The sequence below is a fragment of the Antechinus flavipes genome, chromosome 3, assembly GCF_016432865.1.
Source record: "Antechinus flavipes isolate AdamAnt ecotype Samford, QLD, Australia chromosome 3, AdamAnt_v2, whole genome shotgun sequence".
In the NCBI taxonomy this organism is placed as follows: Eukaryota; Metazoa; Chordata; class Mammalia; order Dasyuromorphia; family Dasyuridae; genus Antechinus; species Antechinus flavipes.
Window position 1 is genome coordinate 246,235,099 of NC_067400.1, and position 71,398 is coordinate 246,306,496.

Consider the following 71,398-nt stretch of genomic DNA (forward strand, 5'->3'; position numbering starts at 1 on the left):
TAGTATCAATTGTAGCATAACATTTTCATTTTGATTTTTGTTTTAACTTTCTCTTTTGTTCTGATTCTTCTTTCATAACATGACTAATATGGAATTAAGTTTAACACAATTTTTAAAATAAAAAAATTTTAAATAAAAAATATAGCATGATTGTTTGCTATATCAGATTGGTTGCTGTCCTGGGAAGAGGGAAGGGAAAGAGAAAAATATGGAACTCAAAACTTATAAAAATGAATATTGAAAACTATCTTTATATGTAACTAGGGGAAAAAAAAGAAATACTATTAAGTACATAGTGAGAGAGATAGAGAGACCTAGCATGATGTTATCAAAGTTCTCTAAAGCCATGAGTCTCAACTCCTTTAAGGGACTCTTCCTGGAGGCCCTTATTCCAACCAGTCTGTTCCTCTAAATGCTTTACACCTCAGGCAAACACTAGCCAAGAACTAAGCAGTGCAGATTATGAGCTATAATTTCCATTTTCCTGAATTCTAGTCCCTTTTGGCCCACTTCATGAAATCTCACGATCACAGTATAATATCTGGCTTTTACATGATATCTTATTTGGCTTCCTTGCTCCTTTAAAGACAATTGAGAAAGATTTAGAAACTAGGAGGAGAGGTATTATGTTTATTGCATTCCCTACCACTTTGATCTCATTTTTCTCCTCATCAATTAAAATCTTTCTGAGAAGTTCCACAGCCAAGGAGCAACAGCCTGACGTCTCTTCTCTCCACTATATCCTCTCAGTTGGTAACAACCTCATCTACCATAGACTCAATTATTTTCTCCTTGACACTCACTAGCACATCTTAGCTTTCAGACCAGCATTTAGCCTGAACTGGATAGTCCATCTGGCTGTCTTCCTAAACCTGGAATGCATAATCTAACCCAAATTCATATTATCAGCACTTTGCAATACTTCCCTATTTAGAAATTTGATGCCTGCACTACAATCAGTGGAGCTATCTCAGAGCCCTTTCTGGATCTTCTTTCATTACCTTCGAAATCCTAGACATCCAGTTCCTGAAATCAATATTACTCTCTCAAAAGCACCTCACTACCAAAACTGAGGGCTTCTTCTGAGTCTTGCTTCTTGATTGCATTTCAGATCTTAGAAGCACTGGTTCACAGGTATGACAAAGTGCTTCTAGGCATTTCCAACAGCCTAAAACAGTCAATTGTCTCGTCATCAAATGCCTATATGATGAATCCAAAAGTTTTCTTTCTTTTCTTTCCTCTCTACTAATTTTTTTCTTATGGCAAAGATTAGACCTTCCTGAGCTATCAAGATTTCTAGTTCTAGTTCTCTCTCTCTCTCTCTCTCTCTCTCTCTCTCTCTCTCTCTCTCTCTCTCTCTCTCTGTCTCTGTCTCTGTCTCTGTCTCTCTCTGTTTCTCTCTGTGTGTCTGTCTCTGTCTCTGTCTGTCTGTGTCTGTCTGTCTCTCTCTCTCTCTCTCTCTCTCTTCTCTCTCTCTCTCTCTCTCTCTCTCTCTCTCTCTCTCTTCTCCATTCTCTCCCCAACCACAGCTTCTCCTTCACTCACAATCCAATATCAAGTTACAGCCAAAATTGTCTCCTGATCTTCATTTCCACATCATGATCTGTCATGATCTGTAAGATATGACAATTTCAATGTTAAGTCTCCTACATATCTCAAAACCCACAACTCTTTAGCTAATCTCCTTATGCTGTCTCTTCAAAAGTAACCTATCTATTCAAAACTTCCCTATAGTTTCTAAGAGAACTTCCACCAGGTTCACAGATTTGGTGAAGTCCTTGATCCCTCTGCATTATAACATCTATCCAATCAGTTGGCAAAACTTCTCCTTTCTGTCTTCTCAAAGTCTCTGCAATCCAAATACTTCTTTCTACTCATATTCATACATAACATCAGCCTTCAAAAGTCTCTCTGCAAAATCCTTTAATTAGTCTCCCTGCCTTACCCTTCTTACCACCCAGATCCAACTAAATCAAGGACAATCACCTGATCATTGAATCAAGGGATTTTCTTAAAATATTCTGCTGATTTCTCTGCCACTCTACCCACACAAAATTCCAAATCACTGCACCTTCAACAGCTTCTTGCTTTGTACTAGTCTAAGAAGATGCCTTTCACCTGGGATTTCATCATCTTCATCAACTGATTCCTTCCTATCTTTCAAGACTCAGTACACTTTATTCTATTCCCTACATTTTGGTAGTCCTGGTCAGAAAATGCACTTCATTTACCCTGTGCTTTACTTTGTATTGCCTGGCTCTCTTGCCAAGAAGTGTCTTTTCTCTCCTCCTGTCACCTCTTAACTTTTCCTGATCCAAAAGAATCTCTGGCATGTGAAATTAACCCATTGTCTCAGGGACTTGTGCCTTTGCTGCTGAGATTTTCTTCTACAAAATCTCCATGTAGATAACACATATTTGGTCTTTTCATGTGTTAACTGTTCTTGAAACTTTTAGAGCTTCCTAAGGACATTTGTTTGTATCCCTAAGCCTCAGTACAATAGCTGATAGAGTGTAATCTCTGCGAAGGTGGTTTATGTCCTTATGCTTTTTGAAAAGTGGTTTAATTTACTAATTCCATACATTTTTTTCTCCACAATTACCTCAAGTTCAATCTGAAACTTGCTGTCACTTGGTCTTTTAAATGCAATGATCAAAAGAAATTGAATTAAAAGCATGCTGAAAGAATCAGAAGGTCAAGCCATCAAGCTGTGAAATGAGGATAATGTCCCCAGGAGAGGCTGCCATTAAGACTGCTTACACTACTATTCACCTTAACCACATAGGCTTTGGCAACATTACAATCATCTCTCACAACAGGAGTGCAATTCTTGTTGGAATCTTCATAGAAAAACAGTAGTTCAAGAGAAAACAACCTTAATGAGCTAGAGATATTCTTCTCAGTCAAAAATACAGTGACAAGAAGATGATTTTCCTTGGTAAGTTCATTAATGGGAATGATGTAGCTTTGGAATGAAGCTGCCACACCTCCTGCTGGAAGTGTATAAAAGTCCCAGTGCACATAGTGTTCTACCAAACTAAATCCTAACATCATCCACATCCACAAATCTTAACACAATGAGCTACTACGGAGGCTACTATGGAGGCCTGGGCTGTGGTTATAGCTCCGGTTATGGCTGTGGATATGGCAGCTACGGTGGCCTAGGCTATGGCTATGGCAGTTGTGGCTGTGGAGGCCTGGGCTATAGTGGTTATGGCTATGGAGGCCGGGGCTGTGGAGGCTATGGCTATGGAGGCCTGGGCTGTGGAGGCTATGGTAGCTATGGCTGCTGCCGCCCATCTTGCTGTGGAGGGTTTTATTCTTCTGGCTTCTACTGAAAAAACAGCTGCCCCTACAGTGTCATGGAATCATTGTCCAAACCAGCTTGGGTCAATTCCACATCTTTCTAAGAACATCACTTTCCAACAGTCTCTACAGCTGGCTGGCATAAGAGAGATACCTCAAGAAGCCTCAGAATCCCTATGGAGCCCTCCGGGCAGCAAAGTACCAGGGACTCAGAAGCAGCCGGATCCGTCCATCTGGGAAAAGATACAGAATCTCATCTGTCATGAGGGAGATTCTCCCAATGAGAACTCATTTCCAGCAAGTTTGCTCAGATCTGATATACCACAGCTGAGATGTTTGTTGAGATTTTCTAATAAATTTGTTTGACTGGCTTGACAAAACTGTTTTCATTTCCTTTTCTAAAAGTGCTTTTATTTGGGTTTCAGTCTCACACCATGAAGAGATTTTCATTCTTGCCCTATATTTTGTGTCATTGCAGAAAATATAGTCTCCAATTCATTTTTTTTCAATAGAGTTCTGTTCAAAAAACATTATTTCCTTGTTAAATCTCTCTCTAAAATATCACTTCTGCCATATTTAAATTTAATGCTTCACAATATTCAGGACCCCACTATACAGAAGGTAAGACTTTTGTTTTTGTAAGCCATGGCCCTTCTCCCAAATCCTGAGTGCACATGGACAGGTTTTTTATGTTAGACTTTTTCAGAGATTAACTTTTTCATTGCAACATGCTCACAAGGCATTCCAATAACTGTCAAGATGTGGACTGGCCCCATGAGTTCTAGTTGTCTTCTCCCACTTTATCATCATCCACTAAGCTAAATTTTGGAACACTGCACAAGTGAATACTATGCCACAAAATCCATGGAAGAAAGTCATATACTAAGCTGAAAAATTGACATACCCTTCTGATCTGTCCCATCTCCTCCAGCAAACAGCACATACTGTCTGTCTAGCTCACAACATCAGAAGTGCCTCAAAAGAGGGTCCTTCAGTCCATGAAAGAAGTGAATCAATTTTTAAAGACTGTCTCTCAAAGTCCTCAAACATCTGAACTCAAGCTCCCAGGGAAAGAGAATATCTGTTTTCTTTCTCTACATCTTGCTTGGATTTTTAGCCCCCAAAATCAAGTCTCTCAGAAGGATCTTTGGGAAGAAGGTTAGAGCTTAATACTCTACAAGATATATAGTAGTAACTTAATAAAATTTTAGCTATTGAAATGCTTATCAACTGAACTAGTTTTTCAGACAGTAAAGTGTTTCAATCAATGGATCTTTTGCTTCTGGCAGTTTATCTTAAAATGAATGTGTATTAGGGAATATGTCATTCCTTGTCATTATTATCCTTTCAAGCAAAAAATATGTATGTTTCTATGGATTCATTGGCTTTTAAATGAAAATGCCTTTAAAAGATACTCCAATGAATTCCTCTTAAAACATATTTCCAAGTGATTCATTAATACTTTGCCTGTAGACATTCTATGATAATCACTTAAATGGAAATTAATCTTTTAGAAGGAAGATGATTTCTTTTTTTGAAAGGAATAGCAAAAGGTACACAATAGATTTGCAATTTCATATACATCATCTTTTTATTGTGGTATATTATTGGAAAGATTTTTTTTTATTCCACAAATGAAAAATCAAATAAAAATAACTTAATTTTTTTAAATAAAAGAATATCAGGATGTAAGATCATCTTAGGCAGACTGCTTGAAAGTGTATTCAGAATAATTCTGGCATAAGATAGAATGGCATGTATCTGATTTCATTCTCATGTGGGATTCACATATATTTGGAAAGCTGTATTTGGAAATTTTCTGTAGTTTGAAAATAATTAGTAAAATGAAATAAGATGTCTGGGTAATGCAGTGGATGCAGTCTTGGCCTAAAGTGAGGAGGAGCTGGGTTCAAATCCAGCCTCCGAAACTATGTGAACCTGAGCAAATTACTTTTATCTTTAGTCTCAGTTTCCTCATCTGCAAAGTGAGCTAGAGAAGGAGATGGCAAACCACTCCAGTATCTCTGTCTATTGCAGATGGGGGTCATGAAGAGTCAGACACAACTGAACAACAAATAGTGACATCTATAAAAAATATTGTTCTTCAGTTTTTATGAATCTGGATGATTGTTGACAATAAATAATAGTTCTGTTGATTCAAGTCTTTTTAGCAATACTACAAGTGTTGAAAACTTGGAAAACAAAAGAATTATCTAACAAATTCAAAATTTTAAAGTTAAACCCTAATTAAGTCAACTGTTTCCATAAACATGTTTTTTGGTTTTTTTTGGTAGGAGGCACTGCAAGTATTAAAAATTCTCATTCTGAAAGTATGGCAGGTTAATGAGGAACTTTTAAAAAGAGTTCCTCTTTTATTTCCTTTTCAAAATTTGATTAAAATATTCAATTAATACCTAAAAGAAAAAAAAAGAAAAATTTCCAAGGGAAAAGAGTATTTCATTCTCTGCAACAAAGTTGAAAATCGGTTTAAGGATGATAAAAGACCACCTCTGTATCCAAGTTCTCTCAAATGGGAACAAATGAAAACTATGACTATATTTTGTGATATCCATTTAAAAAATCTTAATAGAGCTGGCACAAAAAGGACCTACATGTACAAAAATATTTATAGCAATTCTTTTTGTGATAGCAAAGAATTTAAAATTGTGGGAATACTTATCAAGTGGCAAATGGCTGAACAAGTTGTGGTATATGAATGTAATGGAACATTATTGTTTGATTAAAAAATAATAAGCAGGTGGACTTCAGGAAACCTAGGAAAGAGTTCCATAAGCTGATGCAAAGTCAAATGTATTGTGTACAAAGTAACAGGAATATTGTAAGATGATCAGCTGTGATTGACATGACCATTCTCAGCAATATATAACCCAAGACAACTCTGAAGGATTTATAATGAAATAAGCTATCCATACACAGAAAAAAAAAATTGATGGTGTTTGAATACAGATTGAAGGATGCATTTTTCCTTTATTTATTTTTCTTGAGGGCTGTTCTTTTTTGCTCTATGTTTTCTTTCCCAACATGATGATTATGGAACATTATTGCACAGGAATATCCTAACTCAAATGGCTTGCCTTTTCATTGAGGGGAGGTTGAGGAGGGAGGTAAGAAAAGAATCTGGAATTAAAAGTTTTAAAAACTAATGTTGATAATCTTTATATTTAATGAGGGGGAAATAAAACACTAAATTAAAAAAAATTAAGAACATTAGAGCTGCCTGAGGATATAGACTCTAAAGACTTTGTATTCCTAGATCTGAGTACAATGACTCGTAGAGTGATTTGTGTTTTAATGCTTTTGGGGTGGTTGACTGATTCACTAATTCCATAAATTTTTTCCTTCACAATTATCTCAACTTCAATCTGAAACTTGCTGTCGCATCATTCTCAAAGAGAACTGATCAAAAGAATCAGAAGATCAGGTGATCAAGCTGTGAAATGAGGACATGTCCTCAGGAGAGGCTGCCATGAAAATTGGGTAGAGCACCAGCCACATTAACCACATAGGCTTTGGCAACACTATAATCACTTTTCACTACAAGAATGAGATCCTTGGTAGAGTCATTAGAGAAACAGCAAATCAAAAGAAAACACCCTTATTGAGGAGAAGAAATTCTCAAGCAACAAACTATGACAAGAATGTGATTTTGTCTTGGTAAAATCATTAAAGGGAATGATGCAGGTCTGGAATGAAGCTGCCACACCTCCCCGGGAAGGGTATAAAAGTCCCAGTGTACATGATATCCTATATAGTCAAACATCCTTCCAAATCCTGACATCCTTCCAAATCCGTGAATCCTGACACCATGAGCTACAAGGGCAGTTGCTATGGGGGCCTGGGCTATGGCTATGGCTCTGGTTATGGCTGTGGATGTGGCAGCTACCGTGGCCTGGGCTATGGCTATGGAGGCTGTGGAGGCTGTGGTTGTGGAGGCTATGGATATGGTGGCTATGGCTACGGAGGCCTGGGCTGTGGAAGCTATGGCTACGGAGGCCTAGGCTATGGAGGCTATGGTAGTTATGGCTGCTGCCGCTCATCTTGCTGTGGAAGATATTCTGGCTGCTACTAAAAAAACCACCTGCTCCTGCCATGTTGTGAAATTCTTGCCCAATCCAGCCTGGATTAACTCCATATCTTCCTAAGGACATCACCTTCCATCTACCTCTGCAGTTAGATGGCATATAAGAAGTACCACAAAAAGTTTCAGAATTTCTATGGAGCACTCAGAGATGTGAAGTGCCAAGACTGAGAAGCAGCTAGATCTGTCCTTCTGGAAAAAGATGCAGAATCTCACCCATCATGAGGCAGATTCTCCCAGTGACAAGTCATTCCCAGCAAGTTTGCTCAGCTCTGATATACTATGGCTGAGATATCTGTTGTGATTTTCTAATAAACTTGCTTGACTGGCTTAGCAAAACTGTTTTCATTGCTCTTTCTTTAAGTCTTCATATTCAGGTTTCTATCTCACACCCTGAAAAGATTTTCATTCTTGCACTACACTTGTGTGTCATTATAGAAGATTTAGTCTCCACTTCATTTTTATTTGCAATAAAGTGATAATGCTTAGGATTTCTGGTCAAAAGTATTATTTACTTGTTAAATTCCTCTCTAAAATTTCACTTCTGCAAACTTAAAATTTAGTGCTTTATAATTCTCAGGACCTCTCTATACAGATGGCAAGGCCTTTGTTTTTGTAAGCCATGGCCCTTCTCCCACATTCTGTGGTCACATTCAGTTTTTTTACATTCAGCTTTTCTCAGAGATTCACATCTTCATCTTCACCTGCTCACAATTCATCATTTCCCAATCCAAGTGGTTCCTAGTAACAGTCAAGATGTGAATTGGTTCAATGATTTCTAGTTGTCACCCCACTTGTGGGAGGCTCTGGACCTGAACCTCCTGAAGTGAGTTGAGGACTCCTTTGTGCCAGGACCCACCCTAACCCAGGATTCCTTGATTACCACGGGCTGAAGTGGTGGAACCTAGCCCATGGCGGGGGAGGCACAGAAAGGATAGGCTCCTCCTTCGGGGAGGGATTGGGAAGGAGTCTCTACCCCGATTGGTGCACAATAGGTGGAGGGAAAAGAACTATAAAAGGGACAAACACGGGATGGTTGGGGAGACACCGCTGACTTGTAACACCAATAAACATCACTGCGTCTATCCACCTCAGCTCTGGTGATTCCCTCCTCCTGTCTCCACGAGGAGAGCTGGAGATGTCCGAAGCCCCGTCTGGCTCTGGGAAGCTGGAAGAGGCAGTCTCTGTTAAGGTTCCCTGCGACTAGGTCTTGGCCCCCGACACCCACCCATCAATTTAAAGTTTAGGAGCACTGTACAAGTGAATACTATAGAAAAAAACTACAGAAAAAAGTCATATACTAACCTAAAAGATTGACATACCTTTCTGATGGGTTCAGTCTCCTCCAGCAAACTACAGTTAGTCGAGTTCACAAAATTGAAGAGTCTTAAACTGAGGTCTTTGGTCCATGGAAGAAGTGGAATCAGTTTTAAAGTATGTCTTTCAAAGCCCTCAAACACTTGAACACCCAAGGAAAGAAAATATTTGCTTTATTGCTACATCTTGCCTGGACCTTTCATCCTCCAATGACAAATAGGCCTTTGGGAAGGAAGTCAGAATTTAGTACTGTACAAAGCATATTTAAAGCACCTTAAATTTTTTTAGTTATTGAAATATATTGATTGAATTAGTATATTAAGGAGTGGGGGAAACACTATAAGTATTGCAATCAGTAGATCTTTCGCCTCAGGCAGCTTAGCTTAAAATGATTGTGTTTTAATGTATATATCACTCCTTTCACACACACACACACACACACACACACACACACACAAAAGCATGTGTATTTCCATAGATGTACTGTCTTTTCAAAGCAAATTGTCTCATGAAACTCTCTCTATTCAATTCCTCCCAAAAATGTAAGTCCAAGTGATTCATCAGTACTTTCCCTATAGACATGCTATGAAGATCTGCTAATGGAAACTAATCAAAAAAAGAATTTTCTTTCTGAAAGGAATAGCAAGTTGTACATAGTAGATTTCAGTTTCATGTGTAATCATTGATTGTATATTATTGTAAAGATGCTTTTTTCAAATTCCATAAATTAAACATAAAATAAAATTAATTATGACTTTGCTTTTTGATTGTTTTTAGAAAAGAAATCAAGAGGTAACCTCATTTTAGCAGACTCTCTGAAAGTAAATTCAGAATAACTCTGGTAGTAGATAGGATGATATATATCTGACTTCATTTCTACATGGTTTTAATTTCTTCTGCCATGACTGTATTTGGAAAGCTTTCTATTCATAGAATTTGAAAATTATTAGTGAAAAGTATTAAATAGAGAAGTTGGGTGATACTTGACCTGGAATTCAAATTCAGCTTTAGCTGTGTGACCCTGAACAAGTCACTTGAACCTTTTTGCCTCAGTTTCCCCATCTATAAGGTAAGCTAAAGAAGGAGATGGCGAGCCATTTCGGTATCTAGGTCAGAAGGAGGTTGTGGAGTGTCAGACACAACAAAAGAAGAACAAATGGTGATGCCTATTAAAAATATTGTCATTTGCTTTTTATGAGTCTAGATGGTTATTGACAATGGTTTTGTCTATAATGGTGCCCTAGATCAAGATAAGTTCGTTTGATCAATTCTCAAGAATATTTTGGAGGTTGTATTACTAGTACTGAGACTGGTTGTTTATTAGTTTATGAAGGGATAATGAGCTTCTGGTATTTTATTCTAGTCACCTAACCAAGTCTTTCTAGCTATTCTATCAGTGTTCAACTTTAACAACCTGAAAAACAAAAGAAAATAAAAGAGCAATTTAATAAATTCAAGGTTTTAAAGTTAAACCCTAGTTAAATCTACTGTTTCCTTAAACATAACTTTCTTTTCATATTTTGCATTGTAAGTGTTAAAAATCCTAATTCTAAAAATAAGACAGGTTAATGAAAGATGCTTTTAATAGTTCTCCTTTTAGTTCCTTTTTAATATTTGAATAAAATTGATTTATTATTTGTAATAAATTAATTACTGTTATGCCTCACTTTCCCTGTATTAGTTTCCCTGAATTGTTCTAACTCAGTTTCCCTAAATTGTTCTGCCTCAATTCCCTGAATTGTTCTGCCTGGTGGCAACCCTACTTCCTGGCCATTAGAACTGAGATAATTAGGGCTGGGAGAGCTGACCACTAGCCTTCCAAAGATCATAAACCTACAAATTGCTTATCTGAATATTTGAGTATCTTCTGCCTCAGACATCCTGGCTCCTAGAATTTATGATCCTTCTTCACCCTCAACCTATCAGAACTGAATATATGGACCTTTCCTGAAACTTCCCACTCTTCAGTCCTCTATTTCCCCTCTGCCTTTGTTTCTCTGATTGCTGGAGCCCTATAAAAATCCCTGGAATCCCTTGCTCCTTGCTGGATACTTTGAAATGAGAGTCCGATCGAGTTAGCTGGGTCAACATGGATCCTGTTTTGTCCCCACTCCAAACTCTCCCTCTAATAAATTTTTTAAAATTCTCTAATCTCTATCTTGCCTCAGTTTCTCCAGCATTGTAATTACCAAATCAATACCAAATTAATTTATTAGCTACCGAAATATTAATTTTATTAGTTATTACCAAATTAATGCCCCCCAAGAGAAAATTCTCAGTGGGCAAAGTACATTTCAATCTCTATAACAAAATTGAAAATCAGTTTAAGTGGGTCAAAGACCCCTTCTGAATCCAAATTTTCTCAAATGGGAATAAATGAAAAAAAACTAACATCTATACACTAATATCTATACACTATTTTTAAAAACCTTAAGAGAACTGGCACAAAGTGGAAAAAGATATACATATACAAAAATATATAAAGCAGCTTTTTGTGTGATGGCAAAGAATTGGAATTGTGGGGATACCCATCAACTGGCTAATGGCTGAACAAGTTGTGGTATATGAATATAATGGAACACTAATGTTTTATTTTAAATGATGAGGAGGTAGATTTCAGAAAAATCTGGAAAGACTTACACAAAATGTTGCTGAGTGAAACAAGCAGAACCAAAAGAACACTATACACAATAGCGGCAACATGGGACAAAGACCAACTATGATAGACTTAGGTCTTCTCAGAAATACTACATATAAGACAATTACAAAAGATTCCTGCTGGAAACTCTATAAAAATCCGGAAAAGAATTATGGACTCTGAATGCAGAGAGAAGAATGATATTTTCAGTTTTTCTTTATTTTTTGTTTTAACTTTCTTATGGTTTTTCCCTTCTAATTCTTCTTTCACAACACAACATATGTGGAAATAAAGTTAGCATGATTGTAGAGGTATGACCTATATCAGATTGATTCCTGTCTTGGGGAGTGGAGAATAAGGGGAGGGAGGAAGAAAAATTTGGAACTCAGAATTTTACAAAAATGAATGTTAAAAACTACCTTTATATATAAAATTGCAAAAAATGCTATAAGATACAGAGAGAGTAAGATAGAAGCAGAGACGGAAACAAAAAAAAAAAAAAACAGAGAGACAGAAACATATAACACTGGTCATCAGTGTCCTTCAAGCCCATAAGTCCCACTCACTTCAAGTATATTTCATAGGCCCTGAATTAGAAGCTTGCTGCTCCTCCAAATGTTCTACAGCTTAGCCAAAGAACTAGACAGTGCTGATTACTCATGGGCAATAAATGGAGCTATCAGAAGATCCCTTTTGGATCTTCTTTCACTGGCTTTCAAAACTTAGACATCTGGTTCTTGAATCCAATATTTAAGAGAAACTTTGTAAAGAGTACCTCGTGGTCAAAACTAATGGTCTCTTCTAAACTTTCCTTCTTCTTCATCTCATTGTGAAAACACTGGCCAATTCCAGCCAGACCGCTCATTTCTGGTGGCCTACAGCCAAATGTCTTGGCACCTAATACCTGTATGATGAATTCTCTTTTTTCCTTCCTCTTCATTAATCTTTTTTCTTATGGTAAAAGAGTAGATATTTCTAAGATTTCAGAGTTTCAGTTTCTCTCTCTCTCTCTCTCTTCTCTTTTTCTCTGTCTCTGTCTCTGTCTCTGTCTCTGTCTCCCACTCTGTGGGTATGTCTGTGTGTTTCTCTCTCTTTCCGTCTATCTCTGTCTCTCTATTTTCTCTCTTTTTATCCTATTCACTCACTCTTTCCATCCTTTATTCACTGTCATTTCTTGAGTAATAGGAAAAAAATCTCTCCTAAGCTTCAGTTATATATCATGAATGTAATGTAAGAAAATTTCAATTTTATGTCCCCTACAAATCCCAAACCCTCAACTATAAAGCAGATCCTCTCATCCTGCCTCTTCAAAAGCAACCTATCTATTCAAAATTTCTCTATACATTTCAAGAGAACCATCAAACAAAGAAATAAGGTTCACAGACTCAATGAAGATCTTGACTACTTAGTGTCATCATGCTTATCCAATCATTTGGCAAAATTTCTCCTTTCTGTCTTCCCAAAATCTCTGCAATCCAAACACTTCAAACCCCACCTTGGATCAGAACTTACAGACCTCTGTAAGATCATTTGATTGGTCTCCCAGACTCAATATTCTTCTCACCCAGATCCATCCTGGGATCCTCATATCAAGGGATTTTCCTAAAATATTAATCTGATCTTTACACTCTAACTACACAAAATCCCAAATCACTGCACTGATTATCTTGAAAATTTTAATTGCTTCCTGTTTTATATTGATTTAAAAAGATAATTTCTGTCTGAAATTTCAGTCTTCATCAATTGACTCCTTCCTACTTTACCAGTATCAGTACAGTTTATTCTCTTGCCCACATTTGATGGGCCTGCCCTATGTAGCCTACCTGATTTCTTTCAGACAAGGCATGTCATGTAGCTTCTGCTGACTTCCACTGACTTTCTACCTATTCTGCCAAGAATCCTCTCCTCTCTCTTTTTTTCCCTGATTCAAGAGAATCTCAGATCTAATCCCAACTCTGGCATGTAGCATTACTCCATTGTCCTGGGGGTTTGTGCCTTTGCTTCTGAGATCTCCCGTCACCTCATTGTGTTTCTAGCAAATGCCCTGATCTTTTCACATTTTCACTCTAAATTTCACAAATTTAGAGCTGTCTAAGAACAGGGACTCTGGTGACCTTTCCTTGTACTAATAGAATTGAGTATAATGTCTGGTAAAGCATAAGTCCTGTGGAGAGGGTTTATGCTTTTTGTGAATTTAGAATGATTGTTTGATTCACTAATTTCACACATAATTTTTCTCCACACTTTTCTCATCTTCATTGTGTAGCTTGCTGTCACTACATTCTGTAATAGCAAAGATCAAAAGAAATAAAATTTGAAATCATACTGAAAAAAATCAGAAGGCCAGGCCTTCAAGCTATGAAATAAAGACAATGTCCCCAGGAGAAAATGCCATGAAGATTTGATAGATCACCAACTATAATAAAACATACACTTTAGCAACATTGCAATAATTTCTCAGTAGAGGGGTGAAATCCTTAGCAAAATCTTCATAAAGAAGCAGAGAAAATACCCTTTGATGAGCTGGAGAAATTCTTTTCAAGCAACAAACTATGACAAGAATGTGTCTGGCCTAGCAAGTTCATTAAAGGGAATAATATAGTTATGGAATGAAGCTGCCACACCTCCTGCTGGAAGTGTATAAAAGTCCCAGTGCAGTTGGTATCCTACACATTCACACATTAAACCCTGACATTTTTCCAATTCCAGGAATCTTGACACTATGAGCTACAAGGGCAGCTACTATGGGGGCTTGGGCTATGGTTATGGCTCTGGTTATGGCTATGGATGTGGCAGCTACCGTGGCCTGGGCTACGGCTTTGGAAGCTGTGGCTATGGAGGACTAGGCTATGGAGGCCTGGGCTATGGAGGCTATGGCTACAGAGGTTATGGCTATGGCTGCTGCCGCCCATCTTGCTGTGGAAGATATTCTTCCTTTGGCTTCTACTGAAAAACCACCTGTTTCCACGTATCATGGAATCCTTGTCCAACTGTGCTTGAGTAATTCCATGGCATTATAAGGACATCATATTCTATCTGTCTCTACAGCTAAGTGATATAGGAAAGATGCCACAAGAAGTATCAGCATCCCTATGGATTACTCAGAGCAGTGACATGACAGGGATTCAGAAGTAGCTGGACCCATACTTCTGAGAATGATGCAGAAACTCAGCTATCATGATGAAGGTGCTCCCAACATTTCCAGAAAGTCTGCTCAGCTCTGACATATCATGGCTGAGGGGTCTGTTATGATTTTCTAATAAACTTTCACTGATTCACAAAACTGTTTCTACATCTCCTCCTTGACCTCAATCTACATGAGTGTGAACCTCACACTGACAACTTTCAATCTTCATTGAATTTTTTTTTCATTTCACAAATTATTTTTTCAATGAATTGGTTTCTTTTTCATATTTATTTTTTAAGGCATTATATGCTTTTTCCATTTCATCAAGTCTATTTATTAAAGAAGTTTCTTCACATAATTTCTGGTTTTCCTTTTCCATACCCTCTTGCAAAGATTTCATTACCTTTCCCTATTTTTTTCTAACTCTCTTTGAAGATCCTTGTGAAATGGAGACCAACTCATATTACCCTTTATGGCTTCATCTAAAGCTAGCTTGCCTTTAGGATCCTCAAGATTTGACATCTGTTCTTCTCTTTCTCCATAAACGCTATCTATGGTCAGAGTTCTTTTTGCTTTTTTACTAATTTTTTAAAGCTTAAGGTCTGCTCTTAAGGCAAAGGAGTGACAGCCACTTTAGTTTTCCCTAGGGTAATTCTGCTGACTGACTTCCAGTGCTGAGTGGGTGGGGTCAGGTCACATTTTTCTGGAGCTCTGGAGTTCAGAGGCTCATAAATTGTCTTTTGTATTTGCTTTGGGTGTTTCAGAGCAAATCTGCTGATCCACTGGCTTGTAATCAGGACAGAGTAGCCTAAGAGCTTCCCAATAGATTCCCTGGTGGGCAGACACCATAAATATCTGGCATCCTGCCCCTGCTCCCTGCCTCAGGTTCCCTGTGCTGCAATATGGGCTTGGCAGGTTCTCCTCCTACCCAACTAAAACAGACCTTTTCTGAAGTTCTTTCAAAATATCTTCTTCTGGAAATTTGTTACATTACAAATTTTTGTGGGTTCTGTCACTCCAAAACCAGTTCAGGTGTTTAATCTGCTGTTAATTTGAGGTAATCTTGGAGGAGGTCAGATAGAGACTTGTCTACCCTCAGCCATTTTGGCTCCACTCCCACATTTCCAGAGTTTCAATCTTTAATATTGCACTTGATGTCATTGAAGAAGATCTCGTCTACAATTAATCTTTTTCAACAAAGGCAGAATTCTCTAGATTTCATTTGGAAAAATAAAAGGATTTTATTTCTTTATATAAGTGTCTCTTAAAATTGGAATTCTGCAGTACTTATATTTTAGTACTCCATAAAGCGCAAGCCCCATTTTATAAGAGTCAAAGATTTTATCCCCAAAATCCATGGCCCTTCTCCCACATTTTGTGTGCATACTAAATGGGTTTTCACGTTAAAGTTTTGTCAAAGGTTTCTATGTTCATCAAGTCATGCTCATGGTTCATCTCTTCCAGATTCAAATGGTCCTTAATGACTGTCAGCATGTGAATTAATACACTGATTTCTAGCTATCTTTCACTATTTTATTATCAATTACTAATATGAAATACATATGAATATGTACAATGGAAAAACATAGCACAAAACTACAGAAGAGTGTCATATGTCAAACCTGAAGACTTTCATGGAATCATGCCCTTCTGATGGGCCCAATCTTTTCCATCAAAGTACATAGGCAGTCCAGTTCACAACACTGTCCTTGACCTCAGGCTCTCCCATTCATGGGGAAATGGACTAATTTTTAAAGAATGTCTTTAAACCCTCAAACATCTAAAGTCTAACTCAAACTCCCAGAGGGAGAAAATCTCTTTTTTAATGTCCCACAGCTTGGCTTTGGACTTTACATCCTAAAAATTATTTCCCTCAGATGAGTCCTTAGGGAGAAAGAGCTTAGTATCCCCAACTGGAACATAATAGAAGATTAATCAGTTTTTATAGATTGAAATGTTTATTGTTTGAATTAATGTTTTGTGCAGTAGAGGAAACACTACAAGTATTACAAGCTATAGATCTTACATCTCCTGTGATTTATCTTAAAATGAATGTCTGCTACAATAGATATCACTCATAGCCCTTATTCTACATTCAGAAAAAAATATGGATATTTCTATGGATTCACAAAGATATTCTCAGGAGACACACTCCATTGAATTCTTCCCAGAATATACCTTTAAATGATTCATCAATCCTTTCCAGGGAGGTCACATCAATAAAAATTACACCTTCTGGAAGATGACTTTTCTCTTCAACAGCTCTCAGTGGGAAAAGAGCTTTTCATTCTCTGTAATAAAGCTGAAAATTAGTTTAATGGGGTAAAAGTACTAGTGTAGTTCTAGTTCTAAGATTTTTTCATTTGGGAAGAAATAAAAAATAACTACTGATTGTACTTCATGGTGGGTTTTTTTTTTAATCCTTTAAAAAGTTGGCATAGTCTCCTAAGTGTTCTCTAAGCTCGAATCCCAGTTCCTTCAAGTGATCCCCATGGGTTTTGAATTACAAAACTGGTTTGAACCTCTTTAGATGCTCAATAGATTGGCTGAAGATGAGATATTCCCTGAATAGCACAGATTAATGATGAGCCATCATTTCCATTTTTCTTAATTCTAGTCCTTTATGCCCCTCTTCATGCAATCTCAAAGTCACACTGCACCATCTGGCTATCATATGAAATCCTATTGTATCCTCATGGACCCTGAGCCATAGGTCATTTTTCCAAATGGTCTGAACTTCTCTTGATGCTCAACAGATTGGCTGAAGATGAGACACGCCCTGAGCAGTGCAGATTAATGATGGGCTATCATCTCCATTTTCCTGAATTCTTGTCTCATACCTCTCTTCATATAATCTCAAGGTCACAGTGGGATGTCAAGATGTCATATAAAATATTATTGGGTTGTTTTATCCTTTAGACTGCAGTTATGAGAGATTTAGAAGCCAAGAAAAGAACTACATCTATTGCTGTCTCTACCACTTTTATCTCATTTTTCTTCTGATCACTTAATATCTTTCTAAAATGCTCCACAATAGTAACAGTCTCATCTGCCATGGTCTCAGTTATTTTCTCTCTGACACTCATGACCTCAGCTCAAGTTTCAGACCAGCATTTCACCCTGAAGTCACAGATACAACTGGCTAACTTCTTAGGTCAGGAATTCATGATCCTCCATCAATAGAGATCTTCCATCAATAGAGTCCCTTTTGGCTCTCCTTTCACTGCCTTTTAAAGTCTTGTTTTCTGACCTAAAATTAAAGAACAATTGATTTCTTCAGAGAGCCCAGTAATTTCATTATTTCTACAACTAATGGCTCCTCCTGAGTCTTCCTTCTTCTTGATCTTCATTTGGTTCTTGAAAATGCTAGGAGGGGCAGAGCCAAGATGGCAGAGAGGTAACAGAACTTTGTTTGAGCTTTTCCTAGCTTCCTGCAGAATCAACACTAGATCAAGCCTTTGAATAGATTTTAGAGTAAGAGAACCCACAAATATTCAGAATACAACAAATTTCCAGCAGAAAATATTTTGGAAGGATTTCAGGAAAGGTCTGTCTCAATCAAGCTGGGGGGAATGCTGCTCAATACAGATGCAGCATAGGGAGAAACAGGGTGGAGAGGCCTTTGGAGAGCTTTTAACCAAAGTATAGCAATATTGGCTATTCTGTTCTAGTTCAGACACCAATGGAGCAGCAGACTAGCTGTGAGATGTTCAACACAACCACAGAAGGTAAATAGTGAGCCCCTGAACCCTAGCATAACAAGGGGAGAGCCTGCAGCACTAGTGGTCCCAGGGCAGAATAAAACCTTTATCATCCTGTAGAGGAAGCTCAGAACAATCCCCCCTATGCCACAGAAGCAGACCACAATCCTTAAAAATGAGCAAAAAAAAAAAAAAGAAAGAAAGAAAAGAAAAGAACTCTGACCACAGTTAGCTATTATAAAAACAGGGAAGCACAAACTTCAATCCCTGAAGACACTAAAGGCAAAACGTCTCCAGATGAAGACTCAAAAGGGGATATGACCTCATCTCCAACTCAAAAGGCTCTCTTGGAAGAATTCACAAAGGAGTTAGAAGAAAAATGGGGAAAGGAAATGAAAGCTTGGCAAGAGAGTTTAGAAAAGGAAACATAGATATTGTTTGAAGACAACAACTCCTTAAAAAACATATTTGGTGAAATGGGGGGGGGGAATATTTTGAAGAAAACTACTTCTTAAAGACAAATTAAATAATGCCAATTAGATACCAAATTTGAAATTCTGAAAATAAGAGGGGAAATTAATAAAAGTGAAAATAAGAAAACTATTGAACTTATAAACAAAACTAAGAGTTGATTTTATGGGAAAAAAAAACAAAATAGAGAAACCTTTAGTTATTTTTATTTTAAAAAATGAAAGAAGAAAATCAAATATCTAGTATCAAAAATGAAAAGGGCTAACTTTTCACCAATGGAGAGGAAATTAGTTCAATAATTAGGAGCTATTTTGCCCAGCTGGATGCAAATAAATCTGATATTCAAAATGAAATGGAGAAATACTTTTTAAAAATATAGATTACCCAGATTAACAGAGAAGGAAATAAATTACTTAACTAGTCCTATTTTAGGAAAAGAAATTGAAAAAGCTATTAATGAACTTCATAAGAAAAAATCTTCTGAGTCAGATGAATTTACAAGTGAATTCTACCAAACATTTAAACAATTAATTCCAATACAATACAAATTATTTGGGGAAATAGGGGAAGAAGGAATCCTACCAAATTCCTTATATAACACAGATATGGTGTTGATACCTAAACCAGTAGAGTCAAAACAGAAAGAAAAGTATAGACCAATTTCTGTAATAAATATTGATGCAAAAATCTTAAATAAAATATTATCAAAGAGACTGCAGCAATTTATCACTAGGATAATACACTATGACCAAAAAGTATTTATACCAGGAATGCAAGACTGATTCAATATTAGAAAAACTACAATTAGAATAATTGACTATATGAATAACCAAACTAACAGAAATCATATGATGATCTCTAGATAGAGAATAAGCATTTGACAAAATCCAACACTATTCCTATTAAAAACAATACAGGACATAGGAATAAATGACGTTTTCCTTGAAGTATCATCTACCTGAAACCATCAGTAAATATTATATACAATAGGGATAAACTAGATGCTACCAAATAAGATCAGGGTGAACCAAAGTTGCCCATTATCATCATTACTCAATATTGTATTATAAATGTTAGCTTTAACAATAAAAAGAAAAAGAAATTGAAGGAATTAGAGTAGTTAACGAGTAAACAAAATGATCACTTTTTTCAGATGATATGATTCTATACTGAGAGAATCCTAGAGAATCAGCTACTAGAAACAATTAACAACTTTAGCAAAGTTGCATCATGCAAAATAAATGCACATAAATCATCAGCATTTCAATACCAATAAAGTCCAGCAGCAAGAGATAGAAAGAGGAATTCCATGTAAAATAATTGTAGATAATATAAAATATTTACAAGTCTACCAGCCAAGACAAAGCCAGGAACTATATGAACACAAGTACAAAACACTTTCCACACAAATAACATTAGATCTAAACAACTGGAAGAATATCAAGTGCCCATGGGTAAGCCAAGCTAATATAATAAAAATGACAATTCTACCTAAATTAATCTATTTATTCAGTGCATATCTATAAAACTATGAAGTAATTATAGAACTGGACAAAATAAGAACAAAATTCATCTGAAAGAAGAAAAGATTAGGAATTTCAAGGGGATTAATAAAAAATTGCAAATGAAAGTAGCCTAGATGAACCAGACCTAAAACTATATTATAAAGCAGCAATTATCAAAGTCATTTGGTACTGGTTAAAAAGTAGAGTAATAGATCAGTGAAATAGGTCAGGGTCACAAGACACAATAATCAAGGACTATGTAACCTAGCATTTGATAAATGCAAAGACTCCAGCTTCTGAGAAAAGAACTCACTATTAAAAAAAAAAAAAAACTAGAAAAATTGGAAAACAGAATGACAGAAACTGGTATTAACTAACATCTAACACCCTATAACAAGATAAGGTCAAAATGGGTATATAATTTAAACATAAAGGGTGATACTATAAGCAAATTAGAGCAAGAAAGGATAGTCCACCTCTCAGATTCATGGAGAAGGGAGAAATTAATGGCCAAAGAAGAACTAGAAAACATTATAAAATGCAAAATGGATAATTTTGATTGTATTAAATTAAAATGTTTGTATAACAAAACTAATTCAGCCAAGATTAGAAGGGAAGCAGAAAACTGAGGGGAGGGAAGGAATTTACATCCAAGGATCCTGATAAAGGCTTCATTTCCAAAATAGAGAATTAACAAAAATTTGTAAGAATACAAGCCATTATCAAATTGATCAAGGGTCAAAAGATATGAACAGACAATTTTCAGACAAAGAGATTAAAGCTATTTCTACTCATATGAAAAAATGCTCTAAATCATTATTGATTAGAGAAATGCAAATTAGACAACTCTGAAGCCTCACTACTCATCTCTCAGAGTGGCTAAGGTGATAGAAAAAAATAATGATATATGTCGGAACAGATGTGGGAAAGTTGGGACACCAATACATTGTTGGTGGAGTTGTGAACTGATCCAACAATTTTGGAAAGCACTTTGAAAGTATGCTCAAAGGGCTATCAAACTGTGCATACCATTTGATCCCAGACTTGACTGGGCCTGTAACTCAAAGAGATCCTAAAAACAGGGAAATGATCTACATGTGTAAAAAATGTCTATTGCAGCCCTTTTGTAGTGGCAAGGAATTGGAAACTGAGTGGATGTCCATCAGGTGGGAAATACCTGAAAAAGTTATGGTCCATGAATATAATCGAATATTATTGTTCTCTAAGAAACAATCAGCAGGATGATTTCAGAAAGCCTTGGAGAGACTTGCATGAACTGAGGCTGAGTGAAGTGCATAGAACCAAAATAACATTGTATACAGTAACAGCAAGATTATGTGATAATCAATTATAACAGACCAGCTTTTCTAAGCAATACAGAGTTCCAAGACACTTCCAATAATAGGTAGTGTATAAAAAATCTTTATAGTGCTTTCGAAATGATAGTTAGATTACCTAATTCCATGTAATTTTTCCTCCACAATTATCTCAATTTCAATTTAAAACTTGCTATCACTTCTTTCTCAAAGAGCACTACTCAAAATAAATAGAATAAAAAAGCATGCTGAAAGAATCAAGTGAGGTCTTCCAGTTGTGATGTAAGTACAACATTCCCAGGAAAAGAGGACTACCATGAACACTGGGTGGAGCAGCAGCCACAATAACTACATAGGCTTTGGCAACATTATAATCATTTCTCATCACAGGAATGACATTGTTGGTAGAATCTTGATAGAGAAACATCATTTCAAGAGAAAACAACACCCTTAATGAACTGGAGAAATTCTTCCCAAGCAACAAACTATGACAAGAATGTGATTTTGCTCTTGTAAGTTCATTAATGGAAATTAGGCAATTTAGAATTAATGGGCCACACCTCCTTCCGAAAGAGTATAAAAGTCCCCCTCAACATGTTCCCCTACACACTCACCCAAAGCAAACCCTGAGATCCTTCCAAATCTGTGAAACTTGAAACCATGTGCTACTACGGCAGCTACTATGGAGGCCTGGGCTATGGCTATGGCTCTGGTTATGGCTGTGGATGTGGCAGCTACCGTGGCCTAGGCTATGGCTATGGCAGCTGTGGCTGTAGAGGCCTGGGCTATGGTAGCTATGGCTATGGAGGCCTGGGCTATGGTGGCTATGGCTATGGCTGCTGCCGCCCATCTTGCTGTGGAAGGTATTCTTCTTATGGCTTCTACTGAAAAACTTCCTGCTCCTGTAGTGTCCTGGAATCCTTGTGCAACCCTGTTTGGTGTAATTCTATGGCATTTTAAAGACATCACCTTCCATCTGCTTCTACATCTTGGTGATATAGGAGAGACACCACAAGAAGTTTCACCATTCCTAAGAAACACTTAGAGCAGTGAATGCCAGGGATTCAGAAGCACCTGGACCCTTCCCTCTGGGAAATGATATTGAATCTCAGTAGAGATTCAGAAGGTGTACTCAGCTCTGATATATCATGCTGAGAGATCTATTATAATTTTTAATAAAGTTATTTCACTTATTGATGAAACTGGTTTTATGACTTTTCCTTGATCTCCATCTATATGTGTATCAATTTCACACCACAAAGTTATTTAATCTTGACTTATACTTGTATAACTACAAAATCTTTGGTCTCCAATTCATCTTTTGCAATGAAAGCAGAATTCTCCAGATTCCTTTTTTTTTAAGTATTTTATTTTCATATTTAAAATAGGAATGCTATAGTACTTAAATTTAGTAATGTCATAATACATAATGTCCAAGTCCCATTTTACTAGAGTCAACAATTTTATGCTTATATTATGTGACCTATCTCTTACACTCCAAGTGCATACTGACTGAATTTTTATGTTCAAAATTTCTCAAAGGTTTCCATGTTCATTACTTCATGCCCATGATTTTTCACTTCCAAATGCAAATAGTCCCTAATGATTGTCAGCATGTGGAATAATGCACTGATTTCTAGTTGTCTTTCATCATTTTGTTATCAACTACCAATATGAAGTTTAAGAGCACAGTACAAGAGAGTCATATGTCAAAAGTGAAGGTGGTCATACAACCATGCCCTTCTGATATGTTCCATCTCTTCCAGCAAACTACACAGCCAGTCCAGCTCACAACATTATCCTTGAGCAGAGGCTCTCCCATCCATTTGGGAATTTGGCTAATTTGTAAAGAATGTCTTCAAACTCCTCAAACAACTACTCAAACTCAAGGAGGAAGAAAGTATCTTATTTATTTTTCCATACTCTGGCTTTGAACTTTGTACACACAAACTCATATCCCTCAGACAAATCTTTTGGGGGAGGAGGGAAGCTTAGTACTCAATCTAGAACCCAGCTGAAACTTAATCAATTTTTATAGGTTGAAATGGTTATTGCTTGAATTAGTATTTTGTGCAGTAGAAGAAACACTACAAGTGCTACAAATATTGGACTTCATGTCCCTTGTGAGTTATCTTAAAATGAGTATCTGCTACTGTAAACTATCACTCAGCCCTTATTCTCCATTCAGAAAAAAAGCATGAGTATTCCTTTAGAGCTATGAGCTTTTCAACAGAGATATTCTCAGGATACATGGTTCATTCGATTCCTCTTAGAACAAACCTCTAAATGATTCATCCATCTTTTCCAGAAAGACATGCTCTCAAGGTCACATCAGCAGATACTGTTCCATCAGGAAGAAGATGACTTCTCTCTTCAATAGCTCTTAGTAGGAAAAGAACTTTTCATTCTCTGTTATAAAGTTGGAAAAGACCAACTTTTTTTTTTTAATGGGGTAAAAGACCACTCCAGTTTTAAGTTCTCTCATATGGCAAGAAATAAAAAATATCTATTGCCTGTACTTCGTGGTGGTCATTTTTTTAAGTCCTTAAAAAAAAGCTGGCACAATCCCCTTCAGGGTTTGATAAACCCAAGAGTCCTAGTTTCTTCAAAAGGTCCCCAGAGAACTTGAGCTACAGGTCCTTTTCTCAAATGGCCTGGACTTCTCTAGATGCTCAATAGATGGACTGAAGATGAGACATGCCCTGAGTAGTGCAGATTAATGATGATCCATCATCTCCATTTTTCCTGAATTTTAGCCCCTTATGCTCCTTTTCATGGAATCTTAAGATTTCTGTGGGAGGTTTGGCTGTCATATAAAAACTTATCGGACTATTTTATACTTTTGGCTGAAATTGTAAGAGATTTATAAGCCAAAAAAAAAAAAAAACCTACAACTTCTATTGCTGTTCCTACCAGTTTGATCTTACTTTTGTTCTGATCACTGAATGTCTTTCTAAAATCCTCCACTAGATAACAGTCTCATCTGCCATGGATTCAATTATTTTCTCTAACTTCCCACTCTCTACCATTTCATTACCCTGGCTGAAATTTCAGGAATCCATTTCACACCTGAACTCACAGGAATACCTGGCTGACTACCTGCATCAGATATTCATGATCCTCCCCAAATTCAGATTATCTGCACTTCCCTGTATTTGCACATTTAGAAATGCCATGGCTATACTGAAATCAATAGAGACAACTCAGACTCTCTTTTCACTGTCTTTGAAAGTTTTGTGGTCTGACAGAAAATTTAAAGAAACAATTCTCTCCAGAGAGCCTTGTAATTTTGTCATGCCCACAACTAATGGCCTCTCCTGAGTCTTCCTTTTTCTTGATCCCCATTTGGTTCCTGAAAAGACTGGCCAACTGGTGCTCCTAAACATCTTGGATACTTTTCTTCCAGCCAGATTACTCATTCTTGGTGGTCAAAGGTGAACAATTAGCTTGTCATCCAAAGTCTATTGAGTGAAGCCTAAGTTCTTTCTTTTCTTTCCTCTGCACTTCTTTTTCCTTGTGGTAAGAAAGTAGACCTTTTCAAGCTCCCAGGACATCATGGCACACCTCTCTCTCTCTCTCTCTCTCTCTCTCTCTCTCTCTCTCTCTCTCTCTCTCTCTCAGTCACTCATTGCTTCACCTTTATAATGAGGGGAAAATCTCTCTTCAACACCAGTTCTACATCATGAACTGTCTATTTGGGAATTTCAAATTGAGGTCTCTTATACATCTCAAAACACCTAGAATTGGAAAAGATCTCATTCTCTTTCTTCAAAAGCAATTTATCTATTTAAAACTGCTCTTAAACTGTCTAAAGAATTGACATCAAACCAGGAAATCAGGTTCTCAGACTTGGGGAAGATCTTGAACTGTCTCTAATTATCACACGCAAGCAATCAGATAGCAAAAATTCTTTCTCCTTTCCCAAAGTATGTAATCCTAACATATCTTGCCACTTTTAAATCTCCATTTTAGATCAGCCTTTACAGTACTTTCTGCAAAATCTTTTGATTAGTCCGCATGCCTCAATTTTCTTCCCACCCATATCAATCCCCAGTCAACTGATCAAGGGATTGTCCTAGATAATTTCCTGATTCCATTAAGGTTATAACCACTACTAATCCCCAGTCTCTACAATAATATTATGGTAAACTTCATTTTATTTTTGTTTTGTACTGGTTTAAATAGATAGCCTCCGTCTGGCATTTCATCTTCTTCATTAGCTAACCCCTTTAAACCTTTCCAGACTCAGTACTCTTAATTTTCCTCTCAACATTTTGTGGTTCTGCCCAATGTAGCTTACCTGCTTTCATTAAAACAATACCTTTCATGTTTCTTCTCCTTGACTTTTCTCTTTCTGGTTGCCTACAAGGCCAAAATTCCTCTCCATTCTATTTCTATCTCTTCTGACTTTTGATAGGTCTTGGATTAAATCCCATCTATGCAATACCTGTGATTCTAGGGGCTTGAATCTTTGCCTTTGAAATCTCCCATCACCTCTCCCCTCCCATGTTTGTGGCAGGTTTCTTGTTATTTTGATATTTGCATTGTCCTTAAAACTTTATACTTTTCTGAGAACCGGGATTCTGGTGACATTTTTTTCTATTTCCATTCCTAAATGCAAAGTACAGGTGGAGTATAAACAATACTTATAATGGATTGGGAATGATAATTAGATTACCTAATTCCATGCATTTTTTCCTCCATATTTATTTCAATTTCAATTTAAAACTTGCTGTCCCTTCATTCTCAAAAAGAACTATTCAAAAGAAACAAAATTGTGAGGCACACTGAAAGAATCAGAAGGCTAGGGTTTCAAGTTGTGAAATAAGGGCAATATCCCCAAGAGAGACCTACCATGAAAACTGTGTAGAGCACCAGCCACATTAACTACATATGCTTTGGCAACATTACAATCATTTCTCATCACAGGAATGACATCCTTGGTACAATCTTCATAGAGAAACATCATATCAACCCTTAATGAGTTGGAGAAATTCTTCCCAAGCAACAAACTATGACAAGAATGTGATTTTGCTTTTGCAGGTCCATTAATAGGAATTATGCAATTTAGAAGTAATGGGCCACACCTCCTTCCGAAAGAGTATAAAAGTCCCCCTCAACATGTTCCCCTACACAATCATCCAAAGCAAACCCTGACATCCTTCCAAATCTGTGATACTTGAAACCATGTGCTACTACGGCAGCTACTATGGAGGCCTGGGCTATGGCTGTGGCTCTGGTTATGGCTGTGGATGTGGCAGCTATTGTGGCCTAGGCTATGGCTATGGCAGCTGTGGCTGTAGAGGCCTGGGCTATGGTGGCTATGGCTATGGAGGCCTGGGCTATGGTGGCTATGGCTATGGCTGCTGCCGCCCATCTTGCTGTGGAAGGTATTCTTCTTATGGCTTCTACTGAAAAACTTCCTGCTCCTGTAGTGTCCTGGAATCCTTGTGCAACCCTGTTTGGTGTAATTCCATGGCATTTTAAAGACATCACCTTCTACCTGCTTCTACACCTGGGTGATATAGGAGAGACACCACAAGAAGTTTCACCATTCCTAAGAAACACTTAGAGCAGTGAATGCCAGGGATTCAGAAGCACCTGGACCCTTCCCTCTGGGAAATGATATTGAATCTCAGCAGAGATTTCAGAAGGTGTACTCAGCTCTGATATATCATGCTGAGAGATGTTATAATTTTTAATAAAGTTATTTCACTTATTAATGAAACTGGTTTCATGATTTTTCATTGATCTCCATCTACATGCATGTCAATCTCACACCACAAAGTTATTCAATCTTAACTCACACTTTTATAACTGCAAAATCTTTGGTCTCCAATTCATCTTTTGCAATGAAAGCAGAATTCTCCAGATTTCATTTTTTTAAAGCATTTTATTTTCATATTTAAAATAGGAATGCTATGTCCAAGTCCCATTTTACTAGAGTCAAAAATTTTATGCTTATATTATGTGACCTATCTTTTACACTCCAAGTGCATACTGATTGAATTTTTATGTTCAAAATTTTTCAAAGGTTTCCATGTTCATTACTTCATGCCCATGATTTTTCACTTCCAAATGCAAATAGTCCCTAATGACTGTCAGCATGTGGAATAATGCACTGATTTCTAGTTGTCTTTCATCATTTTGTTATCAACTACCAATATGAAGTTTAAGAGCACAGTACAAGAGAGTCATATGTCAAAAGTGAAGGTGGTCATACAACCATGCCCTTCTGATATGTTCCATCTCTTCCAGCAAACTACACAGCCAGTCCAGCTCACAACATTGTTCTTGAGCTGAGGCTCTCCCATCCATTTGGGAATTTGGCTAATTTGTAAAGAATGTCTTCAAATCCCTCAAACAACTACTCAAATTCAAGGAGGAAGAAAGTATCTTATTTATTTTTCCATACTCTTGCTTTGAACTTTGTACACACAAACTCATATCCCTCAGACAAATCTTTTGGGGGAGGAGGGAAGCTTAGTATTCAATCTAGAACCCAGCTGAAACTTAATCAGTTTTTATAGGTTGAAATGGTTATTGCTTGAATTAGTATTTTGTGCAATAGAAGAAACACTACAAGTGCTACAAATATTGGACTTTATGTCTCTTGTGATTTATCTTAAAATGAGTATCTGCTACTGTAAACTATCACTCATAGCCTTATTCTCCATTCAGAAAAAAAGCATTAGTATTCCTTTAGAGCTATGAGCTTTTCAACAGAGATATTCTCAGGATACATGGTTCATTCGATTCCTCTTAGAACAAACCTCTAAATGATTCATCCATCTTTTCCAGAAAGACATGCTCTCAAGGTCACATCAGCAGATAGTGTTCCATCAGGAAGAAGATGACTTCTCTCTTCAATAGCTCTTAGTAGGAAAAGAACTTTTCATTCTCTGTTATAAAGTTGGAAAAGAGTTTTTAATGGGGTAAAAGACCACTCCAGTTTTAAGTTCTCTCATATGGCAAGAAATAAAAAAATATCTATTGCCTGTACTTCGTGGTGGTCATTTTTTTTAAGTCCTTAAAAAAAAAAAGCTGGCACAATCCCCTTCAGGGTTTGCTAAACCCAAGAGTCCTAGTTTCTTCAAAAGGTCCCCAGAAAACTTGAGCTACAGGTCCTTTTCTCAAATGGCTTGGACTTCTCTAGATGCTCAATAGATGGACTGAAGATGAGACATGCCCTGAGTAGTGCAGATTAATGATGATCCATCATCTTCATTTTCCTGAATTTTAGCCCCTTATGCTCCTCTTCATGGAATCTCAAGATTTCTGTGGGAGGTCTGGCTGTCATAGAAAAACTTATTGGACTGTTTTATAATTTTTTTGATTATAGTTTTTTATTGACAGAACATATGCATGGGTAATTTCTCAACATTGTCCCTTGCAATTACTTCTGTTCCAACTTTTCCCTTCCTCCCCTTCCCCTCTTCTCATAAATAGCAAGTAGTCTCATACATGTTAAACATGTTAAAGTATATCTTAAATGCAATATATGTGTCCACATCCATACAGTTCTCTTTTTGCACAAGAAAAATCAAATTCAGAAAGGTAAAAATAACATGGTAATAAATACAAAAATGCAAGTAGTCCACATTCATTTCCAGTGTTCTTTCTCGGGGTGTAGCTGCTTCTGTCCATCATTAATCAATTGGAACTGAATTAGTGTGGTCTAAGATATCCACTTCTATCAGAATATACCCTCATATAACATTGTTGTTGAAGTGTATAATGATCTCCTGGTTCTGCTCATTTCATTTAACATCAGTTCATGTAGGTCTCTCCAAATATCTTTGTATTCATCCTGCTGGTCATTTCTTACAGAATAATAATATTCCATAACATTCATAAACCACAATTTACCCAACCATTCTCCAATTGATGGGCATCCATTCAATTTCCAGTTTCTAGCCACTACAAAAAGGGCTGCAACAAACATTTTTGCACAAACAGGTCCCTTTCCCTTTTTTAGTATCTCTTTGGGATATAATCCCAGTAGTAACACTACTGGATCAAAGGCTTTGTTTGATAACTTTTTGAGCATAGTTCCAAATTGTTCTCCAGAATAGTTGGATCCGTTCACAATTCCACCAACAATGCCAGTTTTCCCATATCTCCTCCAATATTCGTCATTAATTTTTCCTATCATCTTAGCCAATCTGACAGGTGTGTAGTGGTATCTTAGAGTTGTCTTAATTTGCATTTCTCTGATCAGTAGTGATTTGGAACATCCTTTCATATGAGTAAAAATAGTTTCAATTTCATCATCTCAAAATTGTCTGTTCATATCCTTTGATCAATTGGAGAATGACTTGATTTCTTATAAATTAGAGTCAATTCTCTCTATATTTTGGAAATGAGGCCTTTTTCAGAACCTTTAACTGTAAAAATGTTTTCCCAGTTTATTGTTTCCCTTCTAATCTTGTTTACATTAACTTTGTACAAAAGCTTTTTAACTTGATATAATCAAAATTTTCTATTTTGTGATCAATAATGTTCTCTAGTTCTTTTTTGGTCACAAATTCCTTCTTCCTCCACAGGTCTGAGAGTAAACTATCCTATGTTCTTCTAATTTATTTATAATTTCATTCTTTATGTCTAAATCATGAACCCATTTTGATCTTATCTTGATGTAAGTGTTAAATGTGGGCCCATGCCTATTTTCTGCCATACTAATTTCCTGTTTCCTAGCAGTTTTTGTCAAATATTGAATTCTTATCCCAAAATTTGGGATCTTTGGGTTTGTCAATCACTGGATTGCTATAGTTATTGACTGTTTTGTCCTGTGAACCTAACCTATTCCATTGATCAACTAATCTATTTCTTAGCCAATACCAAATGGTTTTGGTAACCACTGCTTTGTAATATAATTTTAGATTTGATACAAATAGGCCACTTTCATTTGATTTTTTTTCATTAGTTCCCTTGAAATTCTTGACCTTTTGTTCTTCCATATGAATTTTATTTTTTTCTAGGTCATTAAAATAGTTCCTTGGGATTCTGATTGGCATAGCACTAAATAAATAGATTAGTTTAGGTACTATTATCATCTTTATTATATTGGCTCAGCCTATCCGAGAGTCCTTAATATTTTTTCAATGATTTAGATCTGACTTTATTTGTGTGGAAAATGTTTTATAATTTTGCTCATATAGCTCCTGACTTTCCTTTGGCAGATAGATTCCCAAATATTTTATTCTATTGACAGCTATTTTAAATGGAATTTCTCTTTGTATCTTTTGCTGTTGGATTTTATTGGTGATCTATAAAAATGTTGAAGATTTATGTGGATTTATTTTATATCCTACAACTTTGCTAAAGTTGTAGATTATTTCTAATAGCTTTTTGTAGTGTCTCTGGGGTTATCTAAGTATACCATCATATCATCTGCAAAGAGTGATAATTTAGTTTCCTCATTACCTACTCTAATTCCTTTAATCTCTTTCTCAATTCTTATTGCCGAAGCTAGCATTTCTAATACAATATTGAATAATAATGGTGATAGTGGGCAACTTTGGTTTCACTCCTGATTTTATTGGGAATGGTTCCAGTTTATCACCATTATATATGATGCTTACTGATGGTTTTAAATAGATGCTACTGACTAATTTTAAGGAAAAGTTCATTTATTCCTATACTCTCAAGTGTTTTTAATATGAATGGATTTTGGATTTTATCAAATGCTTTTTCTGCATCTAGTGAGATGATCATTTTTTTTTGTTAATTTGGTTATGGATATAGTCAATTATGCTAATGGTTTTCCTAATATTGAACCAGCCTTGCATTCCTGTATAAATCCTATTTGGTTGTAGTGTATTATCCTGGGGATGATTTTCTGTAATCTTTTTGCTAATATTTTATTTAAGATTTTTGCATCAATGTTCATTAGGGAGATTGATCTCTAATTTTCTTTCTCTCTTTTTAATCTACCTGGTTTAGGTATCAGTACCATGTCTGTGTCATAAAAGAAATTTGATAGGACTCCTTCAATCCCTATTTTTTTTTCAAATAACATATAGTATTGAAGTTAATTGTTCTTTAAATGTTTGGTAAAATTCACATGTAAATCCATCTGGTCCTGGGGATTTATTCTTAGAGAGTTGATTAATACCTTGTTCTATTTCTTTTTCTGAAATGGGATTGTTTAACCAATTTACTTCTTTCTCTGTTAATCCTGGCAACTTATATTTTTGAAGGGATTCATCCATTTCATTTAAGTTATAGAATTTATCAACATAAAGTTGGACAAAGTAACTCCTAATTATTGCTCTAATTTCCTCTTCATTAGTGGTGAGTTCTCCCTTTTCATTTTTAAGACTAACAATTTGATTTTCCTCTTTCCTTTTTCTAATCAAATTTACCAAGGGTTTATCCATTTTGTTGGGTTTTTTTCATAGAACTAACTTTAATTTTATTTATAATTCAATAGTATTTTAACTTTCAATGTTATTAATCTCTCCTTTTATTTTTAGAATTTCAAGTTTAGTATTTGACTGGGGGGGGGGTTAATTTGCTCCTTTTCTAGCTTTTTTAGTTTCAGGCCCAATTCATTGACCTTCTCTTTATTTTACGCAAGTAGGCCTCTAGAGATATAAAATTTCCCCTTATTACCACTTTGGCTGCATCCCATACATTTTGGTATGATGTCTCATTATTATCATTTTCTTGGGTGAAGTTATTAATTACGTCTATGATTTGCTGTTTCACTCAATCATTCTTTAGTATGAGATTATTTAGTCTCCAATTATTTTTTGGTCTACTTTCCCCTGGCTATTTGTTGAATGTAATTTTCATTGCATCATGGTCTGAAAAGAATGCATTTACTATTTCTGCCTTACTGCATTTGAGTTTGAGGTTTTTATGTCCTAATATATGGTCAATTTTTGTATAGGTTCCATGAACTGCTGAAAAGAAAGTGTATTCCTTTCTGTCTCCATTACATTTTCTCCAAAGATCTATCAAATCTAACTTTTCTAGTATTCTATTTACCTCTTTGACTTCTTTCTTATTTATTTTGTGGTTTGATTTATCTAATTCTGAGAGTGCAAGGTTGAGATCTCCCACTATTACAGTTTTGCTGTCTATTTCTTCTTGCAGCTCTCTTAATTTCTCTTTTAAGAATTTAGATGCTACACCACTTGGTGCATATATGTTTAATATTGATATTGCTTCATTATCTATGCTACCCTTTAGCAAGATATAGTTTCCTTCCTTATCTCTTTTAATTAAATCAATTTTTTCTTTTGCTTAATGTGAGATCAGAATGGCTCCCCTGCTTTTTTTACTTCACCTGAAGCATAGTAGATTCTGCTCCAGCCTTTTACCTTTATTCTGTATGTATCGCCCTGCTTCAAATGCATTTCCTTAAACAACATATTGTAGGATTCTGGCTTTTAATCCAGTCTGCTATCTACCTCTGCTTTATGGGGGAGTTTACCCCATTCACATTTATGGTTAAAATTACTAATTCTGTATTTCCTGCCATCTTGTTAACCCCAGCTTATATTTTTCTCCTTTTCTTCCTCCTTACCTACCCTCCCCAATATTAAACCTGTGAGTACCACTTGTCTCACACAGCCCTCCTACTTTAGACTCCCTCTTCCACCTTAGAGTTCCTCCCTTTTTCTTACCCCTTTTCCTCACAATTTCTGTATTCTCTTCTATTTAGCTTACTCTTTCCCTTTTCACTTTTCCCCTCCCACTTTTCAATGAGGTGGGAGAAGTTTCTCTGTAAATCAAATATGTCTAATATCTTTCTCTTTAAGTCAATTCTGATGAGAGTAAGATACACACTATGTTCATCCCTCTCCCTTCTTTCCCTCAGATATAATAGGTTTCCTTTGCCTCTTCGTGAAATGAAGTACCCCCACTTTACCCCTTTTCTGGTATAATTTCCTTTCCACCTCTAGCTTCTTTTTTATATTACCAAATTATACATGTCTTCTTTATGCATATGCATAACAGAATTATAGTTCCCAAGATTTCTTTTTTACCTTTCATGTTTCTCTTGAGTCCTATATTTGGAGATCAAACTTTTTGTTTAGTTCTGGTTTTTTCATCAGAAATAGATGGAATTCACCTATTTCTTTGAATGCCCATCTTCTTCTCTGGAAAAAAAAATGCTCATTTTGGCTAGGTAAGTTACTCAGCTGCATACTTAGTCCTTTAACCTTTCAGAATATCAGATTACAGGCCTTTGATTCTTTAATGTGGATGCTGCTAGATCCTGAGTAATCTTTATTGTGGCTCCTCTGTATTTGAATTGATTTTTTTCTAGCAGCTTGCAGTATTTTTAACTTGGTCTGATAGTTCTGGAATTTAGTCACAATATTTCTTGGAATTTTGATTTTGGGATCTCTTTCAGAAGGTGATTGATGAATTCTTAACTGTTTCTATAACATCTGGGCAGTTCTCATTGATGATTTCCTGGAAATTAGTGTCTAGGCTCTTTATTTCATCATAATTTTCAGGAAGTCCAATAATCCTTAGAGTATCTCTCCTAGATCTATTTTCCAAGTCTGTTGTTTTCCCAAGTAGGTATTTAACATTTTTTTCAATTTTTTTCTTTTTTTGCTGTTTTTTGTTTTGCTTGACTGATTCTTGGTATCTCCTCAAATCATTCATTTCCATTTGTTCAATTCTGATTTTTTTCTCACTTTTTTTCTTATTATAGTTTTTTATTGACAGAATACATGCATAGGCAATTTTTGCAACATTGTCCCTTGCATTCACTTCTGTTCCACCTTTTCTCTTCCCTCCCTCCACCCCCTCCACTAGATGGCAGGCAGTCTCATACTTATTAAACATGTTACAGTATATCTTAGATACAACATATGTGTGCAGCTCCGTACAGTTCTCTTATTGCACAAAAAAAAAATGGATTCAGAAGGTAAAAATAACCTGGGAAGAAAAACAAAAATGCAAGTAGTCCACATTTATTTCCCAGTGTTCCTTCTCTGGGAGTAGATGATTCTGTCCATTATTGATCATCAATTCTGATTTTTTAATAAATTATTTTCTTCGTTTACTTATTTATTTCTTTTTGTAATTTCCTATTGAGTTTTTAAATGAGGTGTTTTGTTCTATGGAAATTTTTTCCATTTCGCCAATTTTATTTTTTAGACAGCAATTTTCTTTTTTCTAATTCATTAATTCTATTTTTCAGGGAGTTGATTTCTTTATCCACTGTATCTTTTAATGAGTAGGATAACTTATCCAGATTCTCTTGCCAAGCTTCCCTTTTCTTTCCTGATTTTTCTTCTAGCTCTCTTGTGAAAGCCATTTTTAATTTCTTCTATGAGAGCCTTGAGTGATGGGAAGCAGATCATATCCCCCTTTGCGGTTTCATCTAGAGGCAATCTGTTTTTACTCTCCTCAGAGTTTGAAGTCTGCTCTCTATGAGTATAGAAACTATCTATAGTTAGAGCTCACTTTAACTTTTTACTCATTTTTACAAAAAAGAAACAAAGAAAACAAAACAAAACAAAACAAAAAAAAAAAAAACAACAAAACAAAAACACACCACACACACACACACACCACACACACACACACACACACACACAAAAGCTTTTTGGGCAGTATGGTATTACCAAGCTTCCTCTACAGACACCAGGAAGTAGCAGTGAAGCAGCAGTGAAACAGCAGTGAAACAGCAATGGCTGCATTGCATCTGCATAGCAGTTGTGCTTTGAGAGTGTGCTGTCACTCCAGGTGCTGGGTGGATGTGGTCAGATCCCTAGAGACTAGCATTTCAGGGTTATAGTCTTTACCCCCTGTGTTTATACTTTCTCTGCTGATCTACTGGCTTGCTGCCAGGGCAAAGTAGCTCACACTGTGGTAAAGTTCTCCCTGCAAATTTTTCCCTATGCCCCTTTAGTCTGTTCAGCATAGCTGCCTTCCATGCCCTCACTGCCTGCCTGAGGTCTATGGCTGTTCTAATCATCCCCTCCCACAAGCAAAAATAGACCTTTTCTGGCGAATTTCAAGGACATCTTCTGTTGGTAATGTGTTGTACTCCCAATATTCGTGGATTTTTTCAATCAAGCACTAATTCCAAAGGCGTATCATAAAAAAAGTAGTCTGAGGGAAAGGAAGAGCTTAGATAGATGCATGTGTCCTTTCCATCATCTTGGATCCCAGAATTTTTATACTTTTGGCTAAAGTTGTAAGAGATTTATAAGCCAAGAAAAGAACTACAACTTCTATTGCTGTCCCTACCAGTTAGATCTTACTTTTCTTCTGATCACTTAATGTCTTTCTAAAATTCTCCACTAGAATGTGAAAGTCTGCCTTTTCTCTATTACACTTTCTCTGTTGATAACCATCTCATCTGCCATGGATTCAGTTATTTTCTCTAGCTCCCCACTCTTTGACATTCATTACCCTGGCTCAAGTTTCAGAAAAGCATTCATACCTGAACTCACAGGAATACCTGGCTGACTATTTACATCAGATATTCATAATCCTCCCCAAATTCAGATAATCTGCACTTCCCTGTACTTGCACATTTAGAAATGCCATGATATACTGAAATCAATAGAGACAACTCAAGCTCTCCTTTCACTGTCTTTGAAAGTCTTGTGGTTTGACAGAAAATTTAAGAGAAACTATTCTCTTCAGAGAACCCAGTAATTTTATCATGCTCACAACTAATGGCTTCTCCTGACTCTTCCTTCTTCTTGATCCCCATTTGGTTCTTGAAAAGACAGGCCAATTGGTGCTCCTATATAGCTTGGATACTTTTCTTCCAGCCAGATTACTCATTCTTAGTGGTCAAAAGTGAACAATTGACTTGTCGTGCAAAGTTTATTGAGTGAAGCCTAAGTGAAGCCTCTTTTCTTTCCTCTCCATTAAGCTTCTCTGTCTCTCTCTCTCTCTCTCTTTCTCTCTCTCTCTCTCTCTCTCTCTCTCTCTCTCTCTCTCTCTCTCTCTGTCTCTGTCTCTCTCTCTCTCTGTTTCTCTCTGTCTCTGTCTCTGTCTCTCTCTCTCTGTCTCTGTCTCTGTGTCTCTCTGTCTCTCTCTCTCTCTTTTTCTCTTCGTCATTCACTGCTTCACCTTTATAATAAGACAAAAATCTCTCTTCAACATCAGTTCTATATCATGAATTGTCTATTTGAGAATTTCAAATTGATGTCTCTTACGCATCTCAAAACACCTAGAACTGCAAAAGATCTCATTCTCCTTCCTCAAAAGCAACTTATCTATTTAAAACTGCTCTTAAAATGTCTAAAGAATTGACATCAAACCAGGAAATCAGGTTCTCAGACTTGGGGAAGATCTTGAGCTGTCTCTATTATCACATGTATCCAATCAGATAGCAAAAATTCTTTCTCCATTCCCAAAGTATGTAATCCTAACATTTCTTGCCACTTTTAAATCTCCATTTTAGATGAGCCTTCACAGTACTTTCTGCAAAATCTTTGGATTAGTCTCCATGTCTCTATTTTCTTCCCACTCAGATCCATCCTCTGATCAACTGATCAAGGGATTGTCCTAGACAATTTCCTTATTCCAATAAAGCTATAACCACTCCTAATCCCCAATCTCTACAATAATATTATGGTAAACTTCAGTTTCTTTTTGTTTTGTATTGTTTTAAGTAGATAGACTCTGTCTGGCACTTCACCTTCTTCATTAGCTGACCCCTTTAAACCTTTCCAGACTCAATATTCTTAATTTTTCTCCCAACATTTTGTGGTTTTACCTAATGTAGCTTGCCTGCTTTCACTGTAACAATGCTTTTCATGTTTCTTTGCTTTTCTCTGTCTGGTTGCCTATAAGGCCAAAATTTCTCTCCATTCTACTTCTATCTCTTCTAACTTTTGATAGTCAAAAAGAGTCTTGGGTTAAATTCCATCTATGACAAGCCCTGTGGTTCTAGGGGCTTGAATCTTTTTTTTTAATAACTTTTTTGATAGAACTCATGCCAGGGTAATTTTTTACAACATTATCCCTTGCATTCACTTGTGTTCCGATTTTTCCCCTCCATCCCTCCACCCCCTCCCCCAGATGGCAAGCAATCCTTTGCATGTTGAATAGGTTACAGTATATCCTGGATACAATATACGTGTGCAGAACCAAACAGTTTTCTTGTTGCACAGGGAAAATTGAATTCAGAGGGTATAAATAATCTGGGAAGAAAAACAAAAATGCAAGCAGTTTATATTCATCTCCCAGTGTTCTTTCTTTGGGTGTAGCTGCTTCTGCCCATCTTTGATCAATTGAAACTGAATTAGCTCTCTTTATCGAAGAGATCCACTTCCATCAGAATACATCCTCAAACAGTATCGTTGTTGAGGTATATAATGATCTCCTGGTTCTGCTCATTTCACTTAGCATCAGTTCATGTAAGTCTCTCCAGACCTCTCTGTATTCATCCTGCTGGTCATTTCTTACAGAACAATAATATTCCATAACATTCATATACCACAATTTGCTCAACCATTCTCCAATTGATGGGCATCCATTCATTTTCCAGCTTCTAGCCACTACAAACAGGGCTCCCACAAACATTTTGGCACATACAGGTCCCTTTCCCTTCTTTAGTATCTCTTTGGGGTTATAAGCCCAGTAGAAACACTGCTGGATCAAAAGGTATGCACAGTTTGATAACTTTTTGAGCACAGTTCCAAATTGCTCTCCAGAATGGCTGGATGTGTTCACAATTCCACCAACAATGTATCAGTGTCCCTGTTTTCCCACATTAGGGGCTTGAATCTTTGCCTTTGAAATCTCCCATCACCTCCCTCTCCCCTCATGTTTGTGGCAGGTTTCTTGTTATTTTCATATTTTCATTGTCCTTAAAACTTCATACCTTCCTGAGAACCAGGATTCTGGTTCTTTCTATTTCCATCCCTAAATGCAAAGTACAGGTGGAGTATAAACAATGCTTATAATGGATTGGGAATGATAAATAGATTACCTAATTTCATGCATTTTTTTCTCCACATTTATCTCAACTTCAATTTGAAACTTGCTGTCCCTTCATTCTCAAAAAAAACTGTTCAAAAGAAACAAAATTGTGAAGCACACTGAAAGAATCAGAAGGCTAGGGATTCAAGTTGTGAACTAAGGGCAATATTCCCAAGAAAGGCCTACCATGAAGACTGTGTAGAACAAAAGCTACATTAACTACATATGTTTGGCAACATTACAATCATTTCTCATCACAGGAATGACATCCTTGGTAGAATCTTCATAAACATCATATCAAGAGAAAACAACACTCTTAATGAGCTGGAGAAATTCTTCCCAAGCAACAAACTATGACAAGAATGTGATTTTGCTCTTGTAAGTTCATTAATAGGAATTATGCAATTTAGAAGTAATAGGCCACACCTCATTCTGAAAGAGTATAAAAGTCCCCCTCAACATGTTCCCCTACACAATCATCCAAAGCAAACCCTGACATCCTTCCAAATCTGTGAAACTTGAAACCATGTGCTACTACGGCAGCTACTATGGAGGCCTGGGCTATGGCTATGGCTCTGGTTATGGCTGTGGATGTGGCAGCTACCGTGGCCTAGGCTATGGCTATGGCAGCTGTGGCTGTAGAGGCCTGGGCTATGGTGGCTATGGCTATGGAGGCCTGGGCTATGGTGGCTATGGCTATGGCTGCTGCCGCCCATCTTGCTGTGGAAGGTATTCTTCTTATGGCTTCTACTGAAAAACCACCTGCTCCTGCAGTGTCCTGGAATCCTCGGGCAACCCTGCTTGGTGTAATTCCATGGCATTTTAAAGACATCACTTCCACCTGCTTCTACACCTGGGTGATATAGGAGAGACACCACAAGAAGTCTCAGTATTCCTATGAAACACTTAGAGCAGTGAAATGCCAGGGATTCAGAAGCACCCGGACCCTTCCCTCTGGGAAATGATACTGAATCTCAGCAGAGATTCCAGAAGGTATACTCAGCTCTGATACATCATGCTGAGAGATCTGTTATAATTTTTAATAAAGTTATTTCACTTATTGATGAAACTGGTTTCATGACTTTTTCTTGATCTCTACCTACATGCGTGTCAATCTCACACCACAAAATTATTCAATCTTGACTTACACTTGTATAACTGCAAAATCTTTGGTCTCCAATTCAGCTTTTGCAATGAAAGCAGAATTCTCCAGATTTCATTTTTTTAAAAAAAGCATTTTATTTTCATATTTAAAATAGGAATGCTATAGTACTTAAAATTAGTAATGTCATAATACATAATGTCCAAGTCCCATTTTACTAGAGTCAACAATTTTATACTTATGTTATGTGGCTTATCTCTTACACTCCAAGTGCATGCTGACTGACTTTTTATGTTCAAAATTTCTCAAAGGTTTCCATGTTCATTACTTCATGCCCATGGTTTTTCACTTCCAAATGTAAATAGTCCCTAATGACTGTCAGCAAGTGGAATAATCCACTGATTTCTAGTTATCTTTCATCATTTTGTTGTCAACAACCAATATGAAGTTTAAGAGCACAGTACAAGAGAGCCATATGTCAAACGTGAAGATTGTCATACAACCATGCCCTTCAGATATGTTCTATCTCTTTCAGCAAACTAGACATCCAGTCCAGCTCACAACATTATTCTTGAGCTGAGGCTCTCCCATCCATGTAGGAATTTGGCTAATTTGTAAAGAATGTCTTCAAACACCTCAAACAACTACTCAAATTCAAGGAGGAAGAAAGTATCTTATTTATTTTGCCATATCCTGGCTTTGAACTTTGTACACACAAACTCATATCCCTCAGACAAATCTTTTGGGGGCAGAGGGAAGCTTAGTACTCAATCTAGAACCCAGCTGAAACTTAATTTTTATAGGTTGAAATGTTTATTGCTTGAATTAGTATTTTATGTGGTAGAAGAAACACTACAAGTGCTACAAATAATGGACCTTATGTCTCTTGTGATTTGTCTTCAAATGAGTATCTGCTACTATAAGCTATCACTCATAGCCCTTATTTTTCATTTACAAAAAATCATGAATATTCTTATGAAGCCATCAGCTTTTCAACAGAGATATTTTCAGGGAACATAGTTCATTCAATTCCTCTTAGAACAAACCTCTAAATGATTCATCCATCTTTTCCAGAAAGACATGCTCTCAAGGTCACATCAACAAATACTGTTCCATCAGGAAGAAGATGACTTCTCTTTTCAATAGCTCTCAGTGGGAAAAGAACTTTGCATTCTCTGTTACAAAGTTGGAAAACAGTTTTTAATGGGGTAAAAGACCATTCCAGTTTTATGTTCTCTCACATGGCAAGAAATAAAAAATATCTATTGCCTGTACTTTGTGGTGGTCATTTTTTTAAGTCCTTAAAAAAAACTGGCATAATTCCCTCAGGGTCTGTTAAACCTTCAGTTTCTTCAAAAAATCCCCAGAGATCCTGAGCTATAGGTTCTTTTCCCAAATGGTCTGGACTTCTCTAGATGCTCAATAGATTGGCTAAAGATGAGACATGTCCTGAGTAGTGCAAATTAATGATGATCCATCATCTCCAATTTACTGAATTCTAGCCCCTTATGCCCCTCTCCATGCAATCTCAAGATTTCTGTGGGAAGTCTGGCTGTCATAGAAAAACTTATTGGACTGTTATAAGCCAAAAAAGAAGTACAACTTTTATTGTTGTCCCTACCACTTTAATCTTACTTTTCTTCTGATCACTTAATGTCTTTCTAAAATCCTCCACTAGAGTGTGAAAGTCTGCCTTTTCTCCATTACACTCTCTCTCTTGATAACAGTTTCAGCTGCCATGGATTCAGTTATTTTCTCTAACTCCCCACTCTCTGACATTCATTACCCTGGCTGAAGTTTCAGAAAAGCATTTCACCTGAACTCACAGGAATACCTGGATGACTATTTACATCAGATATTCACGATCCTCCCCAAATTCAGATTATCTGCACTTCCCTCTACTTGCACATTTAGAAATGCCATGGCTATACTGAAATCAATAGACAACTCAGGCTCTTTTTTCACTGCCTTTGAAAGTCTTGTGGTCTGACAGAAAAAATTTTTTTTCAGCACCATAATTCTTTTTTTAAATTATTATTATTATAGCATTTTCTTTTTTTATAATAACTTTTTATTGACAGAACCCATGCCAGGGTAATTTTTTTCACAATATCCCTTGCACTTGCTTCTGTTCTGATTTTTCCCCTCCCTCCCTCTACCTCCTCCCCTAGATGGCAAGCAGTCCTATATATGTTAAATATGTTGCAGTATATCTCAGAAACAATATATGTTTGCAGAACCGAACAGTTCTTTTGTTGCACAGGGAGAACTGGATTCAGAAGGTAAAAATAACCCAGAAAGAAAAACAAAAATGCAAATAGTTCACATTCATTTCCCAGTGTTCTTTCTTTAGGTGTAGCTGCTTCTGTCCATCATTTATCAATTGAAACTGAGTTAGATCTCTTTGTCAAAGAAATCCACTTCTATCAGAATACATCTTCATACAATATTGTTGTTGAAGTGTATAATGATCTCCGTGTTCTGCTCATTTCATTTAGCATCAGTTCATGTAAGTCTCTCCAAGCCTCTCTGTATTCATCCTGCTGGTCATTTCTTACAGAACAATAATATTTCATAACATTCATATACCACAATTTACCCAGCCATTCTCCAATTGATGGGCATCCATTCAATTTCCAGTTTCTAGCCACTACAAACAGGGCTGCCACAAACATTTTGGCACATACAGGTCCCTTTCCCTTCTTTAGTATTTCTTTGGGATATAAGCACAGAAGTAACACTGCTGGATCAAAGGATATGCACGGTTTGATACCTTTTGGGGCATAATTCCAGATTACTCTCCAGAATGGTTGGATTCGTTCACAACTCCACCAACAATGCATCCGTGTCCCAGTTTTCCTGCATCTCCTCCAACATTGATCATTTTTTTTCCTGTCATCTTAGCCAATCTGACAGGTGTGTAGTGGTATCAGAGTTGTCTTAATTTGCATTTCTCTGATCAATAGTGACTTGAAATACTCTTTTATATGAATGGTAATACTTTCAATTTCATCATCTGAAAATTGTCTGTTCATATCCTTTGACCATTTATCAATTGGAGAATGGCTTATAAATTTGAATCAATTCTCTTTATATTTTGGAAATGAGGCCTTTATCAGAACCTTTAACTATGAAGATGTTTTCCCAGTTTGTTAGCATTTTCTTTACAAGATATATGCATGGATAATTTTTCAGCATTGACAATTGTAGAACCTTTTGTTCCAATTTTTCCCCTTCTTGCCCCCACCCACTCCCCCAGATGGCAGGTAGACCAATATATGTTAAATATGTTAAAGTATATGTTAAATACAACATATGTGAAAATATCCATACAGTTATTTTGCTGCACAAGAAGAATCAGACTTTGAAATAATGTACAATTAACCTGTGAAGGAAATAAAAAATGCAGGCAGACAAAAACAGAGGGATTGGAAATGCTATGTAGTGGTTCACACTCATTTCCCAGAGTTCTTTCATTGAGTGTAGCTGGTTCTATTCATTACTGAACAAATGGAACTGATTTGGTTCATCTCATTGTTAAGGAGAGCCATGTCCAAATCAGAATTGAACATCATATCGTATTGTTGTTGAAGTATATAGTGATCTCCTGGTCCTGCTCATTTCACTCAGCATCAGTTCATGTAAGTCCCTCCAGGCCTTTTTGAAATCATCCTGCTGGTCATTTCTTACAGAACAATAATATTCCATAACATTCATATACCACAATTTATTCAGCCATTCTCCAATTGATGGGCATCCACTCAGTTTCCAGTTTCTGGCCACTACAAAAAGGGTTGCCACAAACATTCTTGCACATTCAAGTCCCTTTCCCTTCTTTAAGATCTCTTTGGGATATAAGCCCAGTGGAAACATGATGGATCAAAGGGTATGCACAGTTTGATAACGTTTTGACCATAGTTCCAAATTGCTCTCCAGAATGGCTGGATGTATTCACAATTCCATCAACAATGTATCAGTGTCCCAGTTTTTCTGTATCCCCTCCAACATTCCACATTATCTTTTCCTCTGACAGAAAATTTAAGAGAAACTATTCTCTTCAGAGAGCCCAGTAATTTCTTCATGCCCCCAACTAATGGCCTCTCCTGACTCTCCCTTCTTCTTGATCCCCATTTGGTTCCCGAAAAGACTGGCCAACTGGTGGTCCTTTACAGCTTGGATACTTTTCTTCCAGCCAGATTACTCCTTCTTGGTGGTCAAAGGTGAACAATTAGCTTGTCATCCAAGGTCTATTGAGTGAAGCCTAAAGGTTCTCTCTTTTCTTTCCTCTCTATTAAGCTTTTCCTTGTGATAAGAAAGTAGACCTTTTCAAGCTCCCAGAACGTCAAGGCACACCTCTCTCTCTCTCTCTCTCTCTCTCTCTCTCTCTCTCTCTCTCTCTCTGTGTGTGTGTGTGTGTGTGTGTGTGTCTGTCTGTCTGTCTGTCTGTCTTTTTGTCTCTGTGTTTCTTTCTATCTCTGTCTCCCTTTCTGTCTCTGTCACTGTCTCTGTTTCTGTTTCTCTTTCTTTTTCTCTCAGTCACTCACTGCTTCATCTTTATAATAAGACAAAAATCTCTCTTCAACACCAATTCTACATCATGAATTGTCCATTTGGGAATTTCAAATTGATGTCTCTTACACATCTCAAAATACCTGGAACTGCAAAAGATCTCATTCTCCTTCCTCAAAAGCAACTTATCTATTTAAAACTGCTCTTAAAATGTCTAAAGAATTGACATCAAACCAGGAAATTAGGTTCTCAGACTTGGGGAAGATCTTGAGCTGTCTCTATTATCACATGCATCCAATCAGATAGCAAAATTTCTTTCTTCATTCCCAAAGTATGTAATCCTAACATTTCTTGCCACTTTTAAATCTCCATTTTAGATGAGCCTTCACAGTACTTTCTGCAAAATCTTTGGATTAGTCTCCATGCCTCAATTTTCTTCCCACCCAGATCAATCCTCTGCAATCTCCTGATACCACTAAGGCTATAACCACTCCTAATCCCCAATCTCTACAATAATATTATGGTAAACTTCAGTTTCTTTTTGTTTTGTACTGGTTTAAGTAGATAGTCTCTATCTGGCATTCCACTTTCTTCATTAGCTGACCTCTTTAAACCTTCCCAGACTAAGTAAAATTTTCCTCCCAACATTTTGTAATTCTGCCCAATGTAGCTTACCTGTTTTCATTATAACAATGCTTTTCATGTTTCTTCTCCTTGACTTTTCTCTGTCTGGTTGCCTACAAGGCCAAAATTCCTCTTCATTCTATTTCTCTCTCTTCTGACTTTTGATAGTCAAAAAGACTCTTGGGTTAAATCCCACCTATGCAATGCCTGTTGTAAAGGGCTGAAAGTATTGGGTTGATGCACTGAGGTCGGAACTGCTGAGCTCTCTTCTGAGCTAACTTCTGATTGGACTTTATGGGCATATTGGAAAATGGTCCTTTCCACTATCCGTACTGGCTCAGTGATTGGTGTATAGAGGATTGTAGGAGGGACTGGAGGTGGAATAAGACAAGCGAGGGTCACACTATTGGCGGTAGTCGAGGGAGAAGGCAGTCGGGGAGATTCTGCTTCCATTCTGTTCAATCCTGCGTCTGGGGACCAAGAATGAAGATTAAGGACTTTTACTTATCCTGACTCCAGCTGATTCTGGGGTGTCCTGGGTATTAACGCGGTCATCACAGCCTGTGGTTCTAGGGGCTTGAATCTTTGCCTTTGAAATCTCCCATCACCTCCCCCTCCCCTTCCCTTCCCGCCCCCCACCATGTTTGTGACAGGTTTCTTGTTATTTTCATATTTTTATTGTACTTAAAACTTTATACCTTTCTGAAAACCAGGATTCTGGTGACATTTCTTTCTATTTCCATCCCTAAATGCAAAGTACAGGTGGAGTATAAACAATGCTTATAATGGTTTGGGAATGATAATTAGATTACCTAATTCCATGCATTTTTTCCTCCACATTTATCTCAATTTCAATTTGAAACTTGTTGTCCCTTCATTCTCAAAAAGAACTGTTCAAAAGAAATAGAATTCTGAAGCAGAAAGATTCAGAAGGCTAAGCTTTCAAGTTGTGAAATAAGGGCAATATCCCCAAAAAAAGCCTACCATGAAGACTGTGTAGAGCACCAGTCACATGAACTACATATGTTTGGCAACATTACAATCATTTCTCATGAGAGCAATGACATCCTTGGTAGAATCTTCATAGAGAAACATCATATCAAGAGAAAACAACACCCTTAATGAGCTGGAGAAATTCTTCTCAAGCAACAAACTATGACAAGAATGTGATTTTGCTCTTGTAAGTTCACTAATAGGAATTATGCAATTTAGAAGTAATGGGCCACACCTCCTTCCGAAAGAGTATAAAAGTCCCCCTCAACATGTTCCCCTACACACTCACCCAAAGCAAACCCTGAGATCCTTCCAAATCTGTGAAACTTGAAACCATGTGCTACTACGGCAGCTACTATGGAGGCCTGGGCTATGGCTATGGCTCTGGTTATGGCTGTGGATGTGGCAGCTACCGTGGCCTAGGCTATGGCTATGGCAGCTGTGGCTGTAGAGGCCTGGGCTATGGTGGCTATGGCTATGGAGGCCTGGGTTATGGTGGCTATGGCTATGGCTGCTGCCGCCCATCTTGCTGTGGAAGGTATTCTTCTTATGGCTTCTACTGAAAAACCACCTGCTCCTGCAGTGTCCTGGAATCCTCGGGCAACCCTGCTTGGTGTAATTCCATGGCATTTTAAAGACATCACCTTCCACCTGCTTCTACACCTGGGTGATATAGGAGAGACACCACAAGAAGTCTCAGTATTCCTATGAAACACTTAGAGCAGTGAAATGCCAGGGATTCAGAAGCACCTGGACCCTTCCCTCTGGGAAATGATACTGAATCTCAGCAGAGATTCCAGAAGGTGTACTCAGCTCTGATACATCATGCTGAGAGATCTGTTATAATTTTTAATAAAGTTATTTCACTTATTGATGAAACTGATTTCATGACTTTTTCTTGATCTCCAGCTACATGCGTGTCAATCTCAAACCACAACTCATTCAATCTCAACTTAACACTTGGGTATAACTGCAAAATATTTGATCTCCAATTCATATTTTGCAATGAAAGGAGAATTCTCCAGATTTCATTGTGTGTGTGTGTGTGTGTGTGTGTGTGTGTGTGTGTTTTAAAGCATTTTGTCTTCTTATTCAAAATGGGAATTCAGCAGCACTTAAATTTAGTAATGCCATAATGCATAATATCCAGGTCCCATTTTAGTACACTAAAAAAATTTATCCCTATTTTATCTAGGCCTGTCTCTTACATTCCAAGTGCATACTTACTGGCTTTTAATATTCAAGATGTCTCAAAGATTTCCATGTTCATTATTCCAAGCTCATTGTTTATCACTTCCAAATGCAAATGGTCAGTAATGACTGTTACCATGTGGAATAATCCACTGATTTCTAGTTATCTTTCACCCCTTTGTTATCAAATACCAATATGAAGTTTAAGAGGACAGGACAAATGAAAAACATACAACAAAAACTACAAAACAGAGTTATATGTCAAGCCTGAAGGGTTTCATTGAACTATGCCCTTCTATACATCTCTTCCAACAAACTACACAGCCAGTCCAGTTCACAACATTGTCCTTGAACTGAGGCTCTTCCACCCATGTGGGAATTTGACTAATTTTAAAGAATGTCTTCAAACCCCTCAAATACCTAAACTCTCTAATTAACTCAGACTCCAAAGGGAAGAAAGTATCTTATAGAGGACCACAAATGGAGGGCAACCCTGGGCAAAATATAAAACCTTTAACTCAGTATGGAACCCTGCTGACATGTCTGGTTTGGCTCTCTATCCCCTCCTAACAGTTTTTCAGCCTTCCTGAGAAATCGGGGGTATGACAACTTGTGCTATATTTAAAGCAGAGTTGTCCTGTCATGGTAAGGAAACATCTATTAAATAATAGCAAGTTGGTGCATATGCAGTATCCTATAAGTGCATGCACAGTACTCTATAGTTAGTGCATGAGCAAGACTACAATTATTTAAGAGTGTAAAGTATATAAAGAGGAAAGTTTCCTTAAATAACTGTACTCCTTTTTGAATATCATCCTGAGTCCTGCCTCTTCACTCCTCACCCGAGATCAGGGCTTGGGGCTGGTACGTCCATGAGCAGAACCAGACATTCAGGGCTTAGGCTAATCCCGAAGTCCTCCCATAACAACTGGTGCCCACTGTGGGACCAGGAGCAGCTCAGCTGATGAAAACAGTGTGAGTTTGGGTGGGGCATCCCCATTCCCCAGGAACAGTGTAAGTATAAATACTCAACAGGAAGATTCAGCAAGGGCTAAGCTAGTCACTTTCATTTTCCAGCCAAAATGAAAAATGCTTGGTTTGGTTAACAAAAGAGCAAGATTGTTAGTTATTCAGAAGTACATCACTGAGGTCTTAGATATTGTGGAGTCCACGTTTTCATAGCTCCCTACAGAGGAGATTTTGGAGCCAGAGAAGTGGAAGATAGTGAGAGAACAACTAACTGAATATTACCATATTGCAAGCCCTGGCTTAATCCTTGAACACACATTCCTTATGTACAATGTTTTTAAAAAAATGTCTTTGAGAGATCTTTCAAGTTATCAAGAAAAGAGGGCTTTTAGTGTAGGGTGCCAAACAAAAGAGGATGAGGAAAATAAACAAAAAGATAGTGAACAACCCTAAAGGGTGGGGCATATTGAACAAAGACAAAGACAAAGATAGTTTGGGGAGGGTATAAAGGGTGTGTCACTTCCCCATTTCTCAGCCTGCCTGCAATTCCCCATGCACCCGCACCAAATCTCCCATTCCCTTATCCACTGTTTTTTCATCCTCCTTCCTCAAATCTGCATTTGTGGGCAGGAGACAGAAAAACAGGAAGGGCAGTGGTGCTCTCAGCACTTTCAGTGTCGCCATCTTGTTCTCCTCTTATGTCCTGATTAGAAGAGGTACTGTTTAAGGCAAGGGAAGAGACCTGAGCCCTGAATATTTTCTTCTGCCCAAGCCCTGATCTCAAGTAAGGAGTGAAGAGGTGGGACTCAGAGAATATTCAAATAGGAGTCTGTTTATTCAAGAAAGAGATGTGTTTGTATTGACAGTGGAAGCATACCCTGTAATTGAAGAACTGGAACTTAATGGGCCCCCAAGTCAAATTAGGACAGGACAAGCGCCTTTTGACCTAGAAGTTATCAAAGATTTGAAAAAGGCTTGCAACTTCTATGGGCCTATATGTTATGTTATGTAATGTTACAGTGTTATTAGAATATTTGGCTTATGAAATCTTAACCCCTAATGATTTGAAATCCACAGAAAAAGTACGTTTAGAATTTGGGCAGATTATTGTGGCTTTCTGAGTATAGTGAACTCTGTCAAACTCTGCCCAATGAAATGAGCAGTCTGAAGTTAATATACAAGTCACCTTTGATTAATTGGCAGGTGTAAGTTCATATGCAGACAACTTAGCACAAATTAATCATCCTTTGGCAGCTTATGAGGAAATTCCTTCTGTTGCTAGCAAAGCATGGGGCATTCTCACAGGAAAACAAGATAAAGGGGAAGCTTTCACAAAAATAGTGCAGAGTCCCAGTGAACCCTTTGCAGACTTTGTGGGATGTCTACAGACCATTGTCATATGGATTGTTGGGGAAATGAAGCAACAGAAATTATGATAAAACAAATTACTAGAGAAAACGCTAATGAGGAGTGTAAAAGAATTATACTGGGGCTCAAAAAGATTGCCCTTTTACATGAGATCATAAGGTGCTTTGCCAGAGTGGGCACATATACCTTTTATGCCCAGATTATGATGCAAGCCTTTCAAAACCTGAACACAGGAAAAACAGGGGAGGGACACCCAAGGAGACTTTTCAGTGCTTTCAATGTGGTAAAACAGGGTATTTGAGAGTTCAATGCTGGCAATAATAATAATAATAAAGAGAAAAAATGAAGTGAAAAAATGGGTAGAAGAACAAGACCTAAAACCCCATGTGCAAAATCTAATAAGAGTTTCTCCTGAGCATCAGAATGAAAATAGGCCCAGGGAAATGGAAGGTGGGGCTCAGAGCCGGGTCACAGGCACAAAACACTTGAGGCATGATGGCAAATATGCCAATGGGGCAGGGGGGTGGAAATTAGGACAAATAGAGTTGCATGCCAGCAGGACTACTATGATATTCCTTGGAAAGTTGAAACCTGTCGCCATCCAGCCTACAGACCCCTTCTCTTCACATTCAGTAGGCTTGACCATTTCACCCTCTGACAATGCTTACAAAACAATGTCTATACATACACTGATCTGGGAAACTGGGGAATGTCCCAGTCACTAGTACAGGTAAACAATATGTGATCTATCACAAAGGAGAAGTAGTAGCATCAGGCCTCCTGATACACAGTCCTGGTGTGCAATTTGGTGATATTTACTCAGATTTTGACTCCCAACAACAGAATCCATGAATATTCTGTAAAGCAGATGTTACAGCTGACCATCCTATGCTCACTATTTATGTAAATAGTGTACCACTAAAGGTGTTGGTAGACACAGGTGCAGATTACACAGTCATTAGAAGCACCAGCTGGCCCAGTCAATGGCTAAAGATTGCAGCAAACTCCCATATGTCTGATATAGGAGAATCCAGGTCAACTGAACTTAGTGTCACCCCTTTAAGATGGAAATTTGAAAATAAAATGGGAGTGTTCACCCTATTTGTAGTTAAACAAATCCCTATCAATCTGTGGGAAAGACACATTTTATAGTAGTTGAGATTACAATTGAGCACCTCAGCTTTTTAGAAAGAGCTATTGTTGAAGGCCTGCCAGCCCTTACCCCTATCCCTATCCAATGGAAAATTAATATATCTCTGTAGGTGAAATAGTGATCCTTAACCAGTGGAAAAAATCAAGCCTTATTAGTTATAATACAAGAGCAATTTGCCCAAGGTCACCTACAGCCTTTTGTGAGCCTTTGGATTTCCTTGTATTTAATATAAAAAATAAATCTGGGAGGTGGAGGATGTTAACTAGTCTAAGAAAAGTAAATGATCAAATGGACACAATGGAAGCTCTTCAGCCTGGGCTTCTACCCCTAACTCAATTGCCTAGAGAATATTCTCTTTGGGTATAGACGTTAAGGACTACTTCTACTTTATCCCTCTGGATAGAGAGGATATGAAAAGATTTGCTTTTTCAGTGTCCAGCAGAATTTAACCAAACCATATAAAAGATTTGAAGGGACAGTTTTATCACAGGGAATGAAAAATACCACCCCCTCCATGTATCAGATATATGTAGCTGCTACTCTTGCTCCTGTAAGGAAAGCATTTCCAAAATGTAATTATACTAGGGCTCCTCAAACTACAGTTTGTGGGCCAGATGTGGCAGCTGAGGACAATTATCCCCCTCACCCAGGGCTATGAAGTTTCTTTACTTAAAGGCCCACAAAACAAAGTTTTTGTTTTTACTATAGTCCGGCCTTCCAACAGTCTGAGGGACAGTGAACTGGCCCCCTATTTAAAAAGTTTGAGGATCTCTTTGTTATAGTATATGGATGACATTTTAGGATGTACCCATGAGGAGCAAATGTTAGAAGCATGCTTGCAGAAGACCATAGAAATATTAAGGTACTATTGGTTGAACATAGCACCAGAAAAAAGTCAAAGGCATGCTCCTTTTCAATATTTAGGAAATGAAGTATACCCTAAGGCACTTATGGTACAAAAACTTTCCTTAAGAACAGAGAAATTGACCACTTTAAATGACTTTCAGAAATTGATAACAGCTATCCTATGGATGTGTCCAGTGTTAGGCTTAACTACTCATCAACTACAATCATTGTATGATATCTTAAGGAGAGATACTGCTTTGGATTCTCCTTGTCAGCTTATGAAGGAAGTCCAAGAAGCTCTGAGTGACGTTGAACTGGCTTTATCCATTGAGGTTGAAAGACTCACTCAAAAACCCTTGGAAATAAAGTTTTTTACTGTAAAGGAAACACCTACAGAAATTCTCCATCCAAGGAGACAGTGTAATCAAATGGGTGATCCTCTTGGCATAACCAGGCCAAAGCCTCATTTCTTATCCAGTGGTATATGATTCAGCTTATTCACTCAGATAAAATTTGTAGCATCTAACATATTTCAGCTTTTAAGGAACTTCAGGAGCAAGTGCAAAGCCATCCAAGTAAGTATCATCTCTTGCATTTTCCTTCTCATTTTGGTCTTCCTGGACCTATTTTTTATGGAAACTCAGAAACAGATTATCTTCTCGCTGTGGTAACCAACACTCTTCTATTTCAGGCCACCTGTTGGAATCCTTACAAAGTGTTAACTCATTTAGAGTTGATAGAGACAATAATTATCTAATTTAGCATGGTTCAGTATGATCGATCTGATCTTACAAGTTATGGGCCATAACTTGAAACAAGGTACTAAGTGGAACTGATAGAAACAATGCTTGTGCTCACACCTTTAGAGAGTTCATATAAGCAAGAAGCTCTTAGGGCCAGAGAGCACTCTGGGACAGACACAGAGCACTCTAGGAGATTGAGAGCTAGAAGCCCTCTCTTGGAGGCAAGACAGATTCATTCCAACTTTCACCATGGTGCTGGCTGGAGACATTTGGAAAAAGAGAAGCCGAAGCTGGCAGAGGCAAAACATTAGTGACAAGAGCTCTTGGAACCAAGAGCTAGGCCTCTAAGAAAGAGAACTGGGTCCCAGGGAGAAGATTCAGAAACCAGAGATAATAAAGGATTTGAACTTTTAATACCTGGCTGCATTTGGAGTGATTATTACTCTGAACCGAAACTAAGATTGCCTCCAGAAAACCTCCCCAAGAAACCTGCTCCCAGAGAGAACCATTATATTTTAAAGAAGAGAACACCACAGCCATCCAAGAATCTCATTCTAAATATCAGGCCATATGAGCTTTATGTCTGCAGAACGTAAACAAAAGAAAAACAAATAAACAAAAACAAAAACAAAAAAACAAACAAACAAAAAAAAAGAACAATAGAAGAGGAAGTGAGGAGCATAGTAAAAGCCTGTTCAACTTGCTTCCCTTTCCATGCTCCTATGCTCATTCCAGGGAAGAATCCTGCTTCAATCTTCAAGGACAGATAATAGTAGAAAGAAAAAATATTAAGATATTTTATGGAAACTCAGAAACATATTATCTTCTCACCATGGTAACCAACACTCTTCTATTTCAGGCCACCTGTTGGAATCCTTACAAAGTGTTAACTCATTAGAGTTGATAGAGACAATAATTATCTAATTTAGCATGGTTCAGTATGATTGATCTGATCTTACAAGCTATGTAAGATATTAAGATGCTCCTCCAAAAACAAAAAAGAGGGGGTCACCATGGGTAATTCTAGAGAATTTCTAAACTTAGCCCTTTATACTATCAATTTTCTGGTTTTTGATGAGCAGACAGGTTTTATAGCTCACCAAAAGGCTAATGTCCAGTGCAAACAACTCCAAAATCTTACATATTTGCCAGTTGATGTGGAGAGATCCGGAGAATAGTGAATAGAAGGAACCAGATAGATTAACCACTTGAGGCAAAGGGTTTCTATCTACAGATAGAAAAAGAATCCAATGGGTGCTGATTTGTCCATCAAAGAGAGACAGAAAAAGAGAAGATCCTCGAAATGAAGAAGGCCCAGGAAATTGACTCTGACTACACTTGCCACTGAAGGAACATGCTGTTAGCCCTATGTATATGGCAATTGACTATGCAGGACTTCAAAGCCTGCAGGAATCATTGGGTTCCCTGATACATGAAGTGATGGACACTAGATTGGCTTTGGACTCTCTTATGGCTACTAAATGATGTGTGCATGTGGCCTCGCAATAAATAACCACAAATTACTTGAGGTGGTTTGATGGATGAGAGACAAGACAACTGTTTTTTTTTTTTTTTTCTATATCTTCCTTTGGGAACTCTTGGAAGTCTTTTATGGCATCTTGCTATTTGAGATGTTACCACTTGCTTGTGTAATTCCCCCTATGCTGAAACTTTTTATCCGCCATTTTATGGATCTAACCACTGATGTATACCTGCTTCAATAAAAACAAAAGAAAGGGTAAGATGTAGAGGGCCACAGATAGTGGGAAACCCTGCATGAGATATAAAACTTTTTAGCCCAGTAAGAAACCCTATTGATGTGTCTGGTTTGGCTCTCCATCTCCTCTAATGGTATCTTGGCCTTCCCAAGAATTCAGGGGGCAGGGAGGAGTGACAACCTGTGCTAGATTTAAAACAGAGTTGTACTGATGTTATGATGTACATAACAGCAAGTTGATGCATGCTCAGCATCTTATAAACTCATATGCAGTATTCTATAGTTAGCACATGCACAAGTACTCTATACTCAGTGCATGCACAGTACTCTATAGTTATATAAGAGCATAGGGAATATAAAATGGAAGATTTTCTTGAATAATTGGATTCCTGTTTGATATCCTCCTGAGTCCTGCCTCTTCACTCTTCATCCAAGATCAGGGCTCGGACTGGCCAGGAAGTCCTCCCATAAACAGAATCAGATATTCAGGGCTTGGGCTAATCCCAAAGTCCTCCCATAACAGTATCTTATGTACTTTTCCACACCCAGACTTTGGACCTTGCACCCACAAAATCATATGCCTCAGACAAGTTCTTTGGAAAAAAGAGCTTAGTATTCCACCTTGAACATAGAGTGGACTTAATCAATTTTTTTTGTAGATTGAAATGTTTATCACAGTAGAGTCTCATACAGTAGAGGAAACACTACAAGTGCTATAAATAATGGACCTTAATCTCTTGTGATTTATCTAGAAATAAGTATCTGCTACTGTAGCTATCATTCAACTGTTATTCTCTATTCAGAAAAAAAAAACAAGTATTTTTATGTATCCTTTGACTTTTCAACAGAGATAGTTTAAGGGGACAACATTCATTAAATTCCTCCAAAAACATACCTCTAAATAATTCATCTATCTTTTCCAGAAAGGCATGCTCTCAATGTCATATGAACAAATACTACTCCTCCAGAAAGACTACTTCTCTCTTCAGTAGTTCTCAGTAGGAAAAGTTAGCTTTTCATTCTCTGCTAAAAAGTTGAAAAACATTTGAATGAGGAAAAAATAACTCTAGTTCTAAGCTCTCTCACATAGCAAGAAATAAAAAAATATCTAGTGCCTATACTTTGTGGTGGTCATTTTTTAAAAGTCTTTTTAAAAGCTGGCTTAGTCCCCTCAGGGTCAGCTAAATTCAAGTCCCATTTCCTTCAAATGATTCCCTAACGGCCCTGAACTACAGATCTTTTTCCAAATGGTCTGGACTTTTCTAGATGCTCAATAGACTGGCTGAAGATGAAACATGCCCTGAGTAATGCAGATTAATGATGGTCCATTTCCATTTTGTTGAATTCTAGCCCCTTATGCCCCTCTTCATGCAATCTCGAGATTTCTGTAGGAGGTCTAGCTATCATATAAAATATTATTGGATTGTTTTATCCTTTTGACTACAGATGTGAGAGATTTAGACGTCAAGAAAAGAGTACAACTTCAATTGCTGACCCTACCAGTTTGATCTCATTTTTCTTCTAATCACAAAATGCATTTCTAAAATCTGCACAAGAGAGTTGGTTTGCCTTTTCTCCACTATACTGTCTCTATTGATAACAACCTCGTCTGCCAAGGACTGTTATTTTCTCTAATTCCCCACTTTCTGACATGCATTACACCACTAAGGTTTCAGAAAAGCATTTCACTTGTTTCATAGCTACAGCTTATTACCAATTCTTGATTCTTCCCAAACTCAGATTATCAGCACTCAACTCTACTTGAATATTTAGAAAGTCCATGGTTGTACTGAAGTCAATACAAACAACTCAGGCTTTACTTTCTCTGCCTTTAAAAGTCTTCTGTTCTGACAGAAAATTTAAGATACACTATTCTTTTCAGAGAACCCAGTAATTTCTTCATGCCCACAATTAATGGCCTCTCCTAAGTTTTCCTTCTTCTTCATCACCATTTGATTCTTGAAAAGGCTGGCCAATTTGTGCTCCTATAGAGGTTGAGTATTCTACTTCCAGCCAGATTTTGCTCATTCCTGGTAGTCAAAGGTGGACAATTGGCTTTTCATCTAAAATCTACTGAGTGAAGTCTATGATTCTCTCTTTTCTTTCTTCTCCATTAAGCTTTTCCTCTGTTTCTCTCTCTCTCTCTGTCTCTCTCTCTCTCTCTGTCTCTCTCTCTTTCTCTCTCTCTCTCTCTCTCTCTCTCTCTCTCTCTCTCTCTCTCTCTCTCTCTCTCTCTCTCTCTCTCTTTCTCTTTCATTGCCTCATTTCTATAAAAAGTCAAAAATATCTCTTCAGCACCAGTTCTACATCATGAATTTTCTATTTGGGAAATTCAAATTGATGTTTCCTACAAATTTCAAAATCCCAAGAATTACAAAACATCTCACCCTACCTCTTCAAAAGCAACTTTTCTATTCAAAAGTGTCAGAGAGTTGACATTAAATCAGGGAATCAGGTTGTCAGATGCAGAGAAGGCCTTGAGGTCTCTTATATCATACCTATGCAATCAGTTAACAAAACTTTTCTCCTTTCCCAAAGTCTCTGCTATTCTAACACTCTTGCCACTTTTAAGGCAAGACTCACTGCAGGAGCTTTTGATTAGGCTCCATGCCTCAAATTTTTTCCCACCTAGATCCATTTTCTGATCAACTGATCAAAGAATTGTCCCAGACAATCTCCTGATTCCTCTATGGTTATAACCACTCCTTAATCCTCAATCACTACACTAATATTCTGGTAAATTCCAGTTTCTTTTTGTTTTGTACTGGTTTAATTAGATAACCACTTCACCTTCTTCATTAGCTGACCCCTTCATACCTTCCCAGACTATGTTTAATACTCCTCCCAACATTTTGTATTTCTGTCCCATGTAGTCTACCTGCTTTCACTATAACAAGCCTTTTCCTACTTCTTCTCTTTGACTTTTCTCTGTCTGGTTGCCTACAATGCCAAAATTCCTCTCCATTCTACTTTTCTCTCATCTGACTTTTAATAGTCCAAAAGAGTCTTGGGTTAAATCCTATCTAGAACATGTGACATTACCCCATTGTTGTAAGAGCTTGTACCTATGCCTCTGAAATCCCCTATCATCTTCCCCCTCTACCCCCCCCCCCATTTTGTGGCAGGTTTCTTACATTTTTATTGTCCTTAAAACTTTAGACTTTTCTGAGAACTCAGGATTCTGGTGACATTTCTTTCTATTTCCATCCCTAAATGCGAAGTACAGGTAGAGTATAAACAATGTTTATAGTGGTTTGGGAATGATAATTAGATTACCTAATTCCATGCATTTTTCTCTCTACATTTATCTCAATTTCAATTTGAAACTTGCTGTCACTTCATTCTCAAAGAGAACTGTTCAAAAGAAATAGAATTCTGAAGCACACTGAAAGAATCAGAGGCTAGGCTTTCAAGCTGTGAAATAAGGGCAATATCCCCAAAAGAAGCCTACCATGAAGACTGTGTAGAGCACCAGCCACATTAACTACATATGCTTTGGCAACATTACAATCATTTCTCATCACAGGAATGACATCCTTGGTAGAATCTTCATAGAGAAACATCATATCAAGAGAAAACAACACCCTTAATGAGCTGGAGAAATTCTTCTCAAGCAACAAACTATGACAAGAATGTGATTTTGCTCTTGTTAAGTTCATTAATGGGAATTATGCAATTTAGAATTAATGGGCCACACGTCCTTCTGAAAGAGTATAAAAGTCCCCCTCAACATGTTCCTCTACACACTCACATAAAGCAAACTCTGACATCCTTCCAAATCTGTGAAACTTGAAACCATGTGCTACTACGGCAGCTACTATGGAGGCCTGGGCTATGGCTATGGCTCTGGTTATGGCTGTGGATGTGGCAGCTACCGTGGCCTAGGCTATGGCTATGGCAGCTGTGGCTGTAGAGGCCTGGGCTATGGTGGCTATGGCTATGGAGGCCTGGGCTATGGTGGCTATGGCTATGGCTGCTGCCGCCCATCTTGCTGTGGAAGGTATTCTTCTTATGGCTTCTACTAAAAAACCACCTGTGCCTGCAGTGTCCTGCAGTTGTTCGTGCAACCCTGCTTGGTGTAATTCCATGGCATCTTAAAGACATCACCTTCTACCTGCTTCTACATCTTTGTGATATAGGAGAGACACCACAAGAAGTCTCAACATTCCTAAGAAACACTTAAAGCAGTGAATGCCAGGGATTCAGAAGCACGCAGATCCTTCCCTCTGGGAAATGATACTGAATCTCAGCAGAGATTCTAGAAGGTGTACTCAGCTCTGATATATCATGCTGAGAGCTCTGTTATAATTTTTAATAAAGTTATTTCACTTATTAATGAAACTAGTTTCATGATTTTTCTTTGATCTCCACCTACATGCGTGTCAACCTCACACCACAAAGTTATTCAATCTTAACTTACACTTTTATAACTGCAAAATCTTTGGTCTCCATTCTTTTGCAATGAAAGCAGAATTCTCGAGATTTCATTATGTGTGTGTGTGTGAGTGTGTGTGTGTGTGTGTGTGTGTGTGTGTGTGTTTTAAAACATTTTATCTTCTTATTCAAAATGGGAATTTAGCAATATTTAAATTTAGTAATGCCATAATACATAATATTCAGGTCCCATTTTACTACACTCAAAAAATTTATCCGTTTTATAGGGCCTATCTCTTACACTCCAAGTGCATACTTAGTGGCTTTTTATATTCAAGATAACACAAAAATTTCCAAGTTCATTACTCCATGCTCATTGTTTATCACTTCCAAATGCAAATGGTCAGTAATGACTATTACCATGTGGAATAATCCACTGCTTTCTAGTTATTTTTCACCACTTTGTTATCAACTATCAATATGAAGTTTAAGAGGACAGGACAAGTGAAAAACATACAACAAAAACTACAAAATAGAGTCATATGTCAAGCCTGAAGGGTTTCATTGAACTATGCCCTTCTGTCCATCTCTTCCAACAAACTACACAGCCAGTCCAGCTCACAACACTGTCCTTGAACTGAAGCTCTCTCATCCATTTGGGAATTTGACTAATTTGTAAAGAATGTCTTCAAAACCCCTCAAATATCTAAACTCTCTAATTAACTCAGACTCCAAGGGGAAGAAAGTATCTTGTAGAGGGCCACAAATGGAGGGGAACCCTGGACAAGGTATAAAATCTTTAACCCAGTAAGGAACCTTGCTGACATGTCTGGTTTGGCTCTCTATCTCCCCTAACAGCATCTCAGCCTTCCTGAGAAGTCAGGGGGTATGACAACTTGTGCTCTATTTAAAAATCCTTGCATAACATTTGGAGCCTACCTTGGGGTCAGGAGCAGCTCAGCTGATGCAAACAGTGTGAGTTCGGGTGGGGAATCCCCATTCCCCAGGAACAGTATAAGTATAAATAGTCAACAGGAAGATTCAGCAAGAGCTAATCTAGTCACTTTCATTTTCCAGCCAAACTGAAAAATGCTTGGTTTGTTTAACAAAAGAGCAAGATTGTTAGAACTCAGAAGCAGATCACTGAGTTCTTAGATATTGTGAGGCCCATGTCTTCCATGGCTCCCTAAGGAGGGAATGTTGGAGCCAAAGAAGTGGAAGATAGTGGGAGAACAACTAACTGAATATTATCATACTGTGTGCCCTGGCTTAATCCCTGAGCACACATTCCTTATGTACAATGTAAAAAAAAAAAAAAAAAAAAAAAAAAAAAAAAAGTGGCTTTGGGAGATCTTTCAAATTATCAAGAAAAGAGGGCTTTTAGTGTACTGTGCCAAACAAAGGAGGATGAGGAAAATAAACAAAAAGATAGTGAACAACTCTAAAGGGTGGGGCACATTGAACAAAGACAAAAACAAAGATGGTACTGAGAGGTTTGAAGGGTGTATCACTTCCCCATTTCTCAGCCTGCCTACACTTCTCCATGCAACTGCACCCCTGTTATATCTCCTATTTCCTTATCTACTACTTGCTCACCCTCTTTCCTTAACTCTGCATTTGTGGGTAGGAGATGGAAAAATGAGACAGGCAGTGGTACTATTAGCACCTCCAGTACTGCCATCTTGTCCTTCTCTTATGTCCTGATTAGAAGAGGTACTGTTTAAGGCAAGGAAAGAGACCTGAGCCCTAAATGTTTGCTTCTACCCAAGCCCTGATCTCAAGTAAGGAGTGAAGAGGTGGGACTCGGGTCTGTTTGTTCAAGGAAGAGAAATGCTTGGATTGACAGTGGAAGCATATCCTGTAATTGAAGAACTGTACCCTAATGGACCTCCAAGTCAAATTAGGAGAAGACATGCTCCTTTTGACCTGGAAGTTATCAAAGATCTGAAAAAGGCTTACACCCTCTATGGGCCTATATCATCTTATGTTAGGATATTATTAGAAAATTTGACTTATGGAATCCTAACCCCTAATGATTGGAAATCCACAGAAAAATCCCTTATATCTATTCCCATCCAATGGAAAGTTAATACACCTCTGTGGGTAGAACACTGGCCCTTAACCAGTGGAAAAAAGCAGGCCTTATTAGATATAGTACAGGAACAATATGTTCAAGGACACCTACAGTCTTGTATGAGCTTTTGGAATTTCCTTGTATTTAATATAAAAAATAAATCTGGGAAATGGAGGATGTTATCTGATCTAAGAAAAATAAATGATCAAATAGACAAAATGGAAGCTCTTCAGCCTTCTACCCCTAACTCAATTGCCTCAGGAATATTCTCTTTGGGTATAGACTATAAGGACTGCTTCTACTCTATTCCTCTGGATAGAGAGAATATGAAAAGATTTGCCTTTTCAGTGCCCAGCAGAATTTAGCCAAACCTTATAAAAGATTTGAAGGGACAGTTTTATTACAGGGAATGAAAAATGCCCCACCCTACCCTGCCATGTATCAGATATATGTAGCTGCTACTCTTGCTCCGGTAAGGAAAGCATTTCCAAAAGTTGATGTTATTATACTATATGGATGATATTTTAGGATGTGCCCCTGAGGAGCAAATGTTAGATGTCTGCAGAAGACCATAGAAATATTAAGGTATTACTGGTTGAATATAGCACCAGAAAAAAGTCAAAGGCATGCTCCTTTTCAATATTTAGGAAATGAAGTATCCCCTAAGGTACTTATGGTGCAAAAACTTTCCTTAAGAACAGAGAAATTGAACACTAAATGACTCAGAAATTGATAGGAGATATCCAATGGATGTGTTCAGTCTTAGGCTTAACTACTCATCAACTACAATCATTGTGTGATATTTTAAGAGGAGATATTGCTTTGGATTCTCCCTGTCAGCTTATGAAGGAAACCCAAAAAGCTCTGAGTGACATTGAACTGGCTTTATCCAATGAGGTTGAAAGAGTCACTCAAATAAATAAAGTTTTTTACTACAAAAGAAACACTTACAGAAGTTCTCCATTCAAAGAGACAATGTAATTGAATATGTGACCCTTCTGGCACAACCAGACCAAAATCTTATTGCTTATTCAGTGCTTGGGTAGAATGTTGTTAAAGTCTATTAAAAGAGTGATACAATGATCTGGGAAAATATTCAATAAGATATCCACTTTTTATACCAATGTACAAATTAATGTATACCATCCCAGAATGGCAGATTTTACTGACCACGTAAATTTTGCACATAGAGCCCCTTAAGAATAGCCCAGCTATTACAGAATTGGCTATGGTTTTTGAAGAAAAGATCTAAGTTCCCTCTTAAAGGATTAACCATCTTTATAGATGTGACCAAACATAACTTCTATGATGTATATTCTCCTGACTTAGCTATAAAAAGAATAGTCAGAACTTCCTTTTAGTCCACACGGAAAAATGAGTTTTATGCAATTATGCTAGCTCTTATTTATTACCCAGGAGATGTAAATATAATATCTGATTCAGCTTATTCAGTAGGAATGGTACAAAGAATTATCACAGCCCAGATAAAAGTTGTAGCATCTAATATATTTCAGCTTTTAAGGAACTTCAGAAGCAAGTGCAAAGTCATCCAGGTAAGTATTATTTCTTGTATTTTTCTTCTCATATTGGTCTTCCTGGGCCTATTTTTTATGGAAACTCAGAAACAGATTATCTTCTCATCATGCTAGCCAACACTACTCTATTTCAGGCCACCCAAGAATCTCATTCTAAATATCATCAGGCCACATGAGCTTTATGTCTGCAGTTTGGAAAACAAAAAAGGGAGCTAGGAGCACAGTAAAAGCCTGTGCAGCTTGCTTCCCTTTCCATGCTCCTATGCTCACTCCAGGGAAGAATCCTCATAGTTTGAGGCCCAATGAAATTTTGCAGATAGACATTTTCAATTATAAACCATTTGATCATCAGTCTTTTATCCATGTTGCCGTGGATACCTGCTCAGGATTTACTTTTGCAGTACCAACAATAAAAGAGACAGCCCGAGTGATCACTGAATTCCTTACACAGGTCTTTGCAGTTATAAATGTGCCACAAGCAATAAAAACAGATGAGGGACTTTCATGTACTTTCAAACATTTCACATGCTTTTGTGCACAGTATCAGATTTCACACACCACTGGCATGCCCTTCAACCCTCAAGGACAGGTAATTGTAGAAAGAAAAAACAGATATTAAGATTCTCCTCCAAAAACAAAAAATAGGCAGAGCCATGGGTAATCCTAGAGAATTTCTAAACTTAGCCCTTTATACTATCAATTTTCTGGGTTTTGATGAGGATGCACAGGCTCCAACAGACAGATTTTATAATTCACCAAAAGGTAATGTCCAATGCAAGCAGTTCCAGTATCTTTAGATATCTGCCAGGTGATGTGGAGAGATCTGGAGATTGGTGAATGGAAGGAACTAGATAAATTAACCACTTGAGACAGAGGGTTTGCTTGTATTTCTACAAATAGAAAAAGAATCCGATGGATGCTGACTTGTCTTCCTTGTCCCATCAAAGAGAGACAGAAAAAGAGAAGATCCTTGAAATGAAGGGGACTACCCATGAAATTGACTTTTTGACTACACCTACCACTGAAAAAACATGACTGTTAACCCTATGTGTATGGCAATTGACTATGCAGGACTTCAAAGTCTGCAGGAATCATTGGTTTCCCTGACACAAGAAATGACGAACAATAGATTGGCTTTGGATTCTCTTTTGGCTACTAAATGAGGTGTCCATGTGGCTGTGAACTCGCAACAGGTAACCACAAACTTATAACACCTACATAAGATGGCTTGATGAATAAGAGACACAAGATAACAGGTTTTTTTCCTATATCTTAGAATATAAGATATTTGGGGATTCTTGGAAGTCTTTTATGGCATCTTGTTATTTGTGATATTACCACTTGTCTGTGTGATTCCCCCATGCTGAAACTTGTTATCCATCATTTTTTGGATCTAATCACTGATGTATACCTGCTTCAATTAAAACAAAAGAAAGGGGGAGATGTAGAGGGCCACAGATAGTAGAGAACCCTGGGTGAGACATAAAACCCTTTAGCTCAGTAAGGAATCCTACTGATGTATCTGGTTTGGCTCTCCATCTCCTCTAATGGTGTCTCAGGGTTCCTGAGAAGTCAGGGGGAGTGACAACCTGTGCTAGATTTAAAACAAAGTTGTACTGATGTGGCAAGGAAATATCTGTAGCAAGTTGTTGCTTATGTGCAGTAATCTATATTTAGCACATGCACAAGTTCTTTATAGTCAGTGCATGCACAATACTCTATAATCATGTAAAAGCTTGGGCATATAAAGTAGAAGGCTTCCTTGAATAATTGGATTCCTGTTTGAATATCCTCCTGAGTTGTGCCTCTTCACTCATCCAAGATCAGGGTTCAGACTGGTCTGAAAGTCCTCCCATAAGCAAAAACAGATATTCAGGGCTTGGGCTAATCCCAAAGTCTTTCCATAACAGTATCTAATGTACTTTTCCACACCCAGGCTTTGGACCTTGCACCCACAAAATCATATGCCTCAGACAAGTTCTTTGGGAAAAAGTGCTTAGTACTCCACCTAGAACATAGAGTAGACTTAATCAATTTTTTTGTAGATTGAAATGTTTGTCACAGGAATTAGAGTCTCATGCAGTAGAGGAAACACTACAAATGCTATAAATAATGGACCTTAATCTCTTGTGATTTATCTAGAAATGAGTATCTGGATGGCTTCCTGGGGGGCGGGGCGGAGCCAAGATGGCAGAGAAGTCACACAAGACTTTCTAAGCTTCTCTCATTCCCTCATGACCAACTATTAAATTCAGCCTCAAAAATAGCACTTGACTGCTCAAATTCATGAAGATTAGACGCACACAACTTGGGCCAGGAACAGACCAGCGCAGGAATGCAGGGAGAGACTAGTCCTGAGCAGACCAGGGGCGGGGGTGATCTCTGTGGCTAGAGAAGTTATAGAGACAACTCTGCTATAGACTAACTGCCCTGCCTTGATTACAAAGCAGTAAACCAGCAGAGAAATTAAAGCCTAATTCAGAGGGTATTCTAAAAAAATGCCAGAACCTAACAAGATCTGGCTATAACCACTCAAAACTGGAAGTGACTCAGGCAGACCCATAACACAGTCCTGCAGCCACATCCTGCAGTACAGGGATTTTGTGGGGGCAGTTACAAATCTGCACAGCAGGAGGGCACAGCCCGGGAAGCCTCTAATCTGCACAGTGGGGGTTCAGTTTGGGGCAATAGAACTTCCCCAGGACAAATGTGCTTCCCAGGGCAAAGACACATCTGGTCCCTGCAGGGCTATTCACTGCTCAGCTGCTAATATCTACAGCCACAGGGTGGGCTTTGGCTTAGGGTAGTGAAACTTTCACTGCTCAGCATCTAGCCCCAGGGCAGTCATTAACCCTCACAGCAAAGTTCTCTGCAGGGCACTTTCCCAGCCCGGCCCTGCAGGCCTGAGTTACTTCCTGGTGGGGAACTCTTTCCCAGAGCACTCCAGTATCTCACTGCTCTTTGTAGCCATTTAGCAAGACAGCTACCCTTCCATACACCTATCACTGCTCTGCAAAGCAAGCTGGTAACCTCCTGGCCCTGAAGGCAGACCCTACAGGCTTTAACAAAATGAGTAAAAAAAATTAGAAGGATGATTGATAGCTTCTATACAGAAAGAGAACAGCTTTTCAACCCCAAGGAGACTAATAGCAAATAGTTTCCAGACAATTGTTGGTCCCCAACACAAAAGGCTCTTCTAGAAGAGACTATTAAAAACCTTAAAAGAGAACTAGAAGAAAAATGGGGAAAGGAAAGAGAAGCTGTGCAAGAGAGCAACAACTTCCTGAAATGTAAATTGGAAAAGATAAAAAAAAACTCCCAAGAAGTGCAGGGAAACAGAATTTGTGAATTGGAAAAAGAAAATAACTTGCTAAAAAAAAAAAAAAATAGTGAAATGGAAAAAAAAAAATTCCATAGAGCAAAACAACTCACTTAAAAACTCAATTGGACATATACAAAAAGAAGTAAAAAAAAAGCTAATGAAGAAAATGACTAAAAATCAGAACTGAACAAATAGAAATTCATTGAGACATCAAGAATCAGTCAAGCAAAACGAAAAAAATGAAAGACTGGAAAAAATGTCAAATATTTACTTGGAAAAAACAACAGACCTGGAAAATAGATCTAGGAGAGAGAACCTGAGGATCATTGGACTACCCAAAAATTATGATGAAAAAAAAGAGCCTAGATGCTATTTTCCAGGAAATCATCAAAGAGAACTGCCCAGAAATAATAGGTAAAGGAAGGTAAAATAGTCATTGAAAGAATTCATTGAACACCTTCTGAAAAAGACCCTAAAATAAAAACTCCAAGGAATATTGTGGCCAAATTTCAGAATTTTCATACTAAAGAAAAACTATTACAAGCAGCTAGGGAAAAACAATTCAAATATCGAGGTGCCACAATAAGGGTCACTCAAAATCTGGCTGCTTTAACATTAAAGGATCAAAGGTGCCTGAAATCTGATATTCCAAAAGGCAAAAGAACTTTGAATGCAGCCAAGAATAAACTACCTAGCCAAGCTGAGCATTTTTTTCCATGGAATAAGATGGACCTTTAATGAAACAGAGGAATTCTATTTGTTTCTAAGGAAAAAAAAACAGATTTAAACAAAAATTTGATCTCCAACCATAGGACTCAAGAGAAGTAGAAAAAGGTAAAAGGAACTCTTGAGAACTGTATTTCTGTTGTGGATATACATAAAAACCACATGTATAATTTGATTTTACTGATATAACATTAAAAAAAGGGAAGTAGAAATGGAAAGGGGATAGTGTCAGAAAAAGGGAAAAGGGGAGATTAAAAAGAGGGAAACTACATCCCACAATGAGGCAAAGGAAATCTATCATATCTGAGGAAACTTAGAGAAGGAGAGGAACATTGTGTGAATCTTACTCTCATCAGAGCTGGCTCAAAGAGGAAATAATTGATATATTTGTTTTACAGAGAATCTTCTCTCACCTCATTAAAAAGTGGGAGAGGAAAAGGGAAAAGGAAAAAGAGTAATAAGGGAAGGGTACAAGAAAGGGGAAGGGATTCAAAGGGAGGAGGGAGAGATCCTAAAGAGGGAGAGCTGCATGACACAAGTGGGACCCATAAGTTTAATACTAGGGAAGGGGGTAAGAAGGGTAAGAAAAAGAAAAGCACAATCTGGGGGTATTAGGATGGCAGGAAATGCAGAATTAGTAATTTTAACCATAAATGTGAATGGGATGAACTCTACCATAAAGTGGAGATAGCAGACTGGATCAAAAGTCAGAACCCTACAATATGTTGTTTAGAGGAAACACATTTAAAACAGGAAAATACATACAGAGTAAAGGTAAAAGGCTGGAAAAGAATCTATTATGCTTCAGGTGAAGTCAAAAAAGCAGGGGTAGCCATCCTGATCTCAGATCAAGTAAAAGCAAAAATTCATCTCATTAAGAGATAAGGAAGGAAACTATATCTTGCTAAAGGGTACTATAGAAATGAGTATCTGCCACTGTACCTATCACTCAACTGTTATTTTCTATTCAGAAAAAAAAGTATTTTTATGGATCCTTTGGCTTTTCAACAGAGATATTTTCAGGGGACAACATTCATTAAATTCCTCCAAAAACATACCTCTAAATAATTCATCTATCCTTTCCAGAAAGACACGCTCTGAATGTCACATCAACAAATACTACTCTTCCAGAAAGATTACTTCTCTCTTCAATAGTTCTCAGTAGGAAAAGTTAGCTTTTCCTTTTCTGCTATAAAGTTGAAAAACAGTTTAATGAGATAAAAAACAACTCTGGTTCTAATCTCTCTTATATGGCAAGAAATAAAAAATATCTAATGCCTATACTTTGTGGTGGTCATTTTTTTTAAGTCTTTTAAAAAGCTGGCTTAGTCCCCTCAAGGTCAGCTAAACTTACAAGTCCCAGTTCCTTCAAGTGATCCCCAGAGGCCCTGAACTACAGGTCCTTTTTCCAAATGGTCTGTACTTTTCTAGATGCTCAGTAGATTAGCTGAAGATGAAACATGCCCTAAGTAATGCAGATTAATGCCATTAATTTTCCATTTTCCTGAATTCTAGCCCCTTATGCCCCTCTTCATGAAATCTCAAGATTTCTGTGGGAGGTCTAGCTGTCATATAAAATATTATTGGATTGCTTTATCTTTTTGACTGCAGATGTGAGGGATTTAGATATCAAGAAAAGAACTACAACTTCAATTGCTGTCCCTACCAGTTTGATCTCATTTTTCTTCTGATCACAAAATGCATTTCTAAAATCAACACAAGAGAGGTGAAACCTGCCTTTTCTCCACTACACTATCTCTGTTGATAACATTATTTTCTCCAACTCCCCACTTTCTGACACTCATTACATTAGCTAAGGTTTCAGAAAACATTTCACCTGTTTCAAAGGTACAGCTGGCTAATTACCAAGGTAAGCAATTCTTGACGCTTCCCAAATTCAGATTATCAGTACCAATTGTACTTACATATTTAGAAAGTCCATGGTTGTACTGAAGTCAATACAAATGACTCAGGCTCTTGTTTCTCTGCCTTTGAAAATCTTGTGTTCTGACAGAAAATTTAAGAGAAACTATTCTTTTCAGAGAACCCAGTAATTTCTTCATGCCCACAACTAATGGCCTCTCCTAAGCTTTCCTTCTTCTTCATCACAATTTAATTCTTGAAAAGGCTGGCCAATTTGTGCTCCTATAGAGCTTGGGTAGTCTACTTTCAGCCAGATTGCTCATTCCTGGTGGTCAAAGGTGGACAATTGGTTTGTCATCTAAAATCTATTGAGTGAAGTCTACAATTCTCTCTTTTCTTTCCTCTGCATTAAGATTTTCCCCTCTCTCTCTGTCTCTTTGTCTCTGTCTCTCTCAGTCTCTCTCTCTCTCTCTTTCTCTCTCTCTCTCTCTCTCTTTCTCTCTCGCTCTCTTTGTGTCTCTCTCTCTATCTGTCTGTCTGTCTCTCTCCCTGTCTCTTTTTGTGTGTGTGTCTCTCTCTGTCTCTCTGTCTCTCTCTCTCTCTGTCTCTGTCTCTGTCTCTGTCTCTCCCTGTCTCTCTCTGTCTCTTTTGGTGTGTGTCTCTGTCTCTGTCTCTCTCTGTGTCTCTCTCTGTCTGTCTCTTTTGCTCTCTCTCTCTCTCTCTCTCTCTCTCTCTCTCTCTCTCTCTCTCTCTCTCTCATTGCCTCATTTCTAGAAAAAGGCAAAAATCTCTCCTTAGCACCAGTTCTACATCATGAACTGTCTATTTGGGAATTTTAAATTGATGTCTCCTAACATCTCAAAACCCCCAAAACTATAACACATCTCACCCTGCTTCTTCAAAAGCAACTTATCTATTCAAAACTGCTCTTAAAATGTCTAGAGAATTGACATCAAACCAAGGAATCAGGTGGTCAGACCCAGAGAAGGCTTTGAGTTCTATTATAGAATACCTATCTAATTAGTTAGCAAAACTTCTTTCTCCTTTCCCAAAGTCTCTGCAATCCTAACACTCTTGCTACTTTTTAAAAACCCCATTTTACATCAGCCTTCACAAGACTCTCAGCAAGATCTTTTGATTAGTCTCCCTACCTCATTTGTTTTCCCACCCAGATCCATCCTCTGATCAACTGATCAAGGGATTGTCCTAGACAATTTGATTCCTCTGTGTTATCCTTAATTCCCAATTGCTATACTAATATTCTGGTAAACTCCAGTTTCTTTTTGTTTTGTACTGGTTTAATTAGATAACCCCTCTCTGGCACTTCACCTTCTTCATTAGCTGACCCCTTCATATCTTCCAAGACTGGGTATGTTTAATACTCCTCCCAACATTTTGTAGTTCTGCCCCATGTAGTCCACCTGCTTTCACTATAACAAGCCTTTTCCTACTTCTCCTTGACTTTTCTCTGTCTGGTTGCCTACAATGCCAAAATTCCTCTCCATTCTACTTCTCTCTCATCTGACTTTTAATAGTCCAAAAGAGTCTTGGGTTAAATCCTATCCAGAACATGTGACATTACCCCATTGTTCTAGGAGCTTGTACCTATGTCTCTGAAATCCCCTATCACCTCCCCGCCATTTTGTGACAGGTTTCTTACATTTTCATTGTCCTTAAAACTTTAGACTTTTCTGAGAACTCGGGATTCTGATGACATTTCTTTCTATTTCCATCCCTAAATGCAAAGTACAGGTGGAGTATAAACAATGCTTATAATGGTTTGGGAATGATAATTAGATTACCTAATTCCATGCATTTTTCTCTCTACATTTATCTCAATTTCAATTTGAAACTTGCTGTCACTTCATTCTCAAAGAGAACTGTTCAAAAGAAATAGAATTCTGAAGCACACTGAAAGAATCAGAGGCTAGGCTTTCAAGCTGTGAAATAAGGGCAATATCCCCAAAAGAAGCCTACCATGAAGACTGTGTAGAGCACCAGCCACATTAACTACATATGCTTTGGCAACATTACAATCATTTCTCATCACAGGAATGACATCCTTGGTAGAATCTTCATAGAGAAACATCATATCAAGAGAAAACAATACCCTTAATGAGCTGGAGAAATTCTTCTTAAGCAGCAAACTATGATAAGAATGTGACTTTGCTCTTATAAATTCATTAATGGGAATTATGCAATTTAGAATTAATGGACCACACCTCCTTCTGAAAGAGTATAAAAGTCTCCCTCAACATGTCCCTCTACACACTCACCCAAAGCAAACCCTGACATCCTTCCAAATCTGTGAAACTTGAAATCATGAGCTACTACGGCAGCTACTATGGAGGCCTGGGCTATGGCTATGGCTCTGGTTATGGTTGTGGATGTGGCAGCTACCATGGCCTAGGCTATGGCTATGGCAGCTGTGGCTGTAGAGGCCTGGGCTATGGTGGCTATGGCTATGGAGGCCTGGGCTATGGTGGCTATGGCTATGGCTGCTGCCGCCCATCTTGCTGTGGAAGGTATTCTTCCTATGGCTTCTACTAAAAAACTACCTGCTCCTGCCATGTCATGGAATCCTTCTGCAACCCTGCTTGGGATAATTCTATATTATAAGGACATCACATTCCATCTGCCTCTGAAGCTTGGTGACATAAGAGAAATACCAGAAGAAGTTTTGTCATATTAATGAAACAGAGCAGTAAAGTGCCAGAATTCAAAAGCATCCAGACTCATTTTTCTGAGAATGATGCAGAATCTCAGCTGTCATGAAGAAGATGCCCCAACAACATTTCCAGCAAGTTTACTCAGCTCCAATATATCACAGCTGATGGGGTTTGTTAAGATTTTCTAATAAACTTATTTCACTGTATAACAAATTCTGTTTCACCTCTCTTTCTTGATCTCCATCTACATGAGTGTCAGCCTTACACCACAAAGAAATGTTCAATCTTGACTTACATTTGTATGTTATTGCAGAATCTTTAACCTCCAATTCATTTTTTGCAATAATAGTAGAACTCTTCAGATTCCATTTGGAAAAAAAGTATTTTCTTACTTAAATGTCTTTAAAAATTGGAATTCTATTTCTGACCAAAGAAGAACTAGAGATCATTATTGATCACAAAATAGAAAATTTTTGATTATATTAAATTTAAAAGGTTTTGTACAAACAAAACAAATGCAGACAAGATTAGAAGGGAAGCAATAAACTGGGAAAACACTTTTACATTAAAAGGTTCTGATAAAGGCCTCATTTCCAAAATACATAGAAAATTTACTCAAATTTATAAGAAATCAAGCCATTCTCCAATTGATAAGTGATCAAAGGTTATGAACAGACAATTTTCAGATGAAGAAATGGAAAGGTGATCCAAATCACTATGAACGAGATAAAATGAGATCTTTCAAGACAGTTGTGAAAATCAGTAAGGCTTCATCTATTTCAAAGTTTGAGTAGGCCTGAAGGACTTTAAGTCAAGGGCATACTTAAAGTGTCTCCTCCCTGATATCTTAAGGACATACTTAAAGTCTCTTCCTGCTATCCCCTCCCTGTTAGCCCCCTAAGGTCATACTTAAGTCCCCTTCTTGTTATCCTATTTCAGCCAAATATGGGCAACTATGTACTTGTTGGTCAAGTTCAATTTCTTGGATAGTTCCCGTGTTTAGAATGTAAGATCCTCAGCCAATAAGGATGAGGGTCAGTGGTGGGAGGGGGAATTTGTGTTAGGGATAAAAGCGCCGACCCTTAACCCTACCATGCCTCCTCCCTTCGATTATCTGCTCGATGGGTGGGACGCCCGTTCTTGAGAATGTAAATAAACTTTGCTTTGCTTCTAGAGATCTATCCAGTTGTTTTATTAATGGTTTCTGACCCACACAACTA

At 37.6% G+C, this 71,398-nt stretch overlaps 9 protein-coding genes across 10 annotated transcripts; all 9 read left to right on the plus strand.

Moving 5' to 3' along the window:
• Positions 1-3,077: 3,077 nt before the first annotated feature.
• LOC127557879 (keratin-associated protein 19-7-like) lies at positions 3,078-3,671 on the plus strand. 2 transcript variants are annotated; one of them, XM_051991166.1, is made up of 2 exons: positions 3,078-3,216; positions 3,256-3,671. In XM_051991166.1, exons 1-2 carry the CDS (start codon positions 3,078-3,080, stop codon positions 3,336-3,338), a joined length of 222 nt encoding a protein of 73 aa, XP_051847126.1. In that variant the 3' UTR covers positions 3,339-3,671. The 2 variants fall into 2 exon arrangements, with proteins under 2 accessions (XP_051847126.1, XP_051847125.1); XM_051991165.1 differs by having other exon boundaries at positions 3,078-3,671.
• A 3,461-nt stretch (positions 3,672-7,132) lies between these two features.
• Positions 7,133-7,396, plus strand: LOC127557148 (chorion class B protein L11-like). Its single transcript, XM_051990584.1, has one exon. The coding sequence runs from the start codon at positions 7,133-7,135 to the stop codon at positions 7,394-7,396; it is 264 nt and encodes an 87-aa protein (XP_051846544.1).
• A 6,686-nt stretch (positions 7,397-14,082) lies between these two features.
• LOC127557880 (keratin-associated protein 20-2-like) lies at positions 14,083-14,310 on the plus strand. Its single transcript, XM_051991167.1, has one exon. The coding sequence runs from the start codon at positions 14,083-14,085 to the stop codon at positions 14,308-14,310; it is 228 nt and encodes a 75-aa protein (XP_051847127.1).
• Positions 14,311-22,123: 7,813 nt separating this feature from the next.
• LOC127557881 (keratin-associated protein 20-2-like) lies at positions 22,124-22,368 on the plus strand. Its single transcript, XM_051991168.1, has one exon. It carries the CDS (start codon positions 22,141-22,143, stop codon positions 22,366-22,368), a length of 228 nt encoding a protein of 75 aa, XP_051847128.1. The 5' UTR covers positions 22,124-22,140.
• Positions 22,369-26,667: 4,299 nt separating this feature from the next.
• On the plus strand, positions 26,668-27,081 carry LOC127557882 (keratin-associated protein 19-5-like). The gene has a single exon (XM_051991169.1). The coding sequence runs from the start codon at positions 26,668-26,670 to the stop codon at positions 26,893-26,895; it is 228 nt and encodes a 75-aa protein (XP_051847129.1). The 3' UTR covers positions 26,896-27,081.
• Positions 27,082-38,909: 11,828 nt separating this feature from the next.
• Positions 38,910-39,338, plus strand: LOC127557884 (keratin-associated protein 20-2-like). Its single transcript, XM_051991170.1, has one exon. It carries the CDS (start codon positions 38,927-38,929, stop codon positions 39,152-39,154), a length of 228 nt encoding a protein of 75 aa, XP_051847130.1. The 5' UTR covers positions 38,910-38,926; the 3' UTR covers positions 39,155-39,338.
• Positions 39,339-45,944: 6,606 nt separating this feature from the next.
• LOC127557885 (keratin-associated protein 20-2-like) lies at positions 45,945-46,428 on the plus strand. The gene has a single exon (XM_051991171.1). The coding sequence runs from the start codon at positions 45,964-45,966 to the stop codon at positions 46,189-46,191; it is 228 nt and encodes a 75-aa protein (XP_051847131.1). The 5' UTR covers positions 45,945-45,963; the 3' UTR covers positions 46,192-46,428.
• Positions 46,429-57,395: 10,967 nt separating this feature from the next.
• Positions 57,396-57,733, plus strand: LOC127557886 (keratin-associated protein 20-2-like). Its single transcript, XM_051991172.1, has one exon. It carries the CDS (start codon positions 57,413-57,415, stop codon positions 57,638-57,640), a length of 228 nt encoding a protein of 75 aa, XP_051847132.1. The 5' UTR covers positions 57,396-57,412; the 3' UTR covers positions 57,641-57,733.
• Positions 57,734-69,831: 12,098 nt separating this feature from the next.
• On the plus strand, positions 69,832-70,331 carry LOC127557887 (keratin-associated protein 19-5-like). Its single transcript, XM_051991174.1, has one exon. It carries the CDS (start codon positions 69,832-69,834, stop codon positions 70,057-70,059), a length of 228 nt encoding a protein of 75 aa, XP_051847134.1. The 3' UTR covers positions 70,060-70,331.
• The last annotated feature ends 1,067 nt before the right edge of the window (positions 70,332-71,398 follow it).

Bases quoted from the DNA above. Each gene is read 5' to 3' on its own strand.
- LOC127557885 (XM_051991171.1), top strand. From the start codon at position 45,964: ATGTGCTACTACGGCAGCTACTATGGAGGCCTGGGCTATGGCTATGGC.
- LOC127557879 (XM_051991165.1), top strand. From the start codon at position 3,078: ATGAGCTACTACGGAGGCTACTATGGAGGCCTGGGCTGTGGTTATAGC.
- LOC127557882 (XM_051991169.1), top strand. From the start codon at position 26,668: ATGTGCTACTACGGCAGCTACTATGGAGGCCTGGGCTATGGCTGTGGC.
- LOC127557884 (XM_051991170.1), top strand. From the start codon at position 38,927: ATGTGCTACTACGGCAGCTACTATGGAGGCCTGGGCTATGGCTATGGC.
- LOC127557887 (XM_051991174.1), top strand. From the start codon at position 69,832: ATGAGCTACTACGGCAGCTACTATGGAGGCCTGGGCTATGGCTATGGC.
- LOC127557880 (XM_051991167.1), top strand. From the start codon at position 14,083: ATGAGCTACAAGGGCAGCTACTATGGGGGCTTGGGCTATGGTTATGGC.
- LOC127557886 (XM_051991172.1), top strand. From the start codon at position 57,413: ATGTGCTACTACGGCAGCTACTATGGAGGCCTGGGCTATGGCTATGGC.
- LOC127557148 (XM_051990584.1), top strand. From the start codon at position 7,133: ATGAGCTACAAGGGCAGTTGCTATGGGGGCCTGGGCTATGGCTATGGC.
- LOC127557881 (XM_051991168.1), top strand. From the start codon at position 22,141: ATGTGCTACTACGGCAGCTACTATGGAGGCCTGGGCTATGGCTATGGC.